Source organism: Cupressus sempervirens, chromosome 5 (genome assembly GCF_028749045.1).
Source record: "Cupressus sempervirens isolate cs-2001-9-10 chromosome 5, ASM2874904v1, whole genome shotgun sequence".
In the NCBI taxonomy this organism is placed as follows: Eukaryota; Viridiplantae; Streptophyta; class Pinopsida; order Cupressales; family Cupressaceae; genus Cupressus; species Cupressus sempervirens.
The window spans coordinates 852,775,990-852,848,078 of record NC_143122.1 but is presented as its reverse complement, the minus strand read 5'-3'; the positions used below and the strand labels follow the sequence as shown (position 1 = coordinate 852,848,078).

Genomic DNA, 72,089 nt, shown 5'->3' with positions numbered 1-72,089 from the left:
ACCAAGATCAATGTCAAAGTTCCAACCATGGCCTCAGGAACATAAACATGATAACATGATCTTACCATCTCAACCAAAGAGATAACATGCTCCACATGAACATACCATAACATGTCACAACTCTAAACATGTATCAAGAGTATACCATGACATAATAATGAAACCATCCTCATACCAAGGATAACATGCCAAATAAAAGCATAAACCACACCTTTGCCAAGAACTCTGTGAGTCCTCAAGATGCAACCATCTCCACACACCATGAAGAAAACCATCTCCACATACCAAGAAGAACCATCTCCACATACCATGAAGATAACCAAGAACTCCATGAGTCCTCAAGATCTAACCATCTTCAAACATCATGAAGATAACAAGTGCACCATGCAAATGTCAAAGATACTTCTGCAGAAATAGGATCTAAGACAAACCTCCAACATCTGTAAACACTCAATAAATATATCAATACCAACAAAACTCCCACTCAACTGTGGTACCAAGTCACCTATGGCATCATAAAATCCATCCTCTCCAAACCAAGAAGATATAAACCAAACCAGGAACTAATCCTGCACGGTCACCCCATCACTATCAAAAGCTCCCACTAAATCGTGTATCCAAGCTATCCATGACATCATGATGAAAACCCATCCTCTAACCATGAGAATCAACCAAGGCATCAAATTATCAAAGAACTCAAAGTGCACATCATGAGCTCCTCAAAAGAAACCAAATAGCTATGATCCTCAACCAAGAAGATATACCACCATAACTTAATCAAAAAATTCAAGCTAATGAACATCAAGGATGTACCTGTATAACCAATCATGTCATGCCAAAATCTATGGCACCATGATCACATCCATGAACTAAGCATCTGGCTCTCAAAGTCTCCAACCTATCAACATAAAATAGTCAACTGTAATCCTCCACCATGACTGTACCTGGTAACAACATCTCATCCCTTCTACATGAAGAAAATAGTAAATCATGTGACTTAGGGCATAGACAACCCAAATCCAAGCTACCAATCTGAATATGCATCAATAATGAAAGATCAATGGGCAAAGACAACACATAACCAAGCCATAAATGCAACTTGTAAGTATAGACTGCTTACAACACTGCACAACTTGTAGACCCAACAAGTCGTCATGCATATCCAAACCAAACACTGATAAATATATCATCATGAGACCAATATGAATATGAACTGAGTATACAATGACATCAAATCTTAAATCTCCAATGCCATAAACTCACAATGTTACCATAGTCAAAATATATCTATAAACTATTCAGATCAATATATGATTAAATAAATTATGCCAAACCTGCACCAAATCTGAACCAATGTGTAGAGCTCTCCAAGAGCTTTTCGTTGACTACTTGAAGTCCAAAATCTGACTCCGTATGCCCAAGTTATACCCTAATCCGTGCTCAAAATAAACAACATCTAACTTTAGGGCTCTTAAAACCTGACAAAATCTTAAAATCATAGAACCAAACCTACACTATCTTGTAGTGCTTTGAATTAGCTTTCCAACACCTATAAGAACTCTAAAATCTAATATTCTGAGAGAAAGTTATGGCCATTTTACTAATACAATCTTTTTACCATTTTCAGTACGATTTTCATTTTTTATTTTTTTAGTGATGAAAATTCCGACAGGATTAAATTTGACGGCCATCATGGGCTGAAACCAAAAAACTCTTTCATTTCCTCTAAACATGGCCAAACTAGGGCATATTATATATCAAAATTTATGAAAATGTTGACCCGGATCCAATGGTGAGGTCTGTTTTTACCTAGGAGGTCATTTTTGCAAGCTACCCCCCAAAACCCTCATTTAAAATGAAACATCCGAAAAAATCATTTTGTCCAACAATTTCATATGCCCAAATCTTTTAACATCCCATCATAAAAGAAAACCCAAAACCCTCAGATCTGCAATAAATCATTCATATATCTTGCCCTTTCTTTTATCCTCTCATGCATTCCCATGGATTCAATCTAGGGTTACAATAATAAAACCATAGCTCTGATACCAATTGTTTGGCCCACTTGCCGTTGCACCAAAAGCCATGACTGTTAGTGAACATGGAACACCACATAATTAACGACCTGTGGGAAGGGGAGTGCATCGCATTACCCAACAATCTCCCCCTCGACGTGCATACCAGGTGCTTACGCGGGTCGGGAAGGCACCAGGGAGATTTGAACCCATGACCAAGCCAAAACCAGGCTCTGATACCACTTGTAAGGAAACTTGGCAACAAAGAATATAACTGTTTCCACATAACCCATAATAGATCTAAAATAAACACGAAATTAAAAATCCACATGCAAGAGAATAGAAAACATACCCACAAAATTGTGACACAAGATATACCTTTAAGAAACCCTCATTGAGGGAAAAACCCAGCCTCCAAAAGCATCCATCACCATGTATTATTCAGCAAAAAAAATACCATTGCCATACAACCATGGAAGCCTTCATGGCCATAGCCACAACTAAGCAAACTATGTGAACAAGCATGAATCCACACATCCCATGCCATGCTTCGAACCTTTCACAAATGCTCCCTTGGCTAACCTGTCAAGCCTTGTCCCGCTCGACTCTTGCCTTTTGTCTTCTCCTTGTCACTCTCTCTGCAACAACTACCCTTGTGGCTGCTTATATAGTAGCAAGTCCCACAAAACCACTAAGTGGTATTACATAAACCATGTGCTAAAACCATGTGCTATCTAACCCACTGACCCCACATTTAATATTGGGCATTTAATTCTTTTCCCCAATATTAAATAATTACATGAAATATTATCACAATGTTACAATACAACTCATCAAGAATATTCCATGAGAATCTTTACATGTTGCACATCCATCTAGGTACAACATTACATAATAAAAAATAAAATAATAAAATAATAATATTATGCAATGTGTGCAACACCCATTATCTCAACAGGAGGTTTATAATATTTGACTCACACAAAGCCAGATATAGCTAATGGAATTGGAATTGTTGCAAGATTCCAAGTTGATCCTAGAGAAGCACATTATGTAGTAGTCAAAAGGATATTTAGATATCTAAAAGGAACATCAGATTTTGGATTATGTTATGATAGATCTAATGATTTCACCCTAAGTGCTTATACTGATGTTGATTGGGTAGGCAGTATGGATGATAGAAAGAGCACCAGTGGTGGAGCCTTATTTCTTGGAGGAATATTTGTTTTTTGGCCAAAAAAGAAGTAGGATTTTACATCACAAAGTATAGCAGAAGCAGAATATGTTGCAATAGTAACCAATTGCAATCAAGTTGTTTGGATGAAGAAAATGTTGAAGGATATAAGGATAGAAATTAGTGAACCTATTTTAATACATTGTGACAACGCAATCATAGTAAATATGTCTAAAAATCTAGGGTTGCATTCAAAGACCAAGTACATTTCTATCAAGTATCACATGTTGAGACATAAAGTTGTAGAAAAGGAAAGTAGATTGGAGCATGTGAGTACTAAAGAGTAGATTGCAAATATATTTACTAAGCCTCTTCCCAAAGATACTTTTGAGTACTTGTGAGGTATACTAGGGGTTATGTCGCTTCCTACATCATAGTAGAAGATGCAAGAGTTTATTAGTCCAGTGTAATAGAGCACCATTGTTTGTCTAGACTGAATGTCGATGCTTCCTATATGGGGGAGTTTCTATGATGGACAAAGTTATCTTGGACTTTTGTTGGATTTTGTCTTTAAAAGTTTATTTGGACACTTAAGCTAGAAAGAATCATTTGTTGCAAAGTTTGATGATTGTTGAAACCTTTGACATTGATGTCAATGGGGGAGAAGTATGGCATGAAAAAAAAAATCATGAGGAATAATGAGGGAGAAGATCATGAGGAGGAGCAAAGACAAGTAATAAGTAAAACATGGAATGACAATTTGATGGAAAGAAAATTGAGGTATATCTATGGGGGAGAATGAATGATGAAAAGGATTTGAAAAGAAAGATTAATCTCTTTTTGGTATTCTTGGAACTAGATGTTTCTCATTTGTGTTGCCATCAATGCCAAAGGGGGACATTGTTGGAAGCATGAATATTGATGATACTCCTATGGGGGAGTATTGTAGATATGTTACTATGATGATGTGATACATTCATGACTGAGTTTTTCATTGATGTCAACATAGAAGTTTCCTACATGGTATCTGACAGAAGAACAACAGAAAGAAAAAGGTGGTACAGATGACTAGTTTAGTATTCTAACTATCCAAGGTTACAAGAGATATGTATGAGTATCTAGTATATGTAGTTCACATTAGATGAAGCAATGATTAGTCTGGAAGTAGTTATGTAAGTTTTGGTGATGTCTTTTTTGAGATAGAGTTTATAGAGGCATGTTCTGATAAACATGCTATATCTCTTGCAATAATTTTTATTCTGAGAATCAAGGTTGAGGATATGAAGAAGATATGTTGGTGATGACATAGCTAAGCTTGTTCATCACAATATTGTGTGCAAGAAAACTTATTCAAGTTGCAAGATGAAGGATTAATGTTATCACTAAGTGAAACATGTTCTTAATGTGGTTCTATAATGATTAATTGAGAAGGTCTAATAGCTGGCCTAGGGAATTTTTTTATGGACTTAGAATAAACGAAGGACATTTTCCTTTATCATATGTAGCACTGTGAATGAATGTGAAATGATTGTAAGTAGCTGAGAGAGTAGAATGCAAAGTTGAGTAGAGTTGAGCATAAATAAAGGAAAATTCATTGTGAGGTTCTATTGTGTGATCTGAGGCTTGACATTTGGATTTGAGGTTCATGACCTAGTCTAAAAGGTTTGACAGTGATTGGTTTGGTTGACAAAAAAAAGGAAGAAGGACATGACAATAAATTAATTTTTTGAGCAGTGAGCTCTTCTTGTAGTTGAAATTGCATGTTTAGGTAGTAGGCTCATCTTGTATACATTGTACTATAACTCCTAATAGGGTCAGCACAACTCCTAATAGGTTGGAATATCCTAGCAAGGATTCAAAGTCTCCTAGTAGGGGCTAATATGTACTAAATTTTGTAATAGACTCCTAATAGGGTCCATCCTTTAACAAGGAATATTTATAGTAGTACACCATCTTGTGGGCGTCATTCCCACTAGGATTTTCCCTCTGGTCAAGGGTTTCCCTAGTTATCATAACTGGTTTAATTGTTTATTTGTACCTTGTTATGGTTACGATTTACTTTGGTTGAATGGTTAAGTTTATTTAAGATGGATAAATGTTTTATTTATTGGATAACTGGTTCACCCCCACTCCTCTCAGTTATCTTGGTGGGCTATTGTTTTTAACAATTGGTATTAGAGCATCAAGTCATTGAAGATAAAGTTTAATAACATTGGAAGATCCATGGCATACATGTTGAGGAAGGATAGTCTAAATTTCAATGGAACAAACTATGAAAGTTGGAAGGAAAAGATGAAGACACATCTACTATGCATGGGTCCAAGATATAGGATCTTGACAAAATCATCAAAGACAATCATTACTAAGAAATATTTAAAAACTTATACCAAGGAAGAAAGAGATCTTTTCATGTGTGACATGAGAGCTAGAGAAGCACCATTTTCTAGACTTCCTGAAATTGAATACAACTAGGTAAAGTCACTTCTTACTTGTCATTTGATTTGGAAAGCTTTAGAAAATACGTTTGAAGGAGATGAACATTCTAGAAAATTGAGGTTACAAAGTTGTATTTGTGCATTTCAAGATGCTAGAATGATGGAAGATGAATCTATAAGAACACATGTAGGAAAAATATTAGAAATTACTACAGGTATCAGATCTCAAGGAGGAACCAAAGAGGATGATGAGGTTATATGGAAGATATTGAAGAGCTTAACACCACCACTTAAGCCAGTAGTTCAAATGATATAGTTGTTGATATCTTGTACCAAATATTTCACAAAGGAAACATTGTTTAGAAGACTTAAAGAAATTTAGAATGAGCTTAGATAGTTTGGCGAATGGACTAGGAAAAAAATAGCTTTCTGTTCATCGAATATTTGACCTAGTCTATCAAGGAGCACAAGTGATAGAGGAGACTTTTCTAGCTATAGTAAAATTGATGAGGATAGAAAGATTGAAGAAGGAATAGGCCTTCTAGTAAGAAGAGAAAAAGATGGTGAGAAAATCTTTAAATATTGGACTTGTAATGAATATGGTCATTATGCATCTAAGTGTCCTAAAAGAGAAAAAAAGTATAGAGGTAATTTCAAATCTAAAAGAGATAGAGAATATTTGTATGCAAATGAAGAAGATGATTCTAATGAACAACCAATAAGTGCTATTGATGATGAAATTGGATTTGTAGCTATTAAAGAAGAAAGTCCATAGAAAATGGCTTTGGTATCATAGGTTAAAAAAAAATCTGATTGGATAATTGACAATGGTTGTTCACATCATATGACTAGTGATAAGAAAAATTTTGGTTAACTTTAAAAGTCATGATGGAGGCATTGTCAGAGTCCAGAGCAATGTAACATGCCAAGTTAAAGATATTGGATTTATAACTCATGATGGTAAAACTAACACTGAGGATGTATATTTTGTTGATGGTTTGAAGCACAATCTTTTGAGTGTTAGACAACTAGTGGACAAAGGTTATCAATTGTAGTTCATAGAAAAGACATGCATGATAAGAGAAAAAGGTGGAAAGGTAATTGGAATAGGAGCCAAATCTAGAGGTAATTTATTTCATTTGAATCCTACTAAAATGATATGTTTAGTTGCTAAGGTAGATGATAGTTGGTTATGGCATAAGAGATTTTGTCATATAAACTTTGATAGCACTATGAAGATTAGTAGTATGTTTATAGTTGGAGATTTTCCTAAGATTGTAAAGCCTACTAATACAATTTGCAAGGAGTATGTTTTAGCAAAGCATAATAGAACCTATTTTCCCAGCAAGAAGTTTACTACTACAGAAAATTTGGAGATTGTATATATAGATCTCAATGGTCTCACAAAGACTAAAAGACTTTATGGTGAAAGGTATTTCATGATTTAAGTTGATGAATTTTCTAGAATGATGTGGGTTGTATTTCTTAAAGAAAAGTCTAAGGCATTTGATAAGTTCAAGATATTCAAGAATAGAGTTGAGAATGAATCAAGCATGAAGATTAAATGTTTAAGATCAGATAGAGGAGGAGAATTTACTTGAAATGAGTTTAGCATCTTGTATTAAGCTAATGGAATCAAAAGACGGTTATTAGCTCTAAAAGCCCCTGAACGAAATGGTATAGCAGAAAGAAGAAATAGGTCAATAACAAAAGCAACAAGAGCTATGCTAGTTGAGAATGATGTGTCCAAGATGTTTTGGAAAGAAGCTGTGAATACAACAGTATACACTATGAAAAAAGTGCAAGTTAGAAAATACACAAACAAGACCTCTTATGAACTATGGTTTGGTCACTCACCTATAAATAAGTATTTCAGAATTTTTGGTAGTAAGTGTTCTATCAAAAGAGATGATGATATTGGTAAGTTTGATGCTAGAAGTGATGAAGGTATATTTCTTGATTATTCATTGAAAGGAAAGCCTTATGAATGTTATAATCTTAGAACTAAGACTATTATGGAAAGTGCAACTATAAGAGTTGATGAGAAATTTAGAATATAAGAAAAAATAGTTGATTACAATGCAAATGAAGAGAATATTGTTACTAAACCATGGAATGATGAAGTATTCTTTGAGACTAAAAATAATTTGTAGAATGATGGAGAGCCAAGGCAGGAACAAAGCTTGGAACCTTCAACAAAGCTAAGAGTTGAGATAGAAACTCCTAATTCCAGAAAGAATATGACAAAGAATCATCTACCCAAGTAGATCATCAAAAGTAGAGATAAAGGTATGATGAAAAGAAGAGGAATCAATGCAAAACTATGTTTGATATCTCAAGTTGAACTTGTTGGCATTAAGTCATGTTTGTTATTAGTAACAACACTTATTTAGATTTTGTATGGTTTCTAAGATCTTTAATTAGTCTCCAATGTTTTTTGAGTATTCTTGTGGTTACTGAGTGAAATTAGGCAAAGTGAAGTCCAATAGTTCTTACTGAGTAGTTTAGTTCTTACCAAGTAGTTTAGTGGTTACCAAGCTTTAGAGAGTCTACCGAGTCATCAATTCTTGTGATCTGAACCTAGTGTTAACTGAGTGATGGGATGAGTAGTTTTTATCGAGTGTAGGCATGGTAAACATGGAATTCAATTTCTACTAAGTGACACAATATTTATCGAGTCTCTAGTGTGTACCGAGTTTGAAACTACATTGAATTATTAGTAAGGACTGAGCCTCTACTTCTATTGAATACATGGCAATGCCAATGTAGTGGATTTCATGTATCAGAAAGTCACCAAGTCAGCTTTCAGAACCCAAGTTTGTACATATGGAGCAACTTAGTAATATTGGTGTTGTATTGTGTTTTGGCCGACCTTGTATTTATAAGAATTGGGTTGGTATATATGTAATGTATTGTATCATTAGTATTAATTTTTTCATGTATGAGAATGTGAATGTGATGATAAGCATGCAAATGTAAATCAGCAGTAGAGGAAAGTGTATAACAAGGTCAAATCAGGAGTAGTCAAGTTAAATCTATCATAAAGAGGTGATCAATACTTCAAGGATCTAAATCAAAAATTTAGTTGTAAGTTAGATCTACTATTTCATCATAATAGATGAATCAACTTCAAATCCTTTAACAGCATAGACTTAACAGTCTTTTCTTTAAACCTCTTTACCGAGTGCATACTTCATTATATGTTTGTAAAACCTCTAACAAGGTGGACCTAACAGTCCTAATTGCTCCTAACAAGGTAGATCATCAGAAGTAATCATTGTAAGCCTTAATAGTCCAACTTTATACTATAGTATTGAAGTTTTGTGGGTACCATCCCCACCCCAGTTTTACTTTCTATTTGGAAGGTTTTTGGGTCACCAAATATTGTGTTCAAAGTGTTTTGTGCTTTCAGTTTCTCATGCATGCAATAGATTAGATCAATTAATGGCAAATGGATTATGTTGTTAAGTGCTGAATTTGTTCAAAAGTGTTAAGGTTATTAATTCACCTCTCCCCTCTCAGTAACTTAGCTAGTCTTGAATATTTCGAACAATTGGTTCTTAGGATAAAGTTTGATAGCTTGAGCAAAGATCAAGGATAATGGAGATATTCAAACTTGACAAAGCTATTGAAAATGAAAAACTAGATCTAGAGATGGCCATAGGTCAACTCAAGGAAGCAAAAGAGCATCTTTCCCAATCCCTAAAAAGAAGGAAGAAACTTGCAAAAAAAATGAATGACCACTAGTATGTTGAAGAGAAGATTGAAGAGTTTTTCCCCTCAAGAAATTCAGATGAACCAAATGATGCAATCAAAGAACTCCTAGAAAAGAATGGCTCCCTATAAGAAGAAGTAAGGAAATTGGAAAGAGAACAAGAAATCTAGTCAATACGATTGTGTGAAATCTTTGAATAGAGAAATAAGGCAAAAGAAGACTTAGAGGTAAGGAAAAATGAAATTCAAAATCAATCCCTTTAGCAAGAAAGTCTTATCAGTTAGCTCTCCAATGCAAATGAAGAAATCATGAGTCTAAGATCTTAAAATGAAAGTTTAAGGAATGACTTAAACACTAAAAAGAAAATCAATGGAAGGTTGAAAGTTGATCTAAATTCTAAAAAGAAACTAAATGAAAGAATAATAAAATGCCAAGTAGACATGGATCAATTGAATTAGCAAAATGAGTAGAATCTTTATAGGCAAAAAGGAAAACCAAGACTTGGATACAAAGAAGAAGGTGAATCCTCCAAACAAGGTGCTCAAAGAAATCAAAGACCTACTTGTAGTTACTATGGTAAGATAGGTCATACATGAAACAAATGTTTGAGTAATGGAAAGGAAAAATTCAATAGAAAATGCTACAATTGTAGTCAACATGGTCATTAAGCTAATGAATGCAAGGAGAAACCAAAGTTTGAAGGAAAATGTTACAAATGCAAGAAACAAGGTCACAAGGCATCTGAATGTAGATCTAAACCATTCAATCCTGCTAAACAATTTGTAAAGGCAATATTTGTTTGGGACTACAATACTTGGTGTAGATGTCATTATTCTGGATAATATGGACACATTGGCATAAACTGTGCTAGGCATCACTTGAGAAGAAAGGATACTACAATGTGATGTTACACATGTACTAAACTTGGTCATATAGCTAAGAATTACATGAATATAGGTAGATTTGAAGAAGAAAAGAAAGCAAAAGCTGATAACATCAAGAAGTAGATGAGACAGTAGTGGATTCCTAAATCTACTGAGCAAGCTAGTTCAAGTGATGATGGTCATGTCACTCAAGAAGTGTGTGACTCCACCATTTCCAATTTAGTTCTGAAGGAAGAAATGGAACTATATTTTCAAGGTCACATCTCAAGAAGTTCCAATTAAAAGGAAGAAAAGATCCAAATTAGTATTCTAGATATAAAGGGATCAAAAAACTTCAGCATTAGTAATCACTGAATAAAGTTGGGTTATACAGAGTGAAGTCGGGAGTAACAAGGTCTTGTTTGGTTACTGAGTTACAAGCTTTTATTGAGAAATCTATGTAGATAGTGGATGATAGGCTATCAACCACTATGGCATTATGAATCTCATTGTACCAAGCATTAATGGGAATTTTTTATCAAAAGGCAGGAATTTGACTTCATTTCCACTGTAAATTTAGCATATTCAGAACAAATCAATTTGCAAAGCATTATAGCAATCTTGAGTAGAATTTGTAGTGAAGATTTTCAAAGAACTTTCTCAATCTATCAAGTGATCATGGCATCCAGTAGCAGTAGTAGCAAGGCAAAGAAAGGATCTGAAATGTTGGTATGAGGTGTTGAGTGGAAAGCTCCAAATTTTAAATTGGTGCCAGCAATCGCAGAAACCCTCGACCCAAATGGATTTCAGTCACAAATACCACCAAAGGTACTTCTTATCAATGACATTCAAACTCATTTCAAAAGTTTTGTATAGGAGATAGGAATGCCATAAATGGTTAGTGCCCTAGGTGAACTCTGTGTGGATGAAATTCTTAAGCTTGAACATAAACACCTAGAAGAGAAAGGCTTAACTCATATTCCTCACCTACCATGAAACTTCTAGATTAAATAGATTAGGTATATCTTGAGCCAAGTTCACAATGGTCAATTGTGGTTAGAGCATCCAGTCTTGATTATAAAGAAAATGATTCATCACATTACTGGCCTCCCTATGGTTACCAATGTCAAAGTCATAAAAACCCTAGGTCGGGATGAGTTACAGAAGAAAACCCTAGCCAAGTGGGGCTACAGAGGAATGAAAATTAGCAATGTATCTGATGTAGAACTCAAATTTGGCATTCATATCGTAGCCCATAAAATTTATAGCTCTAGTCGACTTAATAGTGTGTCGTGTGAAGAAATGGACCTAGCTTATAAGGTTGTTAAGAAGAATTTGGAATATGACCTAGCAAATTTGATGTTGAAACAACTAAACAAGAATAAGGAAAGCATTAGAACCTCGAAGAATAATCCATGACAATTTGGCTCACCATTGACATGTTTGTTCTTTTATGTTACAAATTTTTTCCCCTCTAAAGGCACAGTGGTATGGAGAAAGGACACACCTATGTTATACCAGATAAATGTGTTTTTTGCTAAAATGGGTGAGAATTTTGATAGCATCATGGACAATTATTTTGAAGCTTTCAAGGAAATGATGAACAACAGGTTCTAAATACCAAAAAAATTGGTTGAAGACTATAAGGATGATGTTTTTTTTATGGTTGATAGTGACAAAGTATACATCTAGGTAGTAAGGCCTAGAATAGTGTGGGTAAAACCTCTTCCTTATGAGGTTAATATTGATGAGGCAAAAGAAATAATTGAAGCCCTAGTAAATGAGCCTCTAGATCCAAAGGCACCTTTCTATGGAACATATGCTAAAGCTAAAGCCATAATAGAACTTGAGATTAAGCTTCTATAGGTAGTAAACAAAGGTAAGAGGAGGATATCAAAACTGAAAATAGAAAATGCCCCTCTTATGATTACTAAGGGAAAAGGTTAAGATGAAGAAGAATCTGAGAAAGAAGAGGAATCAGAAAAGGAAAAAGAGCCTGCAAGGAAGAAAGACAAGGTGATTGTCACCAAGCTACCCAATCCCTCTACAGTTGTATTCACAAGAAGATCCAAGAAGAAAGCGGGAAGAGATGATAGTGATGTTGTCTTTAATAGACCTCCTCCCACATTTTAGGAAAGATTGAAATAATTAATAGAAGGTGTTGGAATAAAAAACTTCAAAGCACTAAAATATGAGACTAGGACTCCTGCAGAATAGAAAGAGGTTGAAGATTTGATCATGGATAAGTTAGGCAGATGGAAATTCTCTCCTGATCAATTTGCGTCAAAAATCCCTACAATTTTGTTGGATAAGGTCAAGGTTAGATGGGAGAACACCATTCAAACTATCAAGGACAATTTTTCTCAAACTCTAAAATAGTTGGTGCCCAACTTGACATATGTAGAGGTGAATAAAGCATTAAAAGATAATGAAAGAAAAATGACTCTAAAGTTCAATACTTGTCTTGTTCTAATGAAAGATGTTGAGTGTGTTGTGAAGAATGCTACAAAGTTATGGAAGAATGTGTTCCATCTTCGCAAGCCTAGTGTAGATCTTATTAAAATTAGAGATGATGATGATGACAATGACTTAGATAAAGAAAATGAAGAAGACAATACTCCTTGTGTCACTATTGATGCTAAAGAATATCAAGAATTGATGAAGGATGGTGAAGAGGATAAAGAGGATGAAGCTGATGAGGAAGCTAGGCAAGAAGAAGAAGAAGAATAAAGTGATCTAGTTAAGATAGCTACATGGATATCATAGCCTCCCTTCCTCACTCTCTAGTAATAATTAAAATATCATCAAGCATGGAGACAACTTCAACAAGTTTGATTGTGACCACAGTAGATGCATCAACTATCCAAACATTCTTCACTCCCTCTTAGCTCAAAGTATCTCTAATGTAAGTGTCTACCACTTCATCTACTAAGATAAAGCATTCCTCTTCTTCAGTTCCTAAGTTAGGATCATTAGTAGTAAGTACAACTTCTAGTTCTATAGTTTTGGATTCTTCAGTTTTGACTACTTCAGTTTTCCATGTTCTAGTAAGTTCTTCAATTGTGCATACTTTTGTCAATATTCCACCTATAAATTCTTCAATTTTGGGAAGTTTTGCAAGTACATCATTTTTTGATTCTTTTAGTACTCCAATAAGTATTCCATCAGTAGGCACTATGCAAGTTTTTACTGCAAGCCCTACTATTTCCACTATTGTTTCTATTTCAAAATCTAAAGCATTAATGTCTGAAGTTGAACCAAAGAAACCACTGAAACATCTACTTAGTGGAAAGGAAATTGAGGAAGAGATAGATCTAGATAAAGATATTGAGATTCCCAAGTTAGATTTTGATAATTCTACAGTAGACCAGATGAGATTGGTCAGTCAGCTCCTTGAAAAGAAGGCTAAGCAGAAGCAACTAAGAGAAGAGAGAGAGAGATAGAGAATTCAGAATTATAGAGAGTGCAAAGAATATTTTGATAGAGGCTATAGGTGTTGATGTTGATTCTTCTTAACACATTTTGTTGCAATTAGAAGAGGCGGTTAATAAATTCAATGAGGATTGCATTGGCCAAGAAAATCTAATAGAGAAAGCAGAGAAGAAGTTTGACAATAAAGTGCTTGAGCACATTGCTCAGCAAATAACTATCCATCAAGTAGAGCTCTCTTCAATTTTGGAAAATCTTGAAAGTTCTTACACTAATGTAAAATCCCTTTTCCCAAAGTTATGTGACGTTATCGAGCATAAAAAATAAATTAAGTGCAAATTGTATAAGATTGGTGAGGATCTAAAGGCTAGTGCACAGAAGTTGTAGCTTGACCCCAGTTCAAGCTCTGCACACCACATGAGGATTAGATTCCTATAAGATATGTAGGCAAAGTTATTAAGAGAGGAAGCAAGGATCTAGTCTACACTTATAGACATCCAGAATATGATCGTTCCTATCATGGATACAATGTAGAAGCATATTGCTTATTCTAAAACATTGATCCATGAGAACAATTTTTCAATTGCAGATCATATGATTGAACTCTCTGCAGAAGTCCAAGTTGCACTTCAAACCTGCACAATTTTGCAAGAAAATTGGTACAAGACCTTAACTCTTATTCTTAAGGTACATTTTGAGTTTCTCTCACATTTTGTTGTCTCTATATAAGTAGATTGTCTATAATTTTTTGGCATTATTGTCAAAAAGGGGGAGAGACATGTCTATATGTAAGGAGGAAAGATATTTGTATACACACTCAGTATGTTATTATGCCTGATATGATATGTACATTGTATGGGGGAGATATATGCGAAATGTATATGAAGTAGAATTAGAAAGACAAGTTTTGAAAAATCAAAAATCAAAATCAGCATGACACTGTACATAAGTTTTGGCAAATAAGTGTTTTTGTCACTAATGTCAATGGGGGAGATTTTTGGAATTAATTCATGTTTTTTATTAGTGACAACACTTATTTAGATTTTTTATGGTTACTGAGCTCTTTGATTAGTCTCCAGTGTTTGTTGAGCATTCTAGTGGTTACCGAGTGAATTCAGGCAAAATAAAGTCTAGCAATTCTTACTGAGTAGTTTAGTGGTTGCCAAGCTTCACAGTGTCTACTGAGTCATTAGTTCTTGTGATGTGAGGCTAGTGTTAACCAAGTGATGGGATGAGTAGTGTTTACCGAGTGCAGGCATGGTAAATGTGAAATTCAATTTCTACCAAGTGGTAGAGTATCTACCAAGTCTTCAGTGTGTACTAAGTTTGAAACTATGTTGATTGATTAGTATGGACCAAGCCTCTACTTCTACAAAATGCATGATGATGCCAAGTAATGTAGTGGATGCCGTGACCAGAAAGTCACCAAGTCAACTTTTAGAACTCGAGCTTCTACATTTGGACTGACCTAGTAATATTGGTGTTATCTTGTGTTTTGACCTACCTTTTCATTATGAGAATTGGGTTGGTATATATGTAATGTATTGTATCATACCTAATAGTAGTAATGTTTTGATGTATGAGAATGTGAATGTGATGATAAGCATGAGAATGTGAATCAACACCAAAGAAAAGTGTATAGCAAGGTCAAATCAGGAGCAGTCAAGTTACATCTATCACAAATACATGATCAACACTTCAAGGATCTAAATCAACAATTCAATTGTAAGTTAGATCTATTGTTTTATCCTAATAGGTGAATCAGCTTCAAATCCTTTAATAGGGTAGACTTAATAGCCTTTTCTTTAAATCTCTTTACCAAGTGCATACATCATTGTATGTTTATAAAACCTCTAACAAGGTGGACCTAGTAGTCCTAATTGCTCCTAATAGGGCACATCATCAAAAGTGATCAATGTAAGCCTTAATAGGTCAATTTTATACTGTAGTATTGAAGTTTTGAAGGTATCATCCCCACCCCAATTTTACTTTCTATTTGGAAGGTTTCTACATCACCAAATATATTGCTTTTAGTTTCTCATCCATGCAGAAAATTAGATCTATTAATGGTAAATGGATTATGTTGTTAAGTACTAAATTTGTTCAAAAGTTTTAAGGTTACTGATTCACCCCTCCCCTCTCAGTAACGTAGCTAGTCTTGAATATTTCCAATAAAACCTAATAATGTAGATGAAGCATGTAAAGATGACTATTAGAAACAAGCTATGAAAGAGGAATTAGATCAAATAATAAAGAATGAGACATGGGAATTAGTTCTCAGACCAATAGTCAAGAATGTGATAGGAACCAAATGGGTATTCAGAAAGAAGATGAATGAACAAGGAGAAGTTGTAAGGAAAAAGAAAAACTAGTATGTAAAGGTTACTCATAGCAAGAAGGAATAGACTATGATGAGACCTATGCTCTTGTGGCAAGAATAGAAGCAGTAATGTTATTCTTACCATATGTAGCAAATAAGAAATTCAAAGTATATCAGATGGATGTCAATTCAACTTTTCTAAATGGAGACCTTGATGAATCTATATACATAGAACAACTTGAAGGTTATCCTTTGAAAAATGACAAGGACATATTATGTAGGCTGAAGAAAGAATTATATGGCTTGAGGCAAGCACCCAGAACCTAGTATGCAAGATTGGACAAGCATTGGACAAAACTTAGATATAGCAAAGGTAAGGTATATAGTAATCTCTATTGGAAAGAAATTGATGATGGAATAACTATATTGGTAATATTTATTGATGACATCATATTTGGAGGAAATGATGATGAAAGTGACAAGTTTGTAGAAGAAATGAAGAAGGAATTTGAAATTGGCATGATAGGAGAGATGAAATGTTTTCTAGGATTACAAAATATATAGGACAAAGAAGGAATCTCTATTTCTTAGACTAAGTATTTGAAAAAATTACTGAAAAGGTTGGGTTTGAAAACATGTAAACCCATTGGAACACCTATGGTAACTGGACACAAGTTATCTACAAAGGATGAGACACCTACTATTGAGAAGAAGTACAGATCTATGATCAAAAGATTGCAATATCTGACTCACACAAGGCTAGCTATAGAAAATGCAGTTGGAATTGTTGCAAAATTTAAAGTTGATCCTAGAAAAGCACATTCTCTAGCAGTCAAAAGGATATTTAGATACTTGATAGGAGCACCAGAGTTCAGATTGTGGTATGATAAATCTAATGGTTTCACTCTATATGCTTATAATGATGTTGATTGGGGAGGCAATATGGATGCTAGAAAGAGCACCAATGGTGGAGCCTTCTTTCTTGAAGGAAGATTAGTTTCTTGGCTAAGCAAGAAGTTGGATTTTACCTCACAAGATATAGCAAAAGAAAAATATGTTGCAGCAGTAAATAATTGTAATCAAGTTCTTTGGAAGAAACAGATGTTAAAGGATATAAGGATAGAATTTCAGTGAAACTATTGTCATAGATTGTGACAACACAAGCATAGTAAGTATGTCTAAGAATCCAATGTTGATTCTAAGACCAAGCACATTTCTATCAATTATCACATGTTGAGAGAGAAAGTTGCAAAAAAGGACATTAGATTGGAGTATGCAAGCGCTAAAGAGTAGATTGCAAATATTTTCAGTAAGCCTCAGACTTTTTATTATTTCTAAGGTATGCTAGGGGTTATGCCCCTTCATACATCAAAGTAGATGATGCAAGAGTGCATCATTCCAGTGTAACAAAGAACTATTGTTTTTCTAGACTAAATATTGATGTTTGTTGTATGGGGGAGTATCTGTGATGGACAGAGTCATCTAGGACTCTTGTTGGATGTTGTTTTTTAATAGTGTCTTTGGACACTTGAGCTAGTCAAAAATAGTTGTTGTGGAGATTGTTGGTTGCTGAAACCTTTGAAATTGATGTCAATGGGGGAGAAGGTTAGCATGAAAAATAGTATGCATGAAAAAATAATTCTAAAAGCATGAAAAGTACATCATGGGAGAAAGATTGATGAAGAGGATTTGGAAAGAAAGGTTAACAATCTTTTCTAGTTTTTATTCTTAGAACTAGATTTTTTTCATCTATGTTCCCATCAATTCCAAAGGGGGAGATTGTTGGAAGCATGAGTGTTGATGATATTCCTATGGGGGAGTATTGTAAAATCATGATTAGATCATTATGATGATGATAAGTTACATTCATAACTATCTTTGTCATTGATGTCAACATAGAATTTTTTTGTGGTATCTAACATAAGAACAATAGAAAGATCAAGTTAGCATAGATAGATCATCAAGCATTTTCACTAGCAAGGTTAAAGAGCTAGATACTATTAAGTGTCTAGTATATGTAGCTAATCTGAAAAGCATAAGATATTAAGTCTAGAAGAAGTTATGCAAGTTTTGGTGAAGATTGTTCTGAGATAGAGTTTATAGAGGCATGTTCTAATAAACTTGTTATATCTCTTAGTGGATTTATTATTCTAAGAAGCCAAATTTAAAGATGTGAAGAAGACATGTTGGTGATGATGTGGCTATGCTCGCTTGTCATAAATGTTATGTGTATGGAAAGTTATTCAAGTTGCAAGGGGGAAGATTTATATTATCACTAAGATTAAAATGTTCTTAAAGTGGTCCTATAATAATTCATTGAGAAGGTGTAACATATGAGTCAGGGAATTGTCTTATCCATTTGGTATAAAGGAAGGACATTTTCCTTTATCATGAACAAAGGATGTATGGATGAATGTGAATGATTGAAGAGAAGGATACAAAGATAAGCAGAGCTGAGTGGAAGTGAAGGAAACTTCATTGCTGAGGTTTTATTGTTTGATCTAAAGTTGGATAGTTGGATCTAGGGTTTGTTACCTCATCTAGAAGGTCTAACAGTGATTGGTCTAGTTGGTAGGATAGAGGAAGATAGTTAAAGTATAGTACACATAATTATTCTGCAAGGAATAGTTGATAGATTAGTTGGATAGTTAGTTCGGTGGTCTTGCCTCAGAAGTTGTTTGGATAGTGGGTCCTTCTAACTTCTACAACTCCTAACAGGGTTGGAATCTCCTAATGGGGATTCCAAGTCTCCTAACAAGGACTCATACATGTACTAAATTATGTAATAGACTCCTAGTAGGGTCCATCCTCTAACAAGGAATATTTATATTAGTACATCATCTTGTGGGCATCATTCCCATCGGGGTTTTCCCTCTAACCAAGGGTTTCCCTAGTTAAAATATCTGGTGTAATTGTCTATGTGCATCTTATTATGGTTATTTTTTACTTTGGTTGAATGCTTAAGTTTATTTAAGGTGGATAAATGATACAATTACCATGTATTTTATCGAATCTTTCTTTTTTCCACCATCCTTTTTGTTGAGACCCACTTTGTATTGATAAAGCACATGACCATGTTGCCTGCATTTTTGGTAGTATAAGTCAACATTCTAATAACCAATAGCTTGCCTCCATGTTCCCCATTTTAATTTCATGATGATACTTCTCGGGAGGGTATTGTTGATAGCCACATTCACACAAAGTTTAATAAAACATATTTGGGACTTGTTTTGGGTTAAAACATCCCTTTTAATGAAATGACAAAAGGAGTTCTAGACCCATTAATTTTTTTTGTCATCCTAGAATCTCAGTGACAAACCTAGAAGGAGAACTAAAACTGAGGTCATTCTTTGCAGATCCACTTTAGGATTGAATCTAGGTCATTTGTAAATTTAAATAGAGACATTGCCCCTACCATGGCTGCAACAATAACTGAGCCTTTAACCTTCCACCTATTACAGACCATTTTCTAACCATATCTATGGTGGGTCTATTGGATAAGAATCTTCGAACAAAGTTCAGAGTGAAACCTTTGGAATCATTTTCTACAACCACATCTGGCAAGGAAATCTCTCAACCATTGTCCCCATACAAGATAGTTGGGGTAACATCAAGTGTGGGGCTAGAGTCTATTCAACCCACCATCACACCTCGCTTGCTTAGTTTAGGCTCAACCATGGCCCACTTATTCCCCATGACCTTGGCCTTAGAATGCTAGAAAAATTCCAAATCTATTGGTCAATCCAAGGGAACTGAAGAAGTCAACAACCTACCTCTGAAGTTACTCCTTGCATTAAGCCTCCCCCCATTTGACATAATCAACTAGAGGTCAGGGCATATTGACTTGTTTGGAGGAGCCAAGTAATCCTGCATAGATGCCACCATCAATGACCAAAAACAAGGTGTAGAGATTCTCAAGTTTACCTATGTTTCTTGTTGTGTGTAGAATTCTTATTGTTTTATGACTATGCTATAAGGTTCTTATCTACTAAAGAAAATGTATTTCCATTTGAGTATTAGTTTTGACATAAGCTTCATTATGTATTGAGTGAAGACCAAGAAAAGAGGTATAGTGAGAGTGGATTATTTCATTAGCATGTATTTTTCTCCATATTTTATAAAGTAAATTCCCAAAAATGTTCTTACTCATAAAAGTTTCAATTATCATCCTATCTCATGGCCTAATAAAATTGACACTAATTTCAACTAACTAAATGATTCATATTTTCTTAACTTATGGCTCAAGTCTTTGTCCCTTAATTATTTATAATTAAGTTAATACTTTTTGAAAACTATAATTTTGTATTATAACTAATGCTAGAACTTATATAATCTTAACAATGATAAACTACAAGACATATAATTAGTTTTATTTATAAGGATATGTCAATGATATTTTAATGTACTTAACATCTTTCATTGCATTGTATGTACAAAACTATATCAATCTGTTTACTCAAAGACTCAGAATTAAAATAAAATACAATCTCAAGTAAAATTTCAAAATAATAATTAAAATATCTTTACAAAAATTCACTTAAACATAATATCATTAAATGTAAGTACAATGTATAACAAGTACCATGTAGTGGCTAATATTTGCCTACTAGATTATTGCTGAAACAATAGTAAGCCACTTTCAAAATATTTTAAATTACTTTGAAAGTTCTAACAAGTTGGCACAAGATAAAATGCTGGAAAATATTCCATCAATAATAACAAAAGAAGATAACAAAAAATTAAATAAGCCAATATCGATGGAAGAAGTAAAGATGACCCTCTTTAGTATGAACTCAGACAAATCCCCAGGTCCAGATGGGTTCCAGGCCTTCTTCTTTTAGAAATGTTGGGAAATTATTGGATTAGATTTATGGAAGGCTATAGAAGCTACTAGAAATGGAGGTTTATTATTATCCAAAATTAATTTTACTTTTCTTGTCTTAATTCCTAAAACTGAAAGCCTTGAAAATCTAGGTGAGTACAGACCTATAGCTCTATGTAACACCATCTATAAGATTCTTTCTAAAATTCTCTCTAATCAATTAAAACCCCTTCTTTCTAAACTCATCTTCGAAGAACAAAATGGTTTTGTTCTGGGGAGATCGATTCTAGATGGCATCTTGATTATTCATGAAGCAATTCACTCAGCATCCAAAAGCAAAACTTCGAGCATCTTCATCAAACTTGATATTCAAAAGGTGTATGATATGGTGGACTGGAGATTCCTATGTAAAACCTTGGAAGAATTCGACTTCTCCCATCAATGGGTCAATTTGATATATCAATGCATCTCAATGACCAAAATATCTATTCTAATAAATGGAACCCCTGAAGATTTTTTTGACACATCCAAAGGAGTTAGACAAGGAGATCCTCTTTCTCCATTCCTTTATATCATTATGGCAGAAGCCTTTGGTAGAGCCTTTTCTAAAGCCCAATCCAAAGGGAAGATTAATGGTATTTTAGTAACAGATAACGTCCCCAATATTACTGACCAGCAATATGTAGATGATACTATTCTTCCTAGTGAAAGCTCCCTTTCAGAAGCCAACAACATCAAATCTATTATTCAAGCCTATTCAAAGGCCTCGAGGAAAAAAATAAATGCAGAGAAATCAAAAATTTACTTTATTAATACTAATCCAAAATTGGAAAAATAAATTTGCAAAACTATGGGTTTCAAATCTGGTAAGTTCCCATGCAAATATCTAGGCATTGATTTAGAAAACAAAAATAAGCACACCAAAGTTTGGAATCAGATTCTCTCCAAACTTGACTCAAAAATTGGAGGATGGAAAGATAAATGGCTGACTAGGGCCGGCAAAATCACCAAAATTAGAGCAGTTCTCTCAGCATTACCTATATATTTGATGTCATGTCTTCCATTGCCTAGATTTATTAGTAATAAGCTAGAAGCAAAGCTTAGGATTTTCCTTTGGAAAGATTGTGATGAGGATTAAAAAATGGCTCTTATTAAATGGGATAAAATCTGTAAACCTAAAGAGTTGGGGGGTTTAGGAATAAAGAAGCTCAATTGGCAAAATGAAGCATTAGGAGCAAAACTCTCATGGAGACTTTTCAAGGAACACAATAAAAAATGGGCAAGAATACTTTATAATAAATATATGAATGCAGATGATCCTCTATCTATATTCAGAATGAAGTCTCTTCCCAAAGGATCAGACAGCTAGAATTTTATAGCTAAGAGCAAACTCCTGATTACCAAATATCTCTCATGGGACATAGGTAGGGGCCAAGATGCCCTATTTTGGGAAGACTCTTGGGATGGTCTTCCCCCCTAGATTCATTAGGAGTACCTTCTAAGTGCAAAAATCTTTCGACTAACCTCTGGGGTAACAAAGTAAAGGACTATATGACTCTTGATAAAGATCATTACTAGATTTGGAAACCAATAGAAGACTTAGACCTTGATCTAGCAGCTAAAAATGCTTATAAAATTTTTATAAACATAAGGGAAATCAAACAGGTTGAAAGGGAAGATAATCTTATCTGGGCAGCATCAAAAGTAGGCAAATATAGCGTTAAAAAAGGCTACAAAACAATAATCAGCTCTCAAAAATGGGATGAGATAAAGATACCACTAAACCTTTGCTGGGATACTTCCTACTTACCCAAAGCAGTAGTCTTTCTATGGTTAGCTTTTCAAGGTAAGATACTCACCTCTGATAAATTACAAGAAAGAGCTATCCAAGGACCATCGAGATGTACTCTATGCAAACTAGACATGGAAGATGCAGACCATTTACTCTACAATTGCTCGTTTGCTAAACTTTGGTGGGAATGGATCAGACAAAAACTAGATTGGACTGCTCCTCTCCCAAAATCATTTAAGGATCTTCTAATAGGATGGCCCAAAGGGAATAAGTTTGGCATTTATATAAAAATTTGGAACATTTGTCCCTCCATTATCATCTGGGAAATATGGAAAGAAAGAAATAGAAGAATTTTTAGAAATCAAGAAATGAAGGCACCCTATCTAGTTAAAAAAATTGAAGCCTGTATCATTGAAACCCTTAATGCGTATATTAGGAATTCACAGTTTGAAGAAGGATCTTTCACATTATGGGATAGTATGATTAAAAAAAAATGGTGTAATTTAATCAACCCCCCTCAAATGTTTTCAGCTAAGGACTCATAAGCTAGGAAAAATTGTAGATGGTCGCCTCCACCCCTAGGATGGCACAAACTCAATTTTGATGGTGCATCTTGAGGCAATCTAGGGAAATCAAGCATAGGTTGCATTATCAATGATGAAGAAGGGGTATGGATTTTGAAGAGAGCAAAGCTCATCAAACCCACATCAAATAACTTAGTAGAATTAGAAGCAGTATTGGAAGGTATTAAACTATGCATCAGATTAGGATTGACTAAGATTATTATTGAAGTAGATTCACAGATTTTCATTAATGCGCTTCACAAACAATTGACTCCTAAGTGGGTCCTAAACTCAAAATTAGAAGAAATTCTTAATCTTTTGGAGGAATTAGAGACTTTTTAATTAATCCACATTTATAATGAAGGCAATACTAAAGCAGATAAACTAGCAAATTTAGGAGTTGATGGTTCAGATTTTATCAAAATTAATAATCTTAAAGAGAAATAGTTATGTAATTTTTTAATAAGAATAATTTATTAAGCCATATTTTATATACCTCTATATAGATCTAAGTAATATTAGATTATCCTTGTAGCCAGATTTTCTCTTGGAGGATCGGGATTCATGATTGAGTTAGATTTGGTTTAGTTTCAGATTGATCTTTCATTTTAGGATATCTGAATAGTAGTTTAACCCCATTATTATTAATTTCATAAATTTTAGATTTAAAATTAATATTATCTTGGCAATATATATTACTTCGTGTCTCAGTACTAACGATACTAATATTCTTTCTTTCTCTAGTGTTTTTGTGCTTGTTTGTGGTGTTTGTCAAGTGAAAGTTTAACAATTATCACATGGAATCTTCACAAGATCTCAAATTAACTATTTGCAAATTGTAAAATTTATTGTATTCTCTCTCAAATGTAAGACCCAATTGTATTTGATATTCTTGTCAAGGGTAGGCCCCTTTGATATTTTGTATTTTAGGACATTTGTCCTAGGCAAGACTAGAGGTTTTCTTCCTCGTTCTTTCCTACCAGTGCTCACTTGAATGGAGGACTTGTAAAACTATTTTATTTTAGAAATTTATTTAAAAAAATATAGTATAGGGCTCTGGTCGTTTACCGATCAAAAAAATAAAATAAAATATTTGCCTACTAGTTAATTAAAAGTATAAATCATAATTATAATATCATTAGATTATAATCATAGTATTTGATATAATTTTAGTTATTAGTAATAACATATTTTAGAGCTTAGTGTAATAGTATATTATAACTATACTAAATATTATAGTTATAGTTTATAGTTTAAATTTATTATTAGACAATTTCTTATCATTATTAGCACTTGTTATCATGGAGAAGATATAGTCTTTCTAATTTTAATGTGCAAATTATTGGTACTTTTATTCACAAAGGTAATATAGGCAAGAAAAAAATATGTAACTTTGTAGCATAGAATTGATTCCATAACTATGATTGGTATTGTTGAAAGTCATACTTCTAAATTAAATACATGTTGTTGTGATTAATTTAATATATAGATGTAAAAAGAAAATTTAAAATTATTCTAATAAAAAGTTATTTAATATTTAAATATATGCTTGGCTCAATTTTTTGAAAATGTAGGCATTATAAAATTTAAAAATTTAAACTATTACATTTATTAAAACTCTTATGAATTATATAATCATAATCTAAGATATAGACATGTAATTAAAATTTTACAAATTTAAATTTAAATTTTCTAATACACACTTTTAGTTTGAAAATATAAAAAATATTTTAATGTAATAATTAACAAAATTGTCTCCTAAAAAAATGGTTTGAGGGATAGTGCTTCCATCAAATCTACTAATAACCACAAAGAAAAATATTTGATTGTTTTATAATGTAAAAATTATTCATATATACATTATAAAATAAAATAAGAATACTAAGAAAGAAAAATTTGTAATTGTTATTGGTTTAAAAGAAAAATTTAATCAGTATTTAACCCAAAATGATTGCAATAGTATTTTACAAATACTAATAAATATACTTTTATAATTACTTATATGTAAGTCATTAATTTTTCTTCTTCAACGAATCAAATTTATGTATTATTATTTTAAATTTTAAATTTTAATCTTTGTAATGTTTAAATGTATGATTTTTAATTTTAAAAATTGTGAAAATTAATTTGTTACAATTTGATTGGCTAATATATTTCTTAACTACCCATTTTTTTTTTCTATTAACTACAGAGAGATTAAAAAAAAAAATCATAAACATGGAGTTCACCGAGAGGCATAGCCTCAAACCGAGTTCAAAGTAGCATAATTACAGATCAAAATATAAACATATGTAACTAGATATAAACATAATTACATAAGATAAGACAAGAAGCACTAGTAGAGAACATCAGGAGGAATATCCATCCACGTAGTCCATCCGAGGGTACCTTCCATCCAAACAATATTTTTCCACTCCTGAACCTGGTAAGCATAAACAACTCCTCTTTCCTAGCATTCACATTCTTCTTGATTTCTCTATTTAGCCTCATGCAAGTATGCTCAAAGACCTGGAGATCAGCAAGAGTTCTCCTCCATTGATACCCATACTTTAACTCATAGAACAAGAACATAGTGTGCCCATCTTTTAGGAATCTTCTCAACTTCTCCTTCTCAATCATCATGGTAGTTTGGATCTACAAAAAAAATTTAAAATAGGTGAGTTTTTGAAAAAACTCAGCAAGAACCCTCGACTTACCTTGAAATTTTTCATTGTTCCTACATTTCCAGATCTGCCAAAGAATGTTAGAGGATAATATATTCCAGAAAAAATTAGCATCTTTACTAAGACCATTAATATGACCAATAACAATCTCAAGAATATTAACATTGATAGGATAAAAAATACCAAACAGATTCTAGATTTCCTTAGCAAATAAACAATAAAAAAAAATGTGTCTGCCAGTTTCAGCCAACCTGCATATACTACAGAGATCAGCATTGTCATTCATAATGGGCAATCTATCAAGTAAGATTAGCCACTTAAAGCATCTTAATTTAGATGAAATATTTATTAAAATATAAAACCCATATAGTAACATATGAGAAATTATATTATAGTACCATATGAGAAATTATATTTTTAATTTTGCACCCTCCTTGCTACCCTTGAGCTAGGGATTCTTTTCTAACATTTTCGCTTTTATATGGTAAGGTTTAAACTCAATAATAATTGAAATTCAGTTTTTTTTTTTTTTTTTTTTAAATTTGAATGTTTATATGTGATATTTTTAATTTCTAAAATCATCAAATTATTTTACTTGAATTTAATTAGTTCATATATTTTGAATTTTACTACTCTAGTAATACTTTGATCACTTATAGTAATAACATTACATTATTATGAAATATTAATTAAATATTGATTAAATACTATTAAATATTATCATCACAAGTCATTGCTTTTTAATTATTAAATTTTAAATTTTAAATTATTATAACTTTCATAAATACAAGTCATTATGTGACACTTGTTAGTACTTTCCGTAAAGTACTATTATGTCATTTTATGGATTTCTAATGTTAACTAGTGATTAAACCAATCTTTGACACCAATGAAAACACAATGAATTTTTTATTTTGTTTAAAAAAATACATTTTGCATACTATAAATGTCATATTTCTAAGTTTACAATCCAAACATAAACGTCACTATTTTATTATGAATAATTGCGATAACTAACCTGTTAAATCAAATGGATCAACGCCTAATAATCACTTCCTATCTCTACAGTGGCTTACAGCTCTGATCACTATTTCTCCCCAAGGCCGCTATTTTCCTAGCTACCTCCTATGTGTGCTCGGCTTCTCATGTCTGAAGCCTCTTCTCGTTTGAACATGTCCAAATTGTGATTTGTTGTACCCAGCAATCGACAAGATCGATTGACAGGGGCCTTTAAATTAAAGGCGGTACTAAATGCACAGATATCTTGTAAATTCCAACCATCGATTATCCTCTATGATATGGAATAGGGTCAATGTGATTAGGGTCGTTGTGCTCTATGATTGAATTAAAATCATGGTGGTCACATTATTCAACAAGTTCTAATTTGATTTGAGATGTATCTTGAAAGGAACAATGAAAAGCATCAAGGATGTAATCTTCCTCTTTTTAGAGTGAGAAGGACAAACATAATTCATAATTCATCATATTCTCATTTATAAGATGAATATAAGTGACATGTCTAGGAAGTCATTTATCATTAGAAACAATAATCATGTTATCATCTAATTGTATAAAGGTTTCTTCATGAGAAAGAGAGTAGTTTATGTCCTTGTCCAAGGGTTCATCTCAAATAGGAGAATCATCAAAATATGGAAGAAGGCATACATTAGGAAATAAATAAGAATGACAAAAATATATTTTGTGAGGAAGGAAATAATCAATATCCCTATTCATATCAATTTAAGGGGCCTTTAAATTAAAGGCGCCCAGTTGTCTTCTAAATTCCAACCATCAATTATCCCATTTTAGCATTAATATTTAAAAACATTTTTTTGGGTGTTTTATCCCATTTTAACCATTTATTTTTACTAGTGGGAGTGATCTCAATATAGGGTAAAGAGAAGTATTTATAAAAAAGTAGAAGTGCCATATATTTTGGTAACATTTGCAAAAGAAGTTTGAGACAGAAAATGCATATAGCTGTAAATAACAATGCATAAGACAATTTTTAGATTGCATGTGTTTATTTGGTGAAATATCATAAAGTAAGATTTCAAATTTTGTTAGAGGCTTCAACAAACAACCACATATCATATCATCAATATAAGGGACATCAAAATTCTAATGACATTTTTGTCGAAATTTTCTTAGCAAAAATTTTGGGTTTGCATTGATGTTGCAACATACATATCATTACATTATTGATGCATGCTAATGGTAACCTACTTTTTGTTGAAAACTTAGAGAAGCCCCAATGTGCGTGCGTGCGTGCGTGCGTGCGTGCGTGTGTGTGTGTGTGTGTGTGTGTGAGAGAGAGAGAGAGAGAGAGAGAGAGAGAGAGAGAGAGAGAGAGAGAGAGAGAGATTACTACTAGGAGGCCTTATTGAGTCATTGTGCCAAGTGTTTTAACATGGTTGTGTCTTCATAGGAAAAGTAATTGAAATGGGAGGCATTAAAAATGGTACCTAGGCAATAAACTAGCGAGTTTATATTTCTTAATTTTTTATAATAAAAATTAAAAGACTACTAGAAAAATTAGAAACAAACAATTAGAAAAGGGAGAAAAATATAGAAAAAATAGTTTAATAAAAAACACAAGTGAGCTTATAGGATAAAATTGAGGGTGTTATTTCCAAACATTAATTAATACTTGACAAGAACCTATTATTACTTCAATAAAACTAATAAATATCATAAGTGAGAGAGGATAACTAGTTGAAATGTTAGTAAAATAAATTATTCCAACGAATAATAAATATATAATTTTTTAAAGTTTTAACTTATGGTTATCTATTGAAAAATTGAAGTCTTAGAATAAATTTTTTTATCAAGTATTATTTTAAATCAAATATTTAAACTTCAAGAACCATTATGCTTATCACAACTTATGATTCACTATATTTTTTTACTATATCTAACTCAATAAAAAAAAAACAGTATAAATGTAGCTTTCTAAATACATAATAAACAATCATCAATATTTTAACAATATATTTTTTAAATTTTAATGTGTTTGATATAATTTTTTTTTTGCTTATTCCTAGCTAATGCTATGTATTAAAATAAAATAGAGAATATATAGATAATAATAAATAATAGATGTCAAAATGTGTAAAAGAAAATTATATAAAGAAAATATTATAAATCTAATTAACATTATAAAATATAATCAATAATAAGGTTTTTTTTATCTTATTGATTTCATTTTGAGCATAAAAGAATCCTAAGACCTTTAGTAATAGTTTTTCTTTGTGTGTGCTTGTCACTAGAAAGAATTTCCAAAATAGTTGGATCATAGTGACAATTACTAAACTTTATATTTCAATATTCATAAATCTACATATAAGAGCTTAATTGATTCAACAAATTAAAACTTTGAAGACTAATTAAGAAAATTGATAACATTAAAATTTTAATAACCTATTAATGAAAGAAATTCAAAATATGTTCAAAGAGTACTTAACCTACCAGTAAGTACTAAAAATATAAAATTTACAATAAAAAATAAAAATAAAAATTTATTCACAAATATAATTTTATTCACAAATATTTATCGTGCTAACCAAGTAAAATAGTTACATCATGTCTCTGTATAGAATTGCATTTCCTCTAAATCAGAACCGAAGACTTTACAACAAATAAAAAAGTTAAAATTATCTTATAAAAACTATTTATATCAGTATTTAATTTCTTAGTGTTATCTGATTTCCACAATCCATTAGCAATAATTTGATTGTGTTTAAATTTTTAGGATCAACATTTCTGATGTTGCTAATGGAATGTGGAAATCAGATAACACTAATCTATACCCTTCATGGGAGGGAAATTTGTTTTAAATGTAAGCAATTCGAAGTGCTGAGAATCAAGCTAATGAAGAAAGTTGCAGACTTGGTCTCTTGCTCTTCATCCTAATGATGGATCACTGTGTGTGATCCGAAACGTTGATGCTAAAAATTTAAACACAATCCAATTCCAAAACAAAGTTCTTATATTTAATTTCTTATTAACAGACATAGCATGGTTATCCAACATTGCAGAACAGTTCTAGGTCACAATCGTAAGGCATGATAAGAAAATTTGTTGAAAACAAAAGTTCCATTTTTAATATAAAATGTTGGGCGTTTAAGCATACAATTGCTAGGAAAAGAAGCAAAGATTTCTAACTTATAAGAACATGTTCTAGATTTGTAACTTACAAGAACATGTTCTAGCTTCATACAATGGTACATTGGATCTCTAAATAAAAATGTCAGTTCTAGAATGACAGTTACATAAAACTGAAATGATCAATTGATGAAACTCATTGACTTTGAACATTAACAATCCTTCTTGTCAGCAATTACTCAATCTTCCTACCACATTAAACGTCATAATATAAAATTAAAAGTAAGCCTACGAAGTCATTAATTAATCTTGCGGTTCCTGCAACAGCTTGCAACACCAAGCGAATGGTATGCTCAAGTCTATATAATACTTATTGCAGCAATCTACCCAAATTTTGTAAATGGCTTCCCAATCATCAGAAGGGAGGGTTTCCATCACATTAATCACTGCCTTGCAAAGCCTCTTCTTCAGCTCACAATGGAAGCCGATGCCAACTATCGCACAGTCTGATCTTCGATTATAAGATATTTGACCAAAGTGAATCAATTGTGCAGTTATTGGTAACCATGTTTTGATAAAACCAGCTCGAACCTTTCTTTCGGCAATTATTTTGCCCTTTCCCAAAGCCTCAAGACACCCCAACAGAATTGGAACAAAAGTTTCCCCGTGTTTCGCTGGTATGATGTTCGTAGGTTTCACTTGGTCAGATAATATCTTCACCGCAGCTTCCATTTTCGTGCCATCGCAGCGTTCGATTACATTGAATGACCACGTCACCACATTCGCGGCACAGATAACTTCATCCCGCGCAATCTCTCTATACATATCTTTAGAAGACACAAACACCGCAATGTTAGCTTTGAACTCCTCTAAAATAATGTGCCTCAACATCTCTGCAATAACTGAACTTTCATCTTCCTGCACTTTCTCTGCTATGAATTTTCCCACTGCTTCTCGAACATTGGGTTGATAGTAACCGGCATCATCTTCCTCCGAAATAAAAGAGATCATTTGTTTTACGTTCCTCAACACAAGATCTAAGTTGCATTTTTTGGGTAGTTTATTGAGCCTTGCATTCAAATCAGGGAATACGTTTAAATGTAGAGAAGTCAGTAGATGTTTGATATTGGATTCCTGCTCTGAATTCCATGGAACGGCCTCCAAATATGCCATGCATTGCTGCATAAGATCGTCCACTAACAATTCTGATGCAGCTGGTAAAATTGCTATGCATTCTTCGACAGTGAAGAAACGAACAGGAGAAGAAAAAGAGATTATCTTAATGCATTTAATATAGTTGTCAAAGGATTGACAAGTCACCACCTCGATTTCAAAGGGTCGATTATCTGAAGACCAGCGATCTGATAGCAAAGCTTTAAAAAAATCCGACTTTTGGAGAAGTTGAGAATGAAGATGAAGGGGATTTCCCTCATATTCTTCTCTATTTGGCCCAAATATTCGTAGTTTTACATCGCTGGAATTTGTGGCGCCAAACTCATCATGCCTATTTGCCATTTCCTGATTAAGGTTTGAATCACTACAGCAACGCAAGCAAGCAGTAATACTCTTCACAGATAACTTCCTCAGTTGTAAGATTGTTACTATATAAATATTGTATTTGTAAGCGGCAATAGATTTGTCTGATTAATTTCTTGTTGTGACCGACTTGTTACACATTTTAATAACTTGTCAAGGCCGACATGCTACAGATTCTCCTCTGCGCCACTCTGTAAAATTAAAAGATCACAAATGGCCATATAATTTAGAATTTAAACTATCAGCTAGGCCCCGTTTGGTTGGGGAAGATGAATTTCTCTTATAATCAGGTTATTTCATAATCAGGTTTTCAAAAATTCAGTTATGTGTTTTAGGAAGATAGTTGGACCATTTGGTTGACACGGAAGATGAATATACAAATCCATATTTTGCATTTGGTTGCCAATTTAGAAATTGGAATTGGAATGGAAAATGACTCGGAATATCTTTTTCTTGCGTTTGGTTGTTCATTTTCGAATTGGATTTGGAATTTGATGTAATTTTTTTAAATCTTATTTTATTAGTGAAACACAAGTAAAGTATTCTAATGAGTAAAGTATTAATATTTAATTTAATATTTATGATTACTAATTTATTTATAATTAGATTACATTATTATTATTTTTAATTCTTGAATATTCATAGTTTTATTTTGTTAGTTAAGAATAAATTAAATGATTATTATTTTTTATTTTTTATTTATTTATTAGCAAAGAAAAGTTTAAAATAATCATACTTGCAATCATTTGTACAAAGTTATTTTTTGTTCCATAGTTGGAAATTGTGATCATATATATTATATATTTTTAAAAAATTATATAAGACAAATTTATCATCGAATTGAATTTATTGTCGAATTCATCCGAGCTTCATAATTGTTGAACTCGAACCTAAACCTTGTGACTTAGCCCCTAAATATGAGAACACTAGGAAATCTAGGCTCTATACCATTATGCCCCACATTTGACGAGAAACCCTCTCATGCTATTCATTCTTCCCATTACTATTAGTATTGTTAGATGGTCAATCCTGCATATATAAACTAGCAATCTCACCTTGGTGTGCAATGGGTATGCCAAATTTATTTTGGAGATAAATTATATAAAAAAATTGTATTTATGTATACATTTGTGTTGCATGTGATCAATTATGCATCCACCTAAAAGGATCCAAAAATGTCTTAAACCAAACCTCAAAATAACTTGAAGATAATTAGGCTCCTCACTCCATTAGAAATAGCTTAATGTTTGAGATCTCCATCTTTCTATGTCCTTATGTCTCTCTCGCTTCCTCTATCCCTCTCTCCCCCCCTTCCTTTGTATATGTGTGTGTTTGTGTCCTCCATCTATCCCTCTCTCAACCTAGCCCACTCTTCTCTCCCCCCTCTATGTATATATCTCTCGAGGACATCTTTCTACAAATTAAGGAACACACAAGCTCTTCTCTCTTGCTCTCTCACTCTCTCCCTCCCTCTCTCCTCTCTCCCCCCTTCCTATCCTGCACTCTCTGCCCCCCTATGTATCTCTTCCTTTCAATAAATTTATTAAGTTAGTTAATTATTCAACAAAATATGCAACTAAAATTTTATGTGAAATATTATATAGGAAAAAATATACTATTTTACATTCACACACATTAAACATTTGATGATAACTTTAACAAGAAAAATGACGCTTTGTCAATAATTGTTCTTAAAAAATGTGGAATTTTGGCTACATAAATTTTACATGCAATTTAAAAAGAAATAAAAAATTATCTATATAAATGTCTACCCAAATCTTCAGCCATATCTGTCCACTCAAATCACACTTTAGCATGTCTAATGTTCAATCCACTTTGGTGCATGTGCAAATAGACTTCACATCATTTCCCATCTAAAAATGTTCCAACCCAAATAAAAACCAATTGACTAGGTTATTTTTGTACAACCGTTACATCTATAACAATAATTACACATAAAAAAGCCATAGTTTTATTTCTTAAATACTTAAATATCAAAATCTCATTGACTATTTTTTTTAATGTTATTTTATTGTTAAAGGGAACTCTATAAAATAGTTTTAGCTTTCAAAATTTAATTTAATTATATTTATACTTAATTTTACTGTAATTGTTAACATTATCCACTTCTCTCTCTCTCTCTCTCTCTCTCCCTCTCTCCCTCTCTCCCTCCCTCTCTCTCTCTCGCTCGTTGTGTGTGTCTATATATATATATATATACTTTCTTCCTAGAAAAATATAACAACAATCTATTGATAATGGAGTAAAAAAGCCTATCTAGTACACTATGTTGAATAAAAATTCTCAAAGAAATTTTGTAGCTTTTAGAGTTAGGGACATAAAAAAAATATGATAGGAAGTTTTTAAATATATTACTTATAATAAAAATTCAGTGATTAGGCTTGTGTATTTTTACACTATTTGACATGTTACTATGAATCAGGGGCAGGATATGTGTTTGACTTGAGTCAATCCATGATGATGGACACTATATCCATCTTCAAACCATCTAAAATAATTTCATCTAATTTGGGTCTTGACATAGCCATGTTTGGTTTAGGTAAACATGATCATTCCATTAAGCTTAGACACACATTATTTGTCTACAAATATTTTGTTCATGTAATCTTTCTTGATTAAATATGATGAAAAGGTGGTTTCATTGTTGCACAGGGTTTTTCATGGCTCTAGAACTCAAAATTATAGCTTGTGAAAACTCAGTTACAAAATTTACAATGGTTGTGAAGTTTCTGAGCATGCCAACTATAAGAACACTATCATCCCTCACAATTGGGCTCAAAGGTATGCTTCATTGTAAAGCCATAATATAGGAAATACTTCTCTATGGTATCATCCCCTTTCTCTTTGCAAAAGAGTATAGTGTGCATTTAGATATAATAAACATAGGGTATGCTTCTAGTTCTACTTGGTTCACATTGCTAAGTGTTAGTTTATGTAATTAAAACTATTGGTGATGCATGCATTTCAATTTTAGGGTCATATTTGGCATTTCAAATCACATCATTACCAATAAGGAGTTCGACACTAGGACTCACAAGGGAAGAGTCTCATCACATGCTTCTATCCTTACATTACCAAAGTTTAGCAACTTAGGGCACAAACCCACAAGAAGGAGCAATCGATGTGGATTCAAGCCACCTCCTCATGTTGACATAGATGCTTAGTTATGCATTAAAATAAAAGAATCTTCTCTCACTCCCTTTATGAGCCTAAATTAGCATGCAAGACAAGGGTGAGGCACATTTTATCTTTATTAGTGTTATCCATAATATATTCATTAATTTTTCAATTGATTAATCACTTTCTATAGGTTGTTGCACCAACCCCATGGAAACAATCTCTCCATTAGTGTCCCTAGACTTTCGTCTCAGGTGTTAAAATACATATGAAATCCATGACCAAATTTACACACATATGTAAAAGTGACCTCAAGCAACTTTGAGAATAAATAAACACTTAGGTTCTTTCAAAGATCATGTACTAATAATTTTTTATTATTATACAAATTGACATATAATATTATGAAAAGAAAGATAAACTTCCCTCTATGATCATATAAATCATATTTTAACATAATGAAATTTTGATAATGAATTTTACATAATTACTACAATATGAAAACTTGCTAACTAGATCACATTATACAACCATTAGAAAATTTTACCCATCATTTAAACAAGTTTAATAAATTTGAAAATAATTAATAAATAATCCTTTTCAATAATGGTCATCTAAGCCCTTCCATACATTCTAAATTGTTGATCATCATAATCAACACTCACAGTTCATATAGGAAATTCCTTCAACATAACTATGTATAGATCAAATAGATACTGACATTCAAATAAAAATGTCATCAAAATATGTTCAAATTATGAAAGTGATCCAAATATGTTTAAATTAGGTATGTGATCAATAATTCAATGTTACATATGTAGGATAAAATAGAAGATAGAAAAACAATATCCATGAACTGATGAGAAAGAACAATATCCATGATCTAAATGGTGGTGTGAAAACACATCATTAAATATGAAAACACTAGAAAATCCATGATGTATGTCCTTATGCCCCACATTCAGTGAGCAACCCTCTCATGCTACTCAATCTTCCCATTACTATCTATATTGTTAGATGGTCAATACTACATATATGAACTAAACATGCTTGAAAAATTAAAACCTAATTATTTTTTAATGGAATACACCAAGGAGTGCCATCAAAAATATTGACTATTTACAAACATGCACAGTAAACAATCATTAGATAGCTCATATTTTATCAGCATGTGTGGTCTTGCAATATTAGCAAATCAGGAGCAATAAAAAAATACAAAAGAAAGACACTTTGTCAATACCGTTGACAATCTTGTCAGGAAACACATACATAGGAAACCAAATTGTAGAAAAAAGAGAAGAAATTTTAAAAATATCCAAGAAAATTAGGAATATACATATAACATGGGACAAAATCATGAACTATACAATCATCTACCAAAAATCCTTAATACTTTTGATAATCTTGTCAGCGAAAACATACATAGGAAATCAAATACGGACAAAAAGACAAGAAATAAAAACATATGCAAGAAAATTAGGACTATAGATATAACATAGGACATAATCATGAACTATACAATCATCTAGCAAATCACATTTCTATCAACATATGCTCTCAAGTTCTACAATTGAGCATTCATCATTTGCTAGTCCTCGTGTATTCCACGTATGTATGGTTCAAATATAACTCTAACTAACAATGCAATGAACAACTATATCGAATGTTTACAAGATCATAAACTACGTATAGATCAGGTATGTATACATCAAGTATGCTTTAAAAAATAGTAAAAATATGCTCAGTAATAAGTTCCAGTATAGTGTTGTGAGAGATCAATGAAATACCATTAAAAAAAGCCAACTAACCATCTGGAATTACTTCACATTCCAATCATGTGAATGCCAATGAAATGAACAAGTAAACTATGTATTGACCAATGCTAATCATGCCAATAAAATGGATGACTAAACTATGCATAGATCAAGTATCTATACATATGTACATACACATGTGTACATACATACACACATACATACATGCATTCATACGCACATACATACATACATGCTTAGCAAAATATTAAAAATGTGTTCAGTAATGAGTTCCAGTATAGTGTTGTGAGAGATCAATTCAATGCATAGATCAAGTATGTATACATATGTAAATACATATGTGTACATAAATATGCACATACATACATACATATATGTACGTACATACATACATCTGTGTACATACATACGCACATACATACATACATACATACAGCTTGTTTCAAATCTATTTAGCAAAATAGTCAATATGTGCTCACTAATGAATTCCAATATAGTGCTGCAAGATATTAATACCAGTGAAATGAACAACTAAACTTTGCAACAATTTCTTACTAGTAATGAGTTCTAGTATAGTGCTTTGAGAGATGAATGCAATACCATTAAATAGAGCCAAGTCAAAAACTATGTATGGATCAACTATTTATAGATCAATAGAAATCATGGCTTTTATCTATACATAATCAATATGTGCTCAATAATGAATTCTAGTATGTGCTCATGTAATACCCTATATATATCATAGTGCCAATCATAATAGCCATATCATGGTTCTATTTTCATCTACTATCTACTTAGCAAAATAGTCAATATATGTTGTAACTATTTGTTTTGAATCTATTTAGCAAAATAGTCAATATGTGCTCACTAATGAGTTCTAGTATAGTGTTGTGAAAGATCAATGCAATACCATTAATCGAAGTGAACCATGCCAATGAAATGAAAAACTAAACTATGGATATATCAAGTATGTATTGATCCATGCAAAATCATTCAACATACTTATGAGGTCATAAACTATGTAGAGATCAATGCAATACTATTAAACGCAGCCAACTCATAAACTATGTATGTATATCCGTCCTATATTTATGTAGTATACATGGAAGATCAATGGAAATCATGGCTTTTATCTATACATAGTTGACCTATACATAATTTATCATGGTTCAAATCTGTTTAGTAAAACAGTCCAATATAGAGATCAATGCAATACCATTAAATGCAGCCAACTCATAAACCATGTATGGATGTCCATCCTATATTTATGTAGTATACATGGAAGATCAATGGAAATCATGACTTTTATCCATACATAATTGACCTATACATAGTTTATCATGGTTCAAATCTCTTTAGCAACACAGTCCAATATAGAGATCAATGCAATACCATTAAACACAACCAACTCATAAACTATGTATGGATGTCTGTCTTATATTTATGTAGTATACATGTAAGACCAATGACAATCGTGGCTTTTATCTATACATAGTTTATCATGGTTCAAATCTATTTAGTAAAATAGTCCAATAAATGTTGTAACTGTTTGTTTAGAATTTGTTTAACAAAATAGTCAATATATGCTCATGAATGAGTTCCAGTATAGTGCTATGAGAGATCAATGCAATACCATTAATCAAAGTGAATCATGCCAATGAAATGAAAAACTGAACTATGGATATATCAAGTATGTATAGATCCATGCAAAACCATTCAACATACTTATAAGGTCATAAACGATGTAGAGATCAATGCAATACCATTAAATACAGCCAACTCATAAACTACGTATGGATTTCTATCATATATTTATGTAGTATACATGAAAAATCAATGGAAATCATGGCTTTTATCTATACATAGTTTATTGTGGTTCTATTTCTATATGCTATTTGCTTAGCAAAACAATCAATATATGTTGTAACTATTTGTTTCAAATCTGTTTAGCAAAATAGTCCAATATATGTTGTAACAGTTTGTTTAGAATTTGTATAGAAAAATAGTAAATATGTGTTCATTAATGAGTTCCAGTATTGTGCTATGAGAGATCAATGCAATACCATTAATCTAAGCGAATCATGCTAGTGAAATGAACAACAAAACTATGTAGTGATCAATGCCAATCATGCTAATTAAATGAACACCTAAATTATGTATTGATCAATGCCAAACATTAAACAGAGGTAACTCATAAACTAATCCATGCAAAACAATTATACTAAGGCAACTGATAAATGGGAATTACTTCAGATGCCAATAAAATAGTCATAATGTGCTCAATAATGAGTTCTAATATAGTGATGTGAGATCAATATAATTTTAGTTTAGCGCTATTAGAGATTAATGCAAAACCATTGAACAAAGTAATCATTCAACATATGTCATTGCAATCCAGCTAGTAGCTGAAATAGATAAATCATAGCAAATGTCATTGCAATCCAATCCACTCTCTTCACCTCATCCATCATCAAGAACCCTTTGGCTCTTTCACATTGAAGCACAAAGGTATCATATGCTTTCACAAAAACTACTCAACTTAGTTCAAGGATAGCTTTGAGAGTAGTATATGTAGCACTCAAAATATTATCCTCTTTAGATCTATCCACTTTTAATATCTAAGGCTTACTGAGGCCATCTTTCAGTTCTTTCATAGTTTCACATATCACATCCAATGATGTAGACAAAGATGTCTTCTTCCTCTTTCCCCTCCTTGATGATGATGGTGGAGGAGTCCCTCTAGCACTTGCACTTGACTGATTGGAATGATATAAATCTTCATCAAATTTGGGTGGCTATCAAGAGGTGTACCACAATTGGTATCGTCCTCATCAAGCAATTAAAATGCATTGTTCATTGGGTGCCCTTCTTTAGCATCAAGGGGTGTTGTAGCTGCGAACCCTTCAGCAATGTCATTGCCAACAATTACAACCAAGTCATTGAAATATTGGAAAGGTGACCTCTTATACATTTTTGCATTTTTGAATTCTCTCCTCTACATGTAAGCATTAATAGATAGATTAGGTTGTAAGTTTTTCATTATTAAAATAAGAAGGGAAAATTTTTGCAATGAAAAGAGTAAAAAGATCATCCTACCTTCAAAAGCTCATCCCACACTGAATCCTCAACATCCACAGTTTGAGTTTCTTCATTCCAAGCTAACCCACTTGTATTTTTCAAGTCCTTCATTACTCTATATCCTGCTTTCGATGTTTTCAGCTTATTCTTAAAATGATCTCATGACATATTCAAGTTCATCCCTACATTGAATGTCCTCTCTATCACAGTCCACGCCTCTTTTTTAAAACCACCTTCACCTTTTCATCCAAGATGAAATTTTTCAAGGAGCAAGTCTAGAAACTTGTGTTCCATTGGTTTTGTCCACATTTTCTTCTTTGAAGAAGAAGATTTGTTGCTTGCAGTGAGGGATCCATCTATATCACTCAAAGTAATGGGAGAACACATCTAGTTGATATGATTAGATCCATCCATGCTTATCATGAGCTTGGTATATGCCATTGTGTACTCCTTCCTATATTTCATTTAAATTTGAAGGTGATAAACTTGAAATATCAATTTGTAATGCATCGTAATGGAATGAGGCTAACATATTGAATAGGTAAACATATTACAATTTAAAGTAATCATATGACTAAAATTGAAAGTTACTAGTCTTTAAATTTAAATGGAATGCAGGAAGGAGTAACATAAAAAAAAATAGGATTTTCAGCAAATTCATTGTTCTCTTGTTACAAGTGGGCTTATGATCCTCATCATTTTCTACTCCTTGCTATATTTCATTTAAAATTAAAGATGATAAAATTTAAATATCATTTTTTAATACATTCTAATGCAATGAGGGTAACATTTGATAAACTTGAAAGCATTTAACTGAAGATGATAAACATTATTCAACTACATTATGTGATAGTTTGAGTGGTTTTGAGGTAGTAGATAGGAGGAATAGTTGGGGGACATTTAAGCTACTGCTATTAGATCATACACATTTTAATAAATAATTGATGATAACACATCAGCATCAAAAAAACTAATAGCAAGACAAAATGGTGATATCAATGGTAGGTAAATAGTCATGAGCCCTATTATGAAACATGTTATTGTACTTTCTCAATGCAAAGATGCATAATAATTTTTCTTTCTTACATTTAAAAAAATGTAGTCTACATTTCAAGTTGGATTGTGATGGGGACACAACCCAAGCTCAGAATGGACACAACAGGAAAAGGGAAATTGTATTAAATATGAAAATAAGCTAGTACATTCAGTACATAGAAAACAGACTTCAAAACATGCGCTAAGGTCTTACAATAGCACAAAACTAGAGATAATTTCTCCTTTTGGTACCTCCTCTCAATTTCCACTCCGAACTTCCTTTTACAATGCCAGTAATGTCCTTAAATAGATTCCAGAGGGTTAAGGACTAGGAGTACATTCTAGAAAGTGCTAGTAGGCATCCACCGACCAAGTAGAAGGCTCCAGAAGCTACGTTAGAAGTTGGTGCAAATCTAGAAGAATCAAAAAATGATAACTGAACTTTCTGGGAGGCATAACTTTTGAACCGTAGCTATGATTAACAAATCGTTTACATTTTTGGAAAGCTCTCGATGTGCTCAATAGCCCTATGGACCAGCTTCACTCGTCCCCTATTTTTTGGTCGCTTTTGAGGTCATTTAATTCCCCTAACCTGACTTTGAAGCATTCTTAGGAGGTCTCCACAAAATGTAAAATTGCGATAACTTTCAAACTGTGGTGCCTTTTGACCTGATTCTTTTTCTGGAATGCTCTAAATTGCAACTACATTCATCTGGAAAATTTTCACCTCCTAGTTCACCAAAATGATGTCTCAATTACATACTCCTATTTTTTGGCATTTACACGTATCCCAAGGTGTTCAAATACTCTATCCTAGAACATTGATAGTGGAACTGTGAGAGTTGGAACCTTTATTTGACCCAAATGGGTATCCAGAATTGAAAACACATGAAACAGAAACTAAGTCTAAGTACATTTTTTTGGGTGACACAGGATTTCCCTTATACCTTTGGATGCTCCTACATCAGATTGTGTATTTCAGATATGATCAATAGTTTTTGTATATAAGGTAGGTGTGAAATTTTAAGTTAATGCTCTTTTTATTTAATTAGAATGTAGTAAAGACTGATACCAGAATAACAAAATCACACACCATCATTGTACATGCATACATCAAGTTAATCATATAAAGCACATTGCCTTCTAATAAATCATTTATTCTCGGGATCTATAATCTTCCCACATCCTACTTGCTATATCTTCTCAAAATTGGGCCCACTCATTTCTATCCTCCTGAGACAACCCATATGTCTCAAGTAGTGGTACCTCTATCCCATCATGATCATCTTCCTCTTCAATAGCTACTTCCAATGGAAGGCCAACTTTATCGTAATGGAATTGTGAAGTATGCAACATGCTAAAACAATATAGGATTGTGTCATGATATCATAAGATGTTGCCTGTCTTAAGATTGGAAAATGCCACTTCAGAATACCAAACGTATGATCTATTGCATTTCTAAGAGAGGGGTGTTGATGGTTGAACAACTCATGTGCAGAGTTTATTAAGTTCTCTCTTGACCACTCTTTCAAGTGGTAGTGTGTACACTGATAAGGAGGAAGAAATCCAGGTGCATTTGGATATCCAACATCCACTAGATAATATTTTCCTACACAAAGAAAGTATATTGTCAATAATTGAACCATTTAGCATAACCTTGAGTATATTAAAATGTGATTTGGCTTATGAGGGGGAACTACAAGTGGATCTGATCTAGATAGAGCTAAGGCTAGAACATGGCTATCTATAGCAGAGCAATCCCAACCAGCAAGGCGGTACTAAAACTTACAATCAAAGGAGTAGACACCCATAACATTTTGCGATGGGTTCCCTTTTCTATCACAATATTTAACCTATATGTCGACATCGACTCACACTAGAATATGGGTTCTGTCAATGGCTCCAATGCAATCCTATGGGATATGATACACTGATCAAACGTATGGTCAAGTAATAATAAGATAAGGACAACATTCTAGAAAATAAACTTGTAACAATATGTTATTTACCTTGAAGAACGGTTCAAAATGATCCTTGTCACTAATTTTGAGAAGAGTGCTTGGACCAGGTGGTATGAAGTAATCTCTATGAAGGGCTAAGATAGCCATCAAAACCTTGTGGAAGTATCGACTAACTATCTTTCCTGAGTGCCCAAAGTTATGAGAAATCTTATAGTTCCTCAGATTGTGCCCAAGGGTGTGAAGGAACATTACTAGTTGTTCCTCTAACTTCAAGTGGATCGTATCTCTCAAGCTTCCTTTTAGTCTGAGAATACAAGCTAGAGAAAAGAAGGTTGCCCTACTCATCCGAATCTGATCATGAAAATCCACCTCATTCGAATGAATAATGTCTCTACAAAAGGAATTTCCTTTTCTTATTCATTTACCCATTTGACTGCCTTCTCGGGCTACTAGTACTTTGGCTATGCCAACAAAAGAAAAAAAATTTGTGAGAATGCAGGTGTATGTGGTGTTCCTAACTATGCTTCCTTGTTCCTCTATACTCTCCATAGGATCCATCAATGACCTGAAATGTGGACAATTTAAACACTATCAATTATGAGATATCAACTATCACCTATCGAGATACAACATGATTATTTGCTAGCCTCATTGCATTAAGAATTAAAATATTTATTCAAATACATAAAAGAGTACCAACTACTGAGGATCATAAGCCCATAATGAACAAATTACAATAATGTGTCACTCTACTCCATGTAATCTATCTATACCAATGAAAGCATAATACTAATTCCATTTGTCTATATGTATACACACATGTATGTGTATATGTATGTGCACACACATGTATGTATGCATGTACATACACACACACATGTATGCATGTAAGTACGTACACACACATGTATGTATGCATGCATGTACATACACAAACACATGTATGTATGTATGTATGCACAAACACACACACACATGTATGTATGTATGTATGTACGTACACACACATGTATGTATGTATGTATGCATGTGTGTATGTACATACACACAAATGTATGTATGTATGTACATGCACACACATGAATGTATGTATGTATGTATGCATGTACACACATGTATAAATGTACATACTCATATGTATCTATGTACACATACACATGTACAAACTATAACCTAAATTTGGGTTTTTATGAATGTGTTTTAATAAACTATCGTGTCTGCTAAAACTGAGGCTCATCTTTTAGAAGATGAAAAGGAGCATTGTTGGTAGTGGGAATAGAGTTTCTTTCTACATTGATCTATACATAGTTTATGAACTCATAAACTATGTATAGTTGATGTATACATAGTTTAGTTACTCATTTCATTGGCATGATTTACATTGATCTCATTACTGAGCACATATTTACTATTTTCCTAAGTAGATTTGAAACAAACTGTTATAGCATATATTGGATTGTTTTGCTAAACAGATTTGAACCATGATAAATTATGTATAGGTCAACTATGTATAGATAAAAGCCATGATTGTCATTGATCTTCCATGTGTACTAGATAAATATAGGATAGACATCCATACATAGTTTATGAGTTGGCTGCATTTAATGGTATTACATTGATCTCTACATAGTTTATGACCTCATAAGTATGTTGAATGATTTTGCATGGATCAATACATACTTGATATATCCATAGTTTAGTTGTTCATTTCATTGGCATGATTCACTTTGATTAATGGTATTGCATTGATCTTTCACAACACTATACTAGAACTCATTAGTGAGCACATATTGACTATTTTGCTAAATAGATTCTAAACAAATTGTTATAGGATATATTGACTATTTTGCTAAACATATTCGAAACAAATAGTTATAGCATATATTGATTGTTTTACTAAGCAGATAGTAGATAGAAATAGAACCATGATATGGTTATTATGATTGGCACTATGATATATATATAGTTAATCACATGAGCACATACTAGAATTCATTATTGAGCATATATTGAGCACATATTGATTATGTATAGATAAAAGCCCTAATTGCAATTGATCTATAGATAGTTGATCCATACATAGTTTATGACTTCGCTCTATTTAATGGTATTACATTCATCTCTCACAACACTATACTAGAACTCATTATTGGAAAGAATCTATTACAAAATTTAGTTGTTCATTTCACTGGTATTGATCTCTCACAACACTATACTGGAATTTATTAGTGAGCACATATTGAATATTTTGGTAAACACATTTGAAACAAATAGCCAGAAACTATTACAAAGTTTAGTTGTTCATTTCACTGGTATTGATCTCTCACAGCACTATACTAGAATTTATAAGTGAGCACATATTGATTATTTTCTTAAATAGATTTGAAACAAACAGTTACCATGTATATTGACTAAATTGCTAAGCAATTAGCAGATAGAAATAGAACCATGATAAACTATGTATAGGTTAGCTATGTATAGATAAAAGCTATTGATATGCTATAAATTTCATTGCTATGGGTACAAAAAATCAAAACTTTAATTATGATATATATAGGTAATCAGAGTTAATGGTGTGAGCACATACTAGAACTCATTCCTGAGCATATATTAACTATTTTTCTAAGTAGACCTGCAATAAACTATTACCATTTGAATGAACACAAAAAACCCCAAAAAAAAAACCAATATGCAAAGGTGGGTGGGAGAAGAGAATTGTTCAAAGCTGCCACCATTGTTCAAAGTGGAGAAATGAGTCATGTTCAAAGCCACTGCTGCCATTGCCATCCAAAGTAGAGAAACCCCAGCAAATGCCATGGCCACAACCTAGCAAATGCCACATCCACAACAAACACCACAAACCCTCATCTTCCCACAACACAAAAATAGAATAGCAAAAATCCTTGTCTTCCCACAACAACACAACAAAATAGTGGCAAATGCACTTTTTCTCTTCCAAAAACCTAAGGTAGATTTCATGGACATAACGGTTTATTCAAACCCATTAATAAAAACCCAAATTCGGGTTTTCATTTCAACTTCCACCTATTTTTTGGATGATGTTTCTTCCATTTTTGGAGCAAAATTGAAAGAGGAAAGGAGAAACTGGGTTCTATGTTTGATGATCCAAGCACCTCTTTTTTCCTCCATAACCAGGTTTTGGCCCTTGAAACCTTATTTTGCGCCACTTCTTCTCATAACCAAATGGGCCCCTATAGAATGACTAGCAGTGTTCTTAAAGTTTGATAAGAACAGTTGGCAAGTTCGGTAAACCATTTTTTTTTTGTGTGTGAGAGCTTAAACATCACGTAAAATAAAAAATTAAGCTTGGAAAAATAAATCAACTTTGATATTTTAATACTTTTAGTTTACAAATTAAGTTTTGGTGCATGATGTTTAAGCAGTCTGATGTTTGGACTTTGTCATACTTTAGGATGACATAGAATTATGTACTGAATGAGTTGACAACTTAAAGTGATCGATCTAATCAAGTTAAATGAATTTTCATAGTCATAGGTAGTGTTTCTATGTTGTTGAACAGCATGTAAGAAATGTTTGAAAATATGCCTCATAGAAGATAGATAACATGGTTTATGATTCAGGTTATGATCTTTCAATATTTGCACTAGATCTGTAGCCTCAAATTTTGAATAATTTTCAAGACAACATTGTTAGTCCTATCAAAAATAACAAAAAAAACTAGGAAATGAGCTAATAGAGGACATGCAAGCTTCTCGGCAACACAAGGCGTCAAGTCACTCAGTTGGCAAGTAGTAACTCAACACAAAGAATCGAGTCACGCAGTCAACATAACAAAGCTTGGCAGAGGTAAAGACTGAGTTTCTCAGTCAATAAGAATCATGTCAGATGGCAATAACACAAGACAAGACAATGTTAACACTCTGTATAGACAAGAATGAGGAAAAATAGACACTCAGCAATAAGGGTATTAAGTTATGTGAGAAATTAGAAATAATGTTTCAAAAAATATATGCACTGACAAAGAGATTTGTTGCTCAGTTCTGAAAAATAACTAAATGCATAGTAAAAATATATAAAAAGAAGGAGACAAGATCAAAAACACAATATATTGGAGATGGGAAAGTTTTCTTGCTTGCTTGTTTTCTATTAACCTATTTAAACTATTACAAATCTAGAGAGTAAAACTATAAAAACTCAAAAGGAAGAAAATATCTAAATACAAAAACAAACTTACAACAACGTATGACTACATACAATAAGCCTTCAGCAATCATTTCTCATACAAGACAAAACATTCACTTTCAGAAAACTAAGAAAATACAATCATCCATGCTATTGCGGTCTATTAAAACCTTCTGCAGTTGCTGCTCTACTAAACTCTTTTGAGTCACTTAGAATGTCTTGAATCTATTAGAATGAGCAAAAATCCCCCCCCCCCCCCCCCCCTTTGTCTCTTGTTGTCCACACAAAAAGCTTGCCTCTCATTTTTGAATTCAAACCTACCTACCACATTAAATGTCTTGACTATTGGAGTTGCAAAGCTAGAAAAGACTTGGGGAACTCAAATTCTGATAGGAAGGTGAATGGCAAGCTCTAGGGACAAACAAAGTAAATTCTAACACTTCCCCTTTGTCCTAAGCCAACAAAACAAGGATCACTACTGATCTAAATCAACTATGTCTAAACTTCTTCTTAGGCACACAAAACTTGCTATGCCTAATGGCTTAGTGAATATGTCCACTAGCTACTACTCAAACTTACAATAATCCATCTTAATTTCACCATTCTTAACCAAATCTCTAATAAAATGATACATTATTTCAATATGCTTTCTTCTTCCATGAAATATTGGATTCTTTGTCAATGCTATTGAGAAAATATTGTTAGAATAGATTGCAGTTCCATCCTTTCATTTTTCCTTCAAATCTACCAAGATTCTTCTCAGCAAAATAAATTAACATGCTGCTATATTTGTTGCTATGTATTCAGCCTCTACTAATGATTGGGCAACAATTGATTCCTTCTTGGATTTTTGTGAAATTGCACCCAAATATATATGGAATGTATAGTTGAAAGTTCTCTTCTGATCATCCAAACTTCTAGCCCAATCACTATCAGTATATCCAACCAGCCCAAAATTATTTTCTATAGTATAAAAAATACCAAATCCTTTGGTGCCATTCACATACCTGAGGATCCTCTTTTTTTCTTGCCAATGGGGATCTTTTTGAGTTTTCATAAATCTAAAAATCAAACTTACTGCATGCATCATATTAGGCCAAGTTACTATCAAATACATAAAGCTTCCAACCATACTTTTATATAATGTTAGATTCACATTCCTACTGCAATCTTCCTTGCTCAACTTTAGATCTGTAGCTGTTGGTGTTGGGGCTACCTTACTACTTTACATTTTAAATCTCTCCAATATCTGATTTGCATATTTTTATTGAAAGATAATGATGCCATCATGCATTTGTTTTACTTCTATGCCTAGAAAAGACTTCAAGAGACCCAAATCTATCATTTCAAAATCACTTGTCATGGCCTCCTTAAAATCATTAGTTAGGAAATTGTCATTTGCAATAAAAATTAAATCATGTACATACAACAAAACAATCAAAACTTTACTATCAGATGCCTTGGTGTAGAGAGTTTGTTCACCATCACTTTTGCTAAAAATATTTCTCATCAAATATGAATCAGTCCTACTATACCATGCCCATAGAGCTTGGTTTTTCCCACGAAGAGCTCATTTCAGCCTATACACTTTGTGTTCTTCATCCAGAATGTCATATCATGGTGGCTTCTCCACATAAACCTCTTCTTTCAACACTTCATTTAAGAAGCCAGAATTTACATCCATTTGAAGCACCTTCCATTTTTACTTGGCTACAATTGTAATGACAACACACAGACTTTTCATTCTTGCAACTAGGGCATAAGTCTCATCATAATCTCCACCATACTGTTGTTTGCATCCTTTGACCACAAATTATGCCTTATTCCTATCTAATTTTTCATCAATATTGCACTTGCTCTTATACACCCATTTAACTTCAATAACTTGTTTCTTGGGAGGCAAATTAGTTAGCCACCATGTCTCATTTCTCTCTATTATATCTATTTTCACATTCGTGGCCTTACAACATTTCTTTTCTTTCAAAATTTTAGAAAAATAAATTGAATCACTATGAGAAAATAATGCAAAGTTAAGAATCTCATCAAACTCTTCATCATACCTTTCATCTTGGTATATAGATCTCTTAGATGCTTGGTATTTCTTCGCAATGGGGAGTTGAAAGTGGGGTCTGAAATTTCACTACTGCTACAACTACTATTTTGTACCTATTATTCACAAATCTAGAGCTTTCTATAACTACTCAGAGTTAAATCTCTTGCTACCTATGGTTGTTTTTCTTTCTGTCTACTTTTGTTAGGAATAATCTAGAACTATCCAGAGTTGTCTATATTTGATGTTATTGATCACCAACTTCATCTTCTTCATCAATTATTGACACTTTACTTTAAGCGCTTACAGATTTATACACTGAGCCATCCCTTGATTGGTTTTCATTGAACTCTACATCTTTTGAAATGGTTATATTCTTAGTGACAAGGTCATACAGTCTATATGCCTTTGATTCTAAACTATAACCAATGAAGATGCTCTTCACACCCTTGTCATCCAACTTTTTCCTTTTTCACCTTTGGGATGTGTGCATATGCTATACACCCGAATGCCCTCAAGTTCTCAACTATCCATCTATGTCTTACCCATGCCTCAAGAGGAATCTTATCATAGACTTCCCTTTCTCTTCTAGAGTTACAAGAATTAAAGGGAAGTCTATGTTGCTTACCCAAAATACAAGCCTTGCACTTGTCACATGACTCTACAATAATGGAAAACCCATCTACCATTCTTTTCTTGGACAATAAATTCAAACTAGCATAACCAAGATATCCATACCTAAGATGTCATATCTTTGAGGGGTCTTCAATCATGTTCCTTAAAGATGATTTCTAATATACTACTACACATGCATACTTGTGAGGTGTAGCAACAACTTTAGAATAGAAACATGTCTCTATCGTCAAGGCGAACATCTAATTCCTTGAAATTTGAACTAGTGCAAGAATCTTCTTATTCTGATCTTTCTCATGAATGACACACTTGTCATTTTTCATCAGCACTTTATAACCATTTTGAATGAGCTATCCAACACTCATCAAATTGTGCTTTATACCCAGGGAAAAATGAATATTTTGAATCTCTCTTTTCTCAACTTGCTTGGTACGAACCATAATAGATCCTTTGCCCCCAATAAGAATGGTTCCATTGTTTCCAATTTCAATTTCATATTTGAAATTCTTATCAATAAATGAAAACTAAGTTTCTATTACCAATCATGTGTTTTCTGCAACCACTATCCAAATACTATACCCTAAAACTGACTTCTTCACCAATGTTGCACATGATGAAGGTTGTGGAATTGTTTGCTTCACCCACATTTTCACTTTTCCTTGACTGGTCACCTTTCTTTTTCTAGCATTCACTTGCATTATGCCCAAATTTGTGGCAATAATGATACTCCACATCCATCTTATTAGAGTTGAATTTTTTCTTGCCTCCTCTAGAGATATTTTGAGAGCTATTTTTTGCCTCTTGTATGCCTTCTCATCCTATAATTTCTCCTTTAGCATTTCTTTTTCTAGAGTTTCCACAACCTCTGCCTCTAGAGCCTTTATTGGAGTAATTTATTCCTCTCCTCCTACTTCTTTTATTGGTGTGAGCTTTAAAACCTTTCTATAGGGAAGATGTTGATGATCTATTGATGTACTGATCATGGATTTGGAGATTACCCATCAACTCATCCATTGTCAAAGTAGTGAGGTCATTTGCCTCTTTAATGCTCATCATAAGATTATCATACTTTGGACATAGACTTTTCAATATCTCTTTCATTATTCTTTGCTCCTCATAATCTTCTCCATTTGGTTTCAACAAGTTTATCAAACTAGAAATCCTTGAGCTGAAGTCTGTGATTGACTCATTATCCTTCATTTGAAGGTTCTCAAACTCCCTTTGAAATTTTTCTGAAGTATATCTCATGCTTCCTTCAAATAATTAGTTACTTCTATCTTGGGGAAACGACCTCTGTCATGGTTGCCTCAATCAAGCTTAATGCTTTCGCATCCTTCCTTCTTGACTGCTTTAGCTACATCTTTTGATTGTTGGTGAGGGAATCATATTGTGATGGGCTGGTTACATCGTTAAACTCATTAACTATAGAATCTAATACATCATTTGCAAGAATAATGGTTCTTATCTTCTTTCCCCAAGTATCATAATTTTTTCCATTAAAGGATAGTGGCTACTACCAAGTTTTTCCTTCATCTCTAGCCATGTCTCCTACACAAAAAAATTCAAGACCCAAAAAGAATGCCCAAACTCACAAGGATGTTGGGCCTAATGGCTTTGATACCATGTCAAAAATAACAAAAACAACCAGCAAGGTAGCCGATAGAGAACAACCAAGCTTCTTGGCAACAAAAGATGTCGATTCACTCAGTTGAAAAGGACTAACTCGACATGGAGGACTGAGTTACTCAATCAAAATAGGGGAACTCAGCAAAGGTAAAGAACAAGTAGCTCGGTCAATAGGAATTGAGTCACTCAGCAATAACACAAGCTGAGATAGTGTTAACACTTTGTAAAGAGTACACTGAGGAAAATTTGACACTCATAAATAGGGGTATTAAATTATAGAAGAAACAAGAAATAACACTTCATGAAATACACGCAAACAAAGAGATTTGCTACTTAGTTTTGATGAATAACTAAATGCACAACATAGATATATAAAAATGAGATAGGGTTAGAAACATAATATACTAGAGATGGGTAGGTTTTCTTGGTTTCTTACTTTCTATTAACCAATTCAAACTATTATAAATCTAGAAAGTAAAACTACAAAACCCAAAAAGGAAAATATCTAAATACTAAAACAAACTTAAAACAACATATAGTTGCATACAATAAGTCTAGAACAATTACTATTGATACAAGACAAAACATTCACTTTCACAAAACCCATAAAATACATTCATCTATGCTGCTACACTTTTATAAAATCTTCTACTATTGCTACTCTTCTGACTTCTGTATCACTTAGAATGTCTAGAATCTATTTGAATGAGAAAACATTCCCCCCTTTTGTTGCTTTCTATCCACACTACAAACTTCTCACTTATTTTTGAATTCAAACCTACCTACCACATTAAATGTCTTCACCATTGGAGCTACAGTGTCAGAGAAGACTTGGAGAACTCAACTTCTAACAAGTAGGTGAAGGGCAAGCTCCATGGACAAACCAATTATATTCTAATAAGTCCCTTGCTCTATGGCAAGGACTAATGTTTTCACCCCTCTTTTATAATAATTTTATGGCTTGGAACTTTTGCTACCTATAAAATATTCCCTCCAAACTAAGGTCTTCATTATTTACAAATTAAACAAAATTTTAATGATTTATTTGTCTCCTATGTAAATGTCGGTTTGGTAGTCTTTTTAATTTAATTTTTCAAAAAATTGGAAAAAGATCATGTGCAACTATGAAAGCATACAAAAATTTAATAATTTAATTGTCTCCTATGTAAATGTCGGTTGGGTAGTCATTTAAATTTAATTGTTTGAAAAATTGGAAAAAGATCATGTGCAACTATGAAATTATGGTGTTGTCATCTAAAGGTCAAGTCTTGTGGCATTTTGCATGAACATTTTCTTAGAAGCTGGGTATACAATAATTCATGTGTTGAATTTATAATTTATGCATTTAGATGGTTACATGACTTTGATTACAAAATATTTAAGAATGGAATAGAGCTAAGTGATCAACCATCACTTGTTACCTCATATTTTTCTTAAATTATTTGATGACATTCAAAGGCCACAAAAACATTTTGGCACCAGGTAATATACATCTTAATGAATAAATCATTTTCTTTCAATGTTTTGAATAACACATTCCTTACTTATTTGTTGTAGAAAATTTTAAAATTTTGTCTCTAGTGAGGCACATTGATTGATAGTGGATGTACTAAAAAGATTGGAGAACACAATTTGGGTTGCACTGGGGCTACCAGTGATAGGTAATTAATACAAAGATTTAAGGGCCCGTTTGTTTGCTGAAATAGGAATAGAAAATGTATTCTTTGTTTGGTACCTCAAATTGGAATAGGGAATAGGCAAACATATTTCAATTTTGCCCTTAAAATGAACATATATCCATTCCAAAAATAGTTGTTATTTGATAAGGCCATTCTTATTCCCAATCTGATTTTTATTAATTAATTTTTTTGTTAATTTTTTAATAATTTTAAAAATTTTATATTATATCTTTTTCTTTAAAAAAATTAAATTAACTATTTTATCATTATTGAAAAAATTAACCAAAAAAATAATAAATTAAAACAAAAAAATTTAAATGAAATATTTAAAAAAATAAAAAAAATAGCCTTATTTCTATTACATTTTTGTACAATCAAACAATGGATTAACATGTTCCCAATTGAATTCCAAGTGAACCAAACAAGATTGGAATTGCCCTTTTCTATTCTCGTTCCCCATTTTCATTCTCATTCTATTTTTCTATTCTAATTTTTAATTCCTATATCAGTAAACAAATGTGCCCTAAAAGATTCAACTATGATGCTAGCCTAGCGCGAGAGCTATTTGAGTTGTTAAGGCATTTGTTTAGAAAAAATCTTAACTGTTAGGTATTGAGTTTTTGTTCAAGATGTTGTCTCACTCAGAACATCCATGTCAATAGGTGATTGTGTAATTATGCTTGCAATTTCTGGCAAATTTTCAAACTAAATTTTTTTGTAACCTTATTACATTTTTATCAATCTTACTTCAATTGCAAATAATTTTTAATAATATTTTTATGTTAGAATTTTCTAATTCATTAGTTTAGGGCTATGACAGTTATTTCAGTTGTCCAAGGTATCATATTGAAGCTCTAGATTCTATTTGAAAGAACATAAGTTATTTGTTGGGATTTTGAAGTTTTGGGAAGCTTGATCTTTTAAGTTTCCTTGAGAGCATGAAAGGTCTTAATTGTTTTCATTTTGTTTTTAATTTTTTTTGAAAGGCTGTAGAATTTAAAACATTTTAGACTCCTCATAGCTATGGTGTTTTACAAATAAATTGTAAATTGATTCAGATTTGTATTGAATAAAGTTCATATATTTTCCTTTCTGACAGACCTACTATTTTTGGTTTTAATGTTTAAACTCTTATATGACTGTGTTCTCTTCTAACATTCTAATCATTATTTATAATGTCTCTGATTTACCAAAAGAAAATAGGTGAACTCTTCCATGACTAGACTAGGTGGCTATGATAACAAGTGCCACATAGTTGCATGTATTTGTCTAAAGTTCTAATAATTGAAAGTTAAAAATTTAATAGTTAGAAAGCAATAATTGTGCTAGTAATATTTGATAGTATTTAATCTAATTAACATTTCATATTAATGTAATGTTATTATTATAATATAAATTATTCTATATGTTTTATTGTTAGTTATAATATGTTTTATTGTCAATTATAATAGTATTGTTAGTTATAATAGTAAGACTATTAATAGAGTAGTAAGACTCAAAATACCAAGTAAAATAAATTGATGATTTTAGAAATTAAAAATCAGACATGAAAATTTAAATTAAAAATTAAAAATTGAAATAGGAAGACTTTTAATTATTATTGAATTTAAACCTTACTAGGGAAATGCTAGAAAAGAATTGGCAGCTCTAACGTAGAAAAATCAAATATGAAATTTATCATATAATATTATATTGGTTTTAAACTTTAATAAATATTTTATTCGAAAATTTTAGGTAGTGGTTCTTGCAAATCTGCTACCCAAAATATACGAGCCAATCAAATTGTAAGAAAATAATTTTCACAATTTTCAAAGTTAAAAATACTTGCATTTGAAAATAGAAATACTTGCATTTGATTAGTTGAATAGTTGAAGTAGAAAAGAATAATCACTACTTATACATAACTGATTATGGCCAACAACAAAAAGAAAGGGCAAAAATCTGTCTATGTAACCAAGATCATGAAATAGGACTATTACATTGAAATATATTCAACCAGCGTGAGATCTAACTGGCTCATTCTTATGCATGCTAATTGATGCAATAGTTTCAACTGAAACTTTTTTAGTGGATGGCATATTAGAGGAAATGCTCTATGCATGAAGGACAAGTGGAGTAACTGTTGGCTGTTTGTCACTTTGATGCAAAATATATCATCTGAAGATGGCGGAAAATACATGTGTTTTGAATAGTCAAAAGTCCCCTCAATATGGCATATGGTACCCAATGTGGCATATAATTAAGATAATGTTTCAACCAGCGCATGATGTTTTAACTGATGCTTATAAACACAAGGTATATTCAAACTGCAGTCTGAACACTTGGTATCCAATGCACCACATGGAAACTTCGTATTGAAAAAGGATGAATCATTTTTGGTTGCTGGTTCATTGTTCTGTTCAAACCCTAGCCACCATGGATATTCTTTCTTTGTCTGGTGTTGATTTTATTGCTCGTTTTTCAACATGGGGTACTAGTAAGATTCTTTATGAATTACAAGGAACATTTTGAGCACATTTGTGTGCAGAAGAAATGAAGTTTTCTACAGATTTTTGAAGATTAAGTCAGTAAGATCAAGTAAGGTAAAATGATAAGTTTTCTTTTGAATGTTATTATTTGTCTTAAAAGATATCAAATATCTTTGGTCGATTGTTTCTTTCTCTGATCATTTGGATGTAATTTTTTCTCTTTTCACATCATTTGTGAGAGATGGTTGTATAAAAGGAACAAAAATTTGGTTCTCTCGTTGTCTCCATTCTTGGTTTGAGGTATATCTCATTCTGTGATGAAATCTGAGGTATGCTTGCTGACACTTATCTTTCATGGATCGGGTCTAATTTTTTTTTATAAAAAAAATAGTTCTATATTATGCTTATCAGTTGCCCTCTGCTAGTCAATCTAAAAATGGAGTTTGAAAGGTTACGTTGAAACAGATGGTTTAAAATGAAACTTATTTTGTTTTTTAGTTGCATGACAGTTATATGTAATTGTTTCAGTTTCTAATTTTTTTTAATTAAGAGGAAGTGGCTTGAACTTGGAACCAATTGTTTGCACAGTTCTTTCTCTGAACGAAAGATATCTCTTCAATCAAAATGCCTGAAAATGTTTAAACGCTTTGTGACAGTTATTGTAAATCAGTTTCAGTATAAACTAATATTCAATGTAGTTATAATCTGCATATGAAATAGTGAATTTATTAATAATCTTTGTAGTATCTCCTCATATATATATGTCAGCATGATGTTGTGACAAAAAGTGACAAATAGAAAAGGTTGAACAACATGGCCATTTTGTTATGTATATATGAGAAATAGTTGATGACATTCTAAGGAAGAATCATTTTGAATTGTTTACATATATAGGTGTGTTAAACAGTTATATATGTATTCAGTTGGTAGATAAACATTCATTTAAAAATAGTGAAAAAGGCTTGTTGCCCTAGCAGTTGTTGCTGCAATTGTAATAGAGTTCTTACACTCAAAAAAGGAGGCAAGTTAAAAGGAGTGGTTTTTGCTCCCTATGAGGAAATCAAAATACTTTTGAGGGTGTTCCACTAGTCACAAAATTCTGTGTTTCTTGGTCTGTGAGTTGTTATCTTTTCATCTAGAATTTTCTCTAAAGTTTACTATTGATTCAAAATTTTATATCTATAAGAAAAAAGGAAAACGAAAACTCAATTCTGAATTACCCCCCAACTCAGAATTGTCACTACTTCCAACAGTAACTGTTGCAAATATCTAGGATAGAAATTCCTTTCTTCCAACATCTATGATTGTCAACCAAGAAAATATGCAAAAACTTCCTTGGGACTTCGTCATTCTAGATAATTTCATTGAAATAATATTAAGATAACCATTCCCCAAAACATTGAGAAAATCATCTTTCCAAACATCGATATTTACATTAGACTTAGAAAGTGAATTCTAAGTCAAACTTGCAGGGCATAAGCTATATGTCAGACTTGCAAGCCTAGTTAAAAGCAACGTGTGTTTCTCGCACCAAATCAATACAGTCTACTATGTCCTTACCTCGCATACGTAAGGCAGGGACTATTTCTATGTATAATACTTCTTTACTCTACATTTAGATAGCCTAAGCTTGGACGAATGCAATGTTCTGATGACTTATAGGCTCAGCTTTGACGAGTTCAATGAATAATGTATTCTATTTTTACAAATTTCTTGATTAAATCACTCAAGGAGGACGACGGGGAAATTTGCAGACAACTTTATTTCAAATCATTCGATCAAATTTTCGAAAAATAATGTTTGGAAATATCTTCTCATTAAAAATTTCAAGAGGAATATTTGGGTGTTAGTATAGTGTATTACATTATTCATAAATTATTTTATTGATTAGGTTAAATAGTTAGAGAGACAGTTTTGCATTGTTAAATTGTTTAACTTCTTTATGTTCTCGACCCATTTATTTAAATATCTATCAGATGTAATACCTTTCACATTCAAATACAAATATATCTGGACTATTTTCATAACAATTGGTATTAGAGTAGTCTCCTTTAATGCTTTGACTAATGAAGAAATCTATGTGTGTGTAAAGTGATTATAATTTATTTTTTTGTTTACATCTGCATAAAGAAATTAGGATACTTTTCTATTGAGATTGTGGTTGACACATTAGACAAATATTCTCGTTTTATTTTTCATACCTAGAGAATGAAAATTCAAATGCAATTGATGAATACAAATTTATGGGGAATAGTTACCAGAAAAGAAGCTCCACCTATAGATGTAACTAAGTTATTAGATTTGAGTAGCAAAGATGATAAATCCAAGGCTATAATTTGTCTTCCACGTTCTAATTCTCAGTTGCATCACATAGATTTGGGCAAAATTTCAAGTGAAATTTGGTAGGAATTGAATAATTTGTTTGGAGTAAACGCACTTAATGCAAAATTTTCTTTAAACTTCAACTATTCAGATTTAAAATGGAAAAAGGAATTACAATGGAAAATCATATTAGTAATCTTAGATCTCTTCTTAAACAACTAACTAAGTCAAGCATCTAGTAGATGATGACGATGCTAAAGCTATATTATTGAACAGTCTTCCTACAAAATATAATAATGTTTCTTTTACACTCAACCAAGTAACTTATCATAAATTGGAAGATATGATTTAAGCTTATTTAGTTGAAGAAACAAGAACAAATAAAAATGATTAAGAAAGTGTTTCTCAAGTAGAAAATGTGTTATATTTCAAAAATATAATAAAAGATCAGATACAAGAATTTAAGAAATCAAATTTTATTACTGTAAGTAAAAGGGTCACATAGCTTGGTCTTGCAAAATTCATGCTAGAAATGTTCTTAATGGAAATTTTAAAGATTAAGGTAATATTTCTTGTGATAAGAATGATGATTCATCTAATGATGAAGCCATTAGCTATGGTTTTTTAAGTGACTCTGAAGAAGTATTATAAACCTTCACTTTGGAGGTTGGTGGCAGAGGAGAATGGAGGACTTTTAGTCTTCTCTAGTTAGCTTCTCAATTTGAGATGATATTTTGTTTGAGAAGCATTTTTAAGCTTTCTAATTTTTGTTTATTTCTCTAATTGCTTACATATTTGAAGATGCATACATTGTGAAGTTTGATTTTTGAAAAAAGGTAAGGGGTTTTGTTTAGAGTTCGATATGGATGGTTGTCTAGTAGATTTTTGAGGCTATGATTCAGGAGTTATGGAGAGAGAACTCAGGAATCTCTAATAGGGGCTACACCTTTATGAGGGTTATGAGATAACTTGATTAAACTCTAGTTGATTTAGGATTTGTTCCTCCAAGGAAGATTTTCGCAAAATGTTTATATATATTGATTTCAACAAATCTTAAAATGTTTTTTAAAACGGTGGGGGGTGGGGAAGGTAGGGTCGGGGGAGGGGGCTTCTGAAGAATGAATTATGTAATACAGTTGTAGAAATAATGTAATAAGGGAGGATTGTTAGTATAGTGTATTAAATTATTCATAAATGTATTACATTGATTAGGTTGAATGGTTAAAGAGATAGTTTTACATGGTTAAACTATTTGACTTCTTTATGTTCTCCACCAATTTATTTAAATACCTATTAAATGTAATATCTTTCACATTAAAATAAAAATATATCTAGTCTATTCTAATAACATTTAGATGACTTATTAAAATAGGTAGTGACTCCATTGGTCTATAAATTTGATTTTATTAGAATTCATTCATGATATAAAATAAAATTTTCAAGGCAATGAAATTATTTAGCATGGCATTAATTGTAATAACACAATTTTTTTAAGGGTGAATTATATGTATTATAGTAGGTCAATAGGTGAAGGAACTAAAACCACAACAAGAAAATTTAGAAAATAGCAATGAACAAAAATTAATTTGAACACTAAAACAAAGAATACTCTATTTTTTATTAAGAAAAGCATCAATTAATAGGTGTTGACCTAAAGTGCAATTAGATTATTAGACATCAATAAGAACATTATCTATTCCTAGTAGTGAAAGATTTTGATAAATCAGATCTCCCTCTATCAAAAAGAAAGGTCCACAGGCAACTGACATGCCAACCATGGTAATCAATGTCAATAAATAACATGGGAAAATCCCCCTAGATAGTTAAAACTTAAACAAAACAAAAAACAAAGTGTAGTGCCTACCCTCATTCACATCTTTCTAGACATATTGTTGCTATTATTATTGAACTACATTAGACTAGTTCTATGTTGATGGATTAGTAGCATTGTTTCGAGACTATTAGACATTATGTTATGGATTCAGTTGATGTATGATGAGATTAAGTAGATTCTACATTTCATGTATGCATGATGATCATTACATTGCTTTCTATTATTGATGATGACTAGTTAGATGGTTTATTATCTCATGTGTTTTATTATGGATACTTACCCCATACTTGCATGTGTATGGTGCGTGTATTTGTTCCTATTGTATGGTGTTCCTGATGTGGTTAAGGAAGGGAGTCGTAGTCACCTACTAGTTAGGATCTACACGATGCACCACTTCCTGCCATTGTCTATTTAGCTTAGTATTATATATATTGTATGTACATTCATGGTTTTTATGCAGGTTTCAGGTACCAGGTATCGACTTCCGTGAATTGCCAGGATAAGCGTACCCTATTACATTATCTCAATGATAAGAGAAGGGAGATAAATTCTCAAGTCCAAATCTTAAACCATTAAAACTATTGTCCTAGAGAGATAGGACAAGTATCTGGATATTTTACCTTTTGAATGTGTCAGATGACATAATTCGTGATTTTTAACCCTTTAGACTGATTTTGTATGAATTTTTCTATGATGGGTTTTCATATTTTATCTTGGAGGTCTATGGTGAATTTTCTATTAATTAAGTCTAAAATTAAAAGATTTAATTAATAATTAAATTATTTGGGAAAAATTAATATAATATCATGATCTTTGATATTTTGATTATAATTAATTAAATAGAAATTAATTGAGAAAAGAATTAAATAAAAGAAATTAAAATTAAAAATAATAAAAATAATAATACAGTAATAAATAAATAATAATAATAAAAGTTATAAAAGAAAAAATTAAAATAAAAGTTATAAGCTTGCCTAGGAGTAAACGCACCTCTTGATTGCACATATGTCAACAACACAAGAGTTAGTGAACAAATTAAGCACATGGTGTCTACAACCTTGTGACTCTTCTAGAAGGTTGGAAAAGAGTCATGCTTAGTTGTCAACACCTTCTGGTTGTTCTAGAGACATTTTAGGTGCTTCTTGAGAATTTTTTATATTCAAGCACTCCTAGAAGCTTAGGGAGAGCATTTGGAGGGCGTGTTTAGAGGACCGGGCAACATTGGAGAAGGAAAGAGCTTACCTTGCTGTTTCTGAGGTATAGCAAATTAGCATCAGCATCCAGGTGCACTCATGATTTTCGCATATTTCATTTGCACTCTGTATTTTCCTATCGCTACTAGACTTCCTATCACAATGCAAATTTGAATTTATAATTCTGTATGCTATTTACCTGTCACCACTAGACTTCTTGTCACAATTAAAATCTAGATTTATAATTCTATATGCTATTTTCCTGTCGCCACTAGACTTCCTGTCGCAATGCAAATCTGGATTTATAATTTTGTATGCTATTTTCCTGTCGCAATGCAAATCTAGATTTATAATTCTGTATGCTATTTTCCTGTTGCCACTAGACTTTCTGTCACAATGCAAATCTGGATTTATAATTCTGTATGCTATTTTCCTGTCGTCACTAGACTTCCTATCACAATGCAAATCTACATTTATAATTCTGTATGCTATTTTCCTGTCACCACTAGACTTCCTGTCGCAATGCAAATCTAGATTTATAATTCTGTATGCTATTTTCCTGTCGCCACTAGACTTCTTGTCGCAATTGAAATCTAGATTTATAATTCTGTATGCTATTTTCATGTCGCCACTAGACTTCCTGTCGCAATGCAAATCTGGATTTATAATTTTGTATGCTATTTTCCTGTCGCCACTAGACTTCCTATCGCAATACAAATCTGGATTTATAATTTTGTATGCTATTTTCCTATCGCCACTAGACTTCCTGTCGCAATGCAAATTAGGATTTATAATTCTATATGCTATTTTCCTGTCGCCACTAGACTTCCTGTCGCAATGCAAATCTGGATTTATAATTCTGTATGCTATTTTCTTATCGCCACTAGACTTCCTGTCGCAATGCAAATTTGGATTTATAATTCTGTATGCTATTTTCCTATTGCCACTAGACTTCCTATCACAATACAAATCTGGATTTATAATTCTGTATGCTATTTTCCTGTCGCCACTAGACTACCTGTCACTGCAGCAGATTTGGGTTCAAATTAAAATGGAATCTTATCTTTATGCATTAGTTTTATATGATTTATTAACTAATCTAATTAAATTAAATTTAATTAAGATTAGTTAATAGTAGAAGAAGTGTAATTAATTATTAGTCAATTTAAGTAAATGGATTTTTAAATGAGGGCAAATTAAAAGAAAAGAGATATTAATAAGTGTTTAGTGGAATTAAATAATTGATTTATTAATTATATTGATTTTACTTAAAATCAGTGAGGATCATTTTAAATAAATGATTGCCCTTGAAGTGTTTAAAAGAAATTGTAAACTAATTATTTGAAAGTTGATAAGTATTATTCTAATGTTTTGTATAGCGCGAGTGATTTTATCTAAAAGTCAATGGGTGCTAGTACAAGGACTTATACAAGTATATAATTATCGTATGATTATTTTAAAACAATGGATGGATAATTCTATGTTGACATGGAAATTAAATGTAGAATCTTATATACTTGAAGTATACTTACAAATAGAAATTGAAACCTCCATACTCAATTCAACTATGTAATTTTAGCAAACTCAAATAGGTGCTTGCATTGTGTTTTCTCTATGCTTCTTGTTTTGGGTTTTTGGGTTGACTAGTTGTTGACTAGTTATAGGACGTCTACCAGAGGCTCAGGGGTTATGAGATGTGATGGCATGTTGATGTTATTTGGTCTTGATCTTTCTAAACCCAACCATTGTTATGTGATGGTATGTTCTATGAGATGTTTGTATTTACTGATTGTTATTGCTCACCAGTTTTCTTAAGTGAAGCTGAGTTGTATGTATCTGAGACACTTGACTTAACCATTTTTGAGTCATCGATTAGTTATCCTTGGATTACTTTTCAGTCGCCATGATGGGACTAAAATGTTGATTTATTTCTTGATGATGTCATGTTGTGACATGTTTTGACTCAACCATTTTGGAGTCTTTGATTAGTATGATTTTGAGATATATTTTGGTTATTGAGAACCAATGGATACTTTTGATTATCAATGATACCTTCAGTTGCCAATAGAGAACTGTTGTGGTCATGATTATCTATGGATGCTTTTCATGTGCTCATGGAGATTTTGATGCTCTTTTTATGGATTATCTTTTGGTGTTTCTTTCCAGTCGCTTTTATAGGACTGTGGTGATTTTGAGATTTATGATTCCATGAGCTTAGGGTAGGTTATCTACTTGTAGTGTCGTGAAGTGGCTTGCAATGGGGGTCGGGGCCCTAAGTGGCTGCCAGGGTAACTCATTGCAAGTTTTATTAATAAGTGATAACATTTACACTAAATGGGGATTAAATGAACCTAAAAAGATAATTTTTTTGTTCTCGCCCATGCCTCGAGTGCTAGTATAGACTAGGATGGGAGTAGAGAGAATGCTTGGTTGCAACCTTGCATTCTGTAGTATGCCTCGTCAGTATGAGAGGATTCTAGTGGCTGCATAAGGATCAGTAGGGACCCTAGAGTTCTAAGCTAACTACCAGGGTAACTTCTACATGATTAATGTGATGACACTTGCCCGCTTACAGAGTAGGTTTTCTGCATGTCATTGTGTGCCTCTGGGAATTAGATGTCAATTTATGTGTTGGAACCTTTGAGTTAGTATACTTTTAGGATTCCTAGACTTAGAAAGTATTTATGCTATGTAATTTTGATAGCCTGTTTGGGACTTGAGATTATATCCTCGGCACGATGAGAGTGGACCACTTAGGTTCCACATAGTCGGGTGGTAGTGCTTTATCACTCTTATCATTTGAGATCCATTTGAGACACCATGGCTGATGCATTCATGATTATGATGGTGGAAATGTATCCTTATATTGATGATTTGCATATTTTAGATGATGTTATCTTATGCTTTACTTTGTATGTTAGATTAATTTCTGCATATGATGTAGTATGTTTATAGGAGTGACATTCCTACTATGTTAATATCGATGATCTCTTTGGTGATTTGGAATTTTATGCACGGAGGGATGGCTAGGACCTACGATGGTCTAATGATGCTATTTATAGTTGGGAGGAACTGTGTACTTAGTTTATTATGTTTGATCTTTTATGATGGATGTCTATATCTTCTATGATGATGTATCATGTATGACATGTGACTACCTTTACTTGGTTGCATCATGGATTAGAATAGGAAGATGTACCTTATTTCACATATGTATATTCTTTTAAGCCTTTCATACCCTATGACATGTACAGTGGATGATTGAGCATTTAGAAATGTAATGTATAAACATTGGACTTATCATTATTATTTCATGTGGATTGTTGTATTAGATAGATTCAATAATGTTAGTTGATTTAGATGTAATTCAACGTTAAGGGATCCTTAAAGAATATAATCTATTATGGTTACTTTTAGATGGACATTGCTATTGCTTCCATTATTATGTCTAAGTTGTAAATGGATTTAGTTTCATGTTTAAAAAATAAATAAATAAAATGCTACCAAACTTAGTGAAACTTTAGGTTTATTCTTCGGATCCCTTAGCGGGGCATTACACAAAGGACTAGAGTGTGCCCTTTCAAACTACCAGTAATCACTCGATTATAGGGAAAAGAAACACTAAAATAGGGAATTGCCATAATAGAAACTATTATGTTATGAGATAGTAAACCAATAATATTATTTTAGAACTTCTTATTAGATTCATCAAACACCATAAGGTGATTAGTATATATAAAAAATAAAAAATAAAAATTCTTACCACTGAGAACTAAAGGAAAATTTGTGTAATAAAAGGGAGGAAATAAGGCTAAACTAACTATGAACTAGAAAATTACCATTAACCACATGAATCAGGGTTGAGGAGAAGTTATGAGGAGAAGAAGATTGCATGGAATCTACAATTTAATAATTCTCAATTAATTTTGAAAGATGGCTGATTCTTATTCAAAACGTAATAGAAATACCAATCTTCATACTCCCCCTTGATGTTGAGAGAGCCAACAGTTTAATCTCTAAGTGCCAAAAATTGATCCTTTGCAAGTGGCTCCATAAAGATATTTTATATTTATCCTTTGTGTTGGTGTTCTCTAATTCAAATTATTTCTTTTATACCAAATTTGATGAAATTTTTGTTTCAAATCAAATTGCTCGATCGTATTATGATGAGCTACATTTTTGACCAATTTTATGACACTAATGTTGCCAAAAAAATCACAATAGGCTGAATTTGTACCTCTCCAAATTATTATAGAAACTTTTTGAGCCATAAAGCTTTTGTGTTAGTTGAAGTAACTCCAAGATATTTTTCTTCTATAGAAGAAAGAGAAACCATACTTTTCTTCTTTAAACTCCATTTGATTAAATTGCAACACAAGAAAAAAACAACTATTAGATGTAGATTTTTGGTCATCCAAACTATCTCTCCAATCTTAATCACAAAAGCCAAAAAATTCAAAATTATTACAAGAATAGTGAATACTGAAATCTATAATACTTGTAACATACCTTAAATTTCTCTTGGCTTCATCCATATGTTCCTCTGATGGATTTTTCATGTACCTTGAAAGCAATGAAACATGATACGCAATGTCAAGTCTTGTGGGGGTTAGAAACCTTCCAACAATGCTTCTATATGATGTCTCATCAATAATTTTAGCACCTTCATCATCTCTACATAATGTAACTCCATGAGTAATTGGACTGGAAAGAGGTTGACAATTGGCCATATCAAACTTCTTCAACATATCATTTGCATACTATGTTTGGAAAATAAAAATTTTATCTTTATCTTGATAAGCCTCCATACCAAGAAAATAGTTCACGAGGCATAAATATTTCATGTCTAAAATTCATTCACCATAGCAATATATAATTCCTATTTCATCTTAGAAAAACTACCCATTTATAACAAATCATCAACATACAAACTCTAAATGAGAATATCATTAACTTTTTATTTTTAATAAAGGTTAGGTTCAGTCTTACTCCATTCAAAGCCAATTTCTTGAAAATATCCATAAATCCTTGTATACCATGCTCATGGTGCTTTCTTGAGGCTACACAAATCCTTCTTCAACTACATGGTCTTCTTTTCCTTGAACTTCAAAACCTTATGGCTGTCCCATATATACATTTTCTTCTAAGTACTCAATCAAGAAGACACTTTTACATTCATGTGATTTATACTCCATTTATTTTGAGATTCAAGAGAAATTATCATCCTACTAGTCTCTTGTTGCACCACTAGTGTGAAAGTTTATTCATAATCAATGCCATACCTTGGAGTGAAAGCTTTAGTAGCAAATATTTCCTTGTATCTTTCCACACTCCCATCACTATTATAATTGACCTTGTAGACCCATTTTGTGTCGATCTTCTTTTTGTCATCTAGAAGCTCTACAAGTTCTCATGTCTCATTCCTATGAATTATATCGATCTCTTCTTACATTGCTTACATCAAAACCTCATTAGTACATGCATCTTCAAAACATGACGGTTCAAAATCTTCTTTAACAACTAATGCAAAATTTACCATCTTACCTATTTGACCTTCTTCATGTGCTTTATTTTGAACCCTTTGATAAATATCATCTAATCTTCTTATATTTCTTGTAGAACTTGGACTTGAGGGTGGACTTACGCATTGAGTAAATGAGGGGCTGCTTTGTAGGGATGGAGATCTTCAAATTGATCTATTAGGTGGATTCTTATTAACATTATTATAAATTATATTATCATCCAAATATGATTTTTTCTTTTCAACATGGTCTTTTTAATGACCATAAGCTCCCCCTTCATAAAATATAACATCTCTTAAAACACCGATCTTATTAGTAATATGATTTAATAATATATAGTCTTTCTTTCCTCACTATAACCCACAAAAATATTTGATTCATTGTTAGCATCTAAATTTTTTCTATTGTGATTGGGTGCTTGAACATAAGCCAAAAAGACAAAAAAAAATTAAGTGATTTACATTGGGATTTTTCTCATACCATGATTCAAATGGAGTCATCTTGTCTAGTGAACTTGTAGTAATTTCATTAGCCCAATAAGAATTGTTCAAAACTTTGGTTTGCAGCGTACCTCTTGTCATTTCTACAACATTATGGTTCTTCCTTTCAGCCACTCTATTTTGTTGAGATTTGTAGGAAGTTGTGAGTTATCTCTTCATCCCATTAATCTCACCGAATTTCTAAAACATATTACACTCCTCCATAATATTTTCCTTATTATTTTATTGTGTTTCACTTCTCATTATTTATATATGATTTAAACTTTTATAATGTATCAAGGTCTCCATCCTTAGTCTTCAAAAAATACACCCAACAGATGTGTGAGTAATCATTAATAAAAGTAATGAAATATGATAACTTACCCAAGCTTTGTATTTGCATAAGTCCACAAATATCTTAATGAATAAGCTTAAGGAGGTTATGGGCCCTACATTCATTGCCTTTTGGAAGTGATTCCCTTGTATGCTTCCTTTTTGCACATCCTTCACAATTCTATTTATATTTGTCAACCTTAGACAATCCAAGAACCAAGGCATTTGATGTTAGATGCTTCAAACAACTGAAATTCAAATAGCCATATACTTGATATTCCATTACCATATTTTTTCCTCATAAGCCATCTATTTCCAAGAAGATTGTCATTTTTAGAAAAAACTAAAGGAAATCTCCTATTCTTTGTCATAGAAGAAATTGTAATCACTTTATTGTTCTGATTCTTATCATATATAGAACATTTTATCTTCTTAAATACCACTCTATGATTCTTCTCACATAGCTTCCCATCACTTAATAAATTATGCTTTCAATTTTGGAGCATAATAGATATCTTGAACACTTGTGCCTTCATTTGTCTAAACATCTGTGGCTCATTTGGCCGCAACCTCAACTATACTTTTATTATTGAGAGAAATATTTGATCTAAAACCATCATCAAACTTTGAAAATATTTCCTTATTACTAGACATGTGATTAGAGCACCTAGAATCCAAATACAAAATATCATTCACATTATTAAATTGTCTTTTCCATAGCACAAAACTAAATTACCTAAGGAAGGATCTTCATATTGTTGAGCATAATTAGCATTATTATTACCTGATTTCAATAAATAACCTTTCTCAAAATGTCGATTCCTATTAAAATGATATCATTTGATGTTCCTTTTATCAAATTTGCCTCTACCTCTTCCTCCTTATGCACCTCTTCCTCTGGTTTCTCTTGAATAAATCTGATTTTCACCCATTCCTAAGTTTTTTTTTTGATATATTTTTTTTGATAGCACCATCATTATTTAAAATTTGAAGTTGGGAAGAAAAAGTCTTCTCATTAGTGTTAGTGGAAGTGTCCCTCAATCTATCTTGATGTCATGTGAGTGATCCAACCAGCTGATCATACACCAAGGTAGCTAAATATTTTCTTTCTTGCATATAATTGTTATAGTATTCCATCTTGGTGTTAGGGATTTGAAAACCTTCTAGATCACATGCTCTTGGCTTATAGGTTCATGTAAAGTGGCAATTTTATGAACCACATCCTTCACGCTTACACAAAAATCCCTACTATTCTTAGTTTCCTTCATCTTCGAATTCTCATATTCTCTTTTCAAGGTTTGTAGATTCAAATCCCTAATGTGATCATTGTCATGGAAAGTATCTTATAGGATTTTCAAAGCCTCCTTTATTGTGTAGGGATCAGTAATTCTAGGAACCAAGCTCTTTTCAAGAGACATTTGAATGTGACATAGAGTCATTGCATTCTTCTTCTCAGTTTCCTTCTTTAATCTTCTTTCATTAGCTTAGAAATAATCCTAATTTTTAGGCTCCTCATTGTCATATTCAATGATCTCTCAAAAATATTTACCAGTAAAAAATGTCCTCATCTTGATTGACCAATATTGGTAATCAACTCCACCAAATTCTGGAATTTGCTATTATTTTCCATAGTGATGTTGTCTAACCCTAAAGCTTGTTGAAAATATGCTCAGATCAATGTTTTGGGATTTTTCATTTATGGAAACATATATTCAACATTTCATTTATGCATTTAGAGATAGAAAATTATCAAAGTGTTAGAAAATTTGCAACATCATAGAGAGAAGATATGATGTGTACAGATGACTCATTGAGAGTTTTCTCATGTGTAGTTGAGGAAATTTCTATGATAGTGTCATGATGATTTCTACTAGTGCATAGGTGTGTATGCATAGTACAATGTGAGTTATGATTAAAATACTAGTACGAGTCTTTGATAGAGAAGAATAGAGCATAGTAGAGAATTGAGTTGTACAACTTGAGGAATTATTTTAGTAACAAAATTATTACTAAGTCATAATGACCCAACTATGTGGATATTATTCCATAAGTTATTTTATATCATCTCAAGCATGAAGGCCAACTAAGTGGTGAATTATGAATATGTGAGGTATACGTAAAGATCTTATCTTAGTAAGATAAGTGTGTGATATATGTGCTAGATGCAAATTTGTATGTTATGCAAACTATTATACAAAGAGATTGAAAGATATTTGAGCATTATGTAATGCAAGATCTAATGTATGATTAGAGGAAGTGTAAATTTCCAAAGTACACAAATATTGTATTTATACTTACTCTTGTGAAGAAGTAAATTGGATAATTGCATGTTAGGGCAGTGGGCTCTTCTTTCATACTTTACATTTGATCTACCAACTCCTAACAAGGTTGAAGCTTCTACCAAGGCCTAGCCCTCTAACAAGGACTCAAGACACTATATTTACTTAATAGATTCATAATAGGGTTGAAATATCCTTAACATGATCCTTTTGTTTAGTGAATCATCTTGTGGTTATCATCCTCACTAGGGTTTTTCGTTGGCTAGGTTTTCTCTAGCTAACAAATAATGGTGTTATGAGTTATTTATGTGTATGGTTATATTTACTATTCAACATTATTGGTTTAGTTTTATATACAAGTTATAAAGTAATTAACAATATTCATTTGTAGGAAAAAGTTTGTGAATTACTGGTTCACCCCCCCCTCTCTGTATTATCTATTTCTAATAAAGCTCTTGAGAATGATTAGTATTGATTCTAAATATTGATTCTACGAAAAAATTGAAGAAGATCTTGAGTAGATTGATCTTCTTACTAAGGAACAAGATAACCTGAAAGATAGATATGAAGATGCAGAAGTCTTCATTTTTAAACTAAAAGACAAGATTGCTTATCTTAAATCTGGCAAGGAATCATTTGCATAAACTAGTGATAGTGATGAATTAGGAAATATCCAGAAAGAAAATTGATTTTGAAACATGAACTAAAAATTGTTGAACTTGAGTCTTAAGAAGAATGGTGGGAAAAATGAACCCGAACTGAAAAATGAGAATGCAAACCTTAGATCCCAGTTAAGTCAAGTTACATCTAAACTAGATACTATCAAGATCGAGCATGAAGAATTAGAAAAGTACAATATTATTATGAAAGGGGAATTGACATGAGCTAAGCAACAATAAGAGAAACTTTATTCTAGTAGTGAGAAGATATATGAATAGACATTTCACCAGAGACCTTATGATAAGACAAGACTTGGATATCTTATTGGAGAGAAATTAGCCAAGAAAGTTGAAATAAGAAGAGAACTAGATCTAGTTATTGAATCCCCTAAAGAATCTGATCTAAGTAAGGTAAAATCAAGCACATCTATTGAAGTATCAAAGGAAGTTGAATTAGTATATTTGTTAGCAAAACATGATGAATGTAAAAAAATAGAGCAAGTTAATAAAACTAAGAAAGATGAACCACCCAAGGATGTGAGATGTGAGTTAAAAGGTAGATGCTTCATATATAATGAAATTGGATATATACAGAGATTACATAGGTAAGTTTTTTAAACCTATTACTAATTTATATTGTTACACTTATCATGATTATGAAGTCTAGTGTAAGAAACCTAAGTTTGATGGTAATAATGAAAATAGTAGAATATTTAGGACCACTAATCCTATAGGTAATCAAAGAGGGAGATCAAAAATAAAATCCAATGATGGAGAGAAATATAATGGAGAAAAGATCTAGTTTGTGTGTTACAAGTGTAACAATTTTGGACATATTGGAAGGAACTATAGAGTACCTGAAAGTCAGAATGGAACAAATCATAGAAGAAATGCACCTTTATTTCAGTTATATGAAAAATTTGGACACACAATGAGGTATGGAAAAATGGATAAACGAAACTTCAATAAGAATCCCAACTATAGAAGGAACAACAAAAAAAATGATAGAAGGAATGATAATGGCGGTGATAATAGTTAGAAGGAAGCAGTCAAGGGACATCCTAATGAATTCAAAGGAGCATTAATTGTAATAGATAAGGATCTAGAAATCTCTTATATAGTTTTAGAGGAATAGTATTTTGATGCACCTAATGAAAAAATGAAGTCACAGATAGTTTATGACTCATCCTACTTGAATTAAGAATGTTCAAAAGAGGTAGAGCATTAGTTGGTCAGAACTAATGTTAGATAGTGAGTTGGAAGTTACACAGTTAATAGGAGGTATTTGACATAGAGAGGAAACTATGGTCAAGTGTGCAAGTCTATATATGATCACAGTAAGTGGGAATTTAGAAAACAAGTTTACTAGTGAATAGAGATTATTTGAACTTGTGGATGATACACCTTCAATGAGCAATGTGATTTGAAATTATTTAAAAATATCAACAAGATTTTGTATATGATTTGATCATGCAAAGTCTCTTGAGAAAATTAGAGAGTGATTTGACAATGAAGTAAATTAAAAAAAGGAAGTTATTGAATGTGAAGTTGCAAAATCCCTAAAACCATGATTTTAAGGTATTTGCAGAGCTAAATCTAAGTTTTTCGATGAATATATTTGAATTACAATGGCTAGTTAGATCATTTATGATGTGACTGAAAGGCCACAATATACATTCAAGAAATTGCCATTTATTTCACTTATGGATGACCCATTTGGGGCATTTTCACATATTCTAGAGAGTGTACTTCATGTTGAAGACGTCAAAAGCTATATACATTGTAGGATTGAGAGAATTGGTGATGGTGATCTATACATAAGGACTTGGGGACTATGTGTAATAATGACCTATCCTTGAAGTTTTAGTATGTGCACCTAGATGGCTTGAATGTAGTAAAGTATATGTTTTATATGGAGTTTGACAACCAAAAATGGACCCAAATCAATTTGAGTAAGGTACATGCTGATATATTTAGATTAGGTGATGCACAAATAGAAATTGATAATAACCTAATTCACAAGGTCACAGGTTTGAGCAATGAGGGATGCAATCTCGTAAATGAGAAAAATGTAAGAAAGATGGTTAAGATAGAACTGTATACAAGATTTGATAGAAGGAACATAAAGGTAGACTCCATCCAAGAAAAAGGAGTAAAATTGTTGAGTGAGATATTAGGGTACAAGTTTAGCCATGCCTCTAGGGATAGCACAATACAAACTATATTTTTACATGCAACCTATGTGATGGAAATTTAGGGAAGAAAAGTGAATCTAGTGAGATTATCATACTACAATAGTTGGATAACATTGCAAAGTTGAAGAAGACCAAGAGCACAATCTTCATATTTGGGTCCTTACTAATTCATTTATTTTTCTATTCTACAAGGAAGTTCCTAGGAGTGAAAATTTGGGATAGCAATGAGTGCGTA

General features: G+C 32.2%; 1 protein-coding gene across 1 annotated transcript; it reads right to left on the bottom strand.

The window, feature by feature from the left end:
• Positions 1-30,198: 30,198 nt before the first annotated feature.
• LOC149558591 (BTB/POZ domain-containing protein At3g05675-like) lies at positions 30,199-31,410 on the bottom strand. Its single transcript, XM_089830938.1, has one exon. It carries the CDS (start codon positions 31,408-31,410, stop codon positions 30,199-30,201), a length of 1,212 nt encoding a protein of 403 aa, XP_089687064.1.
• Positions 31,411-72,089: the final 40,679 nt, after the last annotated feature.

Bases quoted from the DNA above. Each gene is read 5' to 3' on its own strand.
- LOC149558591 (XM_089830938.1), bottom strand. From the start codon at position 31,410: ATGGCAAATAGGCATGATGAGTTTGGCGCCACAAATTCCAGCGATGTA.